A 70,916-nucleotide genomic window follows, 5' to 3' on the forward strand; every position below is an offset into this window, starting at 1 on the left:
TCTTTTCTACAGATAGCACCCGAGATAGAAAGCAACCAGAATGCTAAAATACACACAAATGTTACTAAAACCGTATAGTAATAAGATATTTTTTGTAAGTGTAAATGAAAAGCAACAGTGATCAAATGGCAAACAGTGAATTCAAATATAAGTTGTGCTTTAAAAAATCAGGGTGAGACTGCACGACGATTCTCTTCACTTTAGCCTTTCATGATTCTGTTCACATCCTGTTCAAAACCTAATTTGTACTCTGGTGCCACTCAAACCACTTCCCCTTTCTCTCACTTTCCAGATAAGCTGGCTTTATGAAATGCAGTTATTTTCTGTGTGCATTTAAATCTGCATGAATTAAAGATAACCAGCAGAGGGCACCACTTCCAGTGGGTGACAAACCAATGCTAATTTTCAGCAATTGAATTTGAAATACTAAACAGCTGAATCAACATTCTCTAAAGTGTGTTGAACACATTTTCTGGTTATCTGAATTAATATTCTTTAGTCCGTTCCATCCTCAGGCCAGCTCCAATGACGTCATGTCACAGCGTAAGTTTGAACCCCTTGGAATGCCCTCCAACTTAGATAAATAAGAAAAATCCAATTTCAAAAGGGCACCTTTGTTGTCGTATTTGTTATTAATAAAATTATTGTTGTTGTTACGAATATCAGAAGGATTGAAACACAACCCCAGACCTTCAAGCTTGCAATCAGACAAAGCACGAAATGCGGGAGAAAATGACTGGCATTGGATGGCGACGTTTTATCTCCATATTTGTGGCCCCAAAGTTACAAAGGATGAAATAACGGTGTCAGACCTGAGTTTAAAAAAAAGTTCTGCATGCAACAGGTTCTTCATCTCTAAATTAAAGCTTACCAGTGAATTTGATGGATAGGTTTTCATTGCAATTCTTAATAAATAAATAATATCCCAACCCATGGTAAAGGTAAAGGGACCCCTGACCATTAGGTCCAGTCGTGGCCAACTCTGGGGTTGCGGCGCTCATCTCGCTTTATTGGCTGAGGGAGCCGGCGTACAGCTTCCGGGTCATGTGGCCAGCAGGACTAAGCCGCTTCTGGCAAACCAGAGCAGCGCACGGAAACGCCGTTTACCTTCCCGCCAGAGCGGTACCTATTTATGTACTTGCACTTTGACGTGCTTTTGAACTGCTAGGTTGGCAGGAGCAGGGACCGAGCAACGGGAGCTCACCCTGTCGTGGGGATTTGAACCGCTGACCTTCTGATCGGCAAGTCCTAGGCTCTGTGGTTTAACCCACAGCGCCACCCGCATCCTACGGTACATATGTTCAAAAGAGTGCAGCCACCATTTCTCCTTTTTCTCAAAGAAGCTTTGGGTGCCCTGCATTCCTCAAATCAGAAAGTGGTGTGTGCTTTTTATTTAATACTATAAATACTAGTATTTATTTAATACTATTTGCACAAATTTGTAAACTGCTTAACATTAAAATAAATAAATACCCCAAAGGGCGAAGAATGTAAAATCATGGAAATGCCACTAAATGCAAAACAAACATCAGAATAATAAGTTCAAATATCAATGGTCTATGTTTGGGTCAGAGTTCAGGTGAAGCCTGTTTAAACACATAACTTTTTCAGCTTTGAAAACTTTTCCCTGTTGATTGTAACAAAACTTTTTTTTTAATGAATGAATCTTTATTTGCGTCAGCATCGGCCATCTCAGTAAAACAACAATACGATATACAATGAATAGAAATAAGAAGTCAGTTATATAAAATACATTTTAGGGATTTGAATCAGTAGTCAAATAGTGGACCTTATTCTGATTGCCCCAGCTAAAAACCTTGCAACCTTTGTTGTCACCTGCTTGTCTTGATCTGCCAAGAGAAAGGACACTGTGGCAGTGGTTGGGCGACCCGGAATGGACAATAAAAGAGGGGTGATAACCTCATTCCGCAAGAGTGCAAGCCAGCAGGGCATGCGCCACCAATTCGGTACTGCCATCTCCACGGGGACATAAGCGTTTTTTGTGTGGAATCTGTTGGAATCGTCCCTCAAGTACAGCCAAGGGCAATCCATTCAATCTTGCGAGAGTAAAAGCGTGTCTATATTTTAGAATTGCTAGGTAATGCAGAGAGGGTGCCAGAGAGTCGAAATGGGAAGGTGCAAAATAGCGGGGGCAAAATTTCCTCATTGTGGCCAAGTTGTTCAGATGCTCGATACCATTTAGACTGATTAGATTTGTTAGGGCAAATTAGACTGTTTGCTTTACTAAATCCCAAAGTGAGTAGCTGTTGTGATGATAAACCACAAGAGTGAAGTTTTTGATAGACGGTTTTAGTCCAGGTGCTCTTGTGAGAATCTTGCAGCACTAGGGATATTAGACTGGGGGGATTTGAGTTTAGGCGAAGCCAATAGTTAAATGCCCTACGCCAGATAGCCACCATGTGCACAGGATGCTGGACCAGATAGGCCAGTGGTCTGATCCTGCTGGGCTCTTCTTATGTTCTTAGGACACTTTCCTAATATTGAAAGGGAGGGAATTCCAGAGGGTATATATCAGTCTGAAGCCAAGAGCATCTTCATCCCTACCCCAATTTCAAGTCCTGCTGCTGCCCCCCTCCTTCCCAAGTAGACATGTCCATAACAGCAGTAAAGCACATCCTTTCCCCACAACAGGAGCAACGAGATCTTCTGCTGAACTGTTTTGCCAGGCCGTTAAGCTTTCAGGGCAGCTGGAGGATGGTTTTGGCTTGGCACATGATCCTTCCCCTTTGTTCACTAGGCTACGTTTGGTGGCGCTGTGGCCTAAACCACAGAGCCTCTTGGGCTTGCCGATCAGAAGGTCGGCGGTTCGAATCCCCGCGACGGAGTAAGCTGCCGTTGTTCTGTCCCAGCTCCTGCCAACCTAGCAGTGCAAAAGCACATCAAAGTGCAAGTAGATAAATAGGTACCGCTCCAGCAGGAAGATAAACGGCGTTTCCATGTGCTGCTCTGGTTTGCCAGAAGCGGCTTAGTCATGCTGGCCACATGACCCGGAAGCTGTACGCCAGCTCCCTCGGCCAATAAAGCGAGATGAGCGCCGCAACCCCCAAGTTGGTCATGACTGGACCTAATGGTCAGGGGTCCCTTTACCTTGGTACCTTGGGTTACAAATGCTTCGGGTTACAAACTCCACTAACCCGGAAGTAGTACCTCGGGTTGAGAACTTTGCCCCAGGATGAGAATGGAAATTGCATGGCGGCAGCAGGAGGCCCCATTAGTGAAAATGCACCTGAGGTTAAGAACAGTTTTGGGTTAAGAATGGATCTCCGGAATGAATTAAGTTTGTAACCCGAGGTACCATTGTACTGCTACATCTGAGGTACACCTGTGCTTCTTTCTACTGCAAAGAGAGGGAGCCTGCGGCCCTCCAGGTATGCTGAACTATGTTTCCCATCATCCCTCACCACAGGCCATGATGACTGGCCCTAATGGGTTCTGAATTCCATCAATATCTGGAAAGCCAAAGGCTCCCCAGCCCTGATTCTATTGAATCAACACAGCTGCCTGCACTTTTGAACTTCCCTTGATGACATGACTATGGGCGCCGTCACTTCGATATTGATCACTCTACCGTGGGCTTAACTGTTTTCCCCTCAGAGGAGCTTTGAAGCTCACACAAAGAGGAGTCACAAAGGGGTGGGTGGGTGTGATGTTCGTGTGAAGGAGCCAGAATCGCTTTCACCACCTTCCATTCCAAGGGCTGCTGAGAGAGCTAAGGTACACATTGTGAGAACGTTAGGATGCTGTCCTGTCTTGAGTCAGGCCCTGGTCCGTCTGGTTCAGTATTGTCCACACTGGCTGGCAGCAGCTCTCCAAGGTCTCGGGCAGTTGCCATTTCCCCAGCTCTACCACGTGACGCTAGGGGTTGACCGTCTGCGTGCAAAGTGGATGGTCTGCCACTGAGCTAGGACCCTTCTGCCCAGAAGATTGCAGCCTCAGCTCCCCAGTCTTCCTCAGAAGAGCTTTGGAAACCTCAAGAAGTCACAAAGGTTGGTGTTTGCTGGCGCTGTATATTGATGGGGGACCAGAAGCATGTTCCACAGCTTGTGTGTGTGTGTGTGTGTGTGTGTTGGTGTGTACCCAGAACCATATTCACCACTGTATGGGTATTTGCATATGAAGAGGAGTTTGGATTTGATATCCCGCTTTATCACTACCCTAAGGAGTCTCAAAGCGGCTGACATTCTCCTTTCCCTTCCTCCCCCACAACAAACACTCTGTGAGGTGAGTGGGGCTGAGAGACTTCAGGGAAGTGTGACTGGCCCAAGGTCACCCAGCAGCTGCATGTGGAGGAGCGGAGACGCGAACCCGGTTCACCAGATTACGAGTCCACTGCTCTTAACCACTACACTACACTGGCTCTCTATATTGGTTACTAACTTCACCACTCTCTCTGTGTGTGTGTGCGTATCTTTTATATGTACATTCATACCTCATGTTATGTCTGCTTCATGTTATGTTCTTTCAGGTTACGTCCCGCAGCGACCCGGAAGTACCGGAAAGGGTTACTTCCGGGTTTCGCTGCTCGCGCATGAGCAGGAGCGGTGAATCACAACTCGCCCGTGTGCAGATGCGCTGCTGCGGGTTGCGTTCCTTTCATGTTGCGAACGGGCCTCCTTAACAAATCCTATTCGCAACCAGAGGTACCACTGTATATGGTAAGCCCACAGCTTCTGTGCATTTAACTTATGTGCATACAGCTTTACACACGGCAAAAAAATGGGGAAAAAATAAAAAAGGTGGTAGGCATCCAGGAAAAAAAGACTTTAACACTTGCCATCGGCTCCAATATGTTTTGACTGTACATGATTTTGGCTTTAAGTGCGATTCCAGAACGTAACCCCCACATAAGTTGTGGGCTTACTGTATTTATGTGTGCGTACCCAGGGGTATCTTCACCAGCTTATACACTTGTGTGCATGTACGTGTACATATATTACTGTGTACCCAGATGTATCTTCACCACTGAAGATGTGTCTGTATATAAATATGTGCATATTAGGGTGTACCCGGACGCATCTTCATCACTTCTGATGTATGTACATGTGTGCTCTTGTGTACCCAAGAGCATCTTCATCATGTGTATGTACTACAGGGGTGCCAACTTGAATAAAATATGGGGGGGGGGAGTAATCTGAGCCCTGCATAATTGATCAAAAGACGCGGCACACACACACCATGTGAATGGCAACACTGCCAACTTTGGGGATGCCTGGCCCCCTCACATATTTTATTGGGGTTGGCTCCTATACAGTCGTACCTTGGTTCTCGAATGCCCCAGAACTCGTACGTTTCCGCTCCCGGACAATCAAAAACCGGAAGTGAGAGTTCCGGTTTTCGAACATTCTTTTGGAAGCCAAACGACCCATGGGGCTTCTGATTGGCTGCAGGAGCTTCCTGCAGCCAATCAGAAGCCACGTTTCGGAAGCCGACCGGACTTTCAGAACGGATTCCGTTTGACTTCCAAAGTACAACTGTATTTATTTGCTCAATAAAATGTCTACACTGCTTGTTAGAAAAACGGAAATCCTCAAAAGCGGTTTACGAAAACGCAGTGGCGTAGCGTGGGGGGTGCAGGGGGGGGCCGGCCGCACCGGGCACAACATCTGGGGGGGGGCACGCTCACACTAGCAGCTCTCTGCCCCTACCTGGCTCACTCAGGGTTAGGGGGTGCAAATTACTTGCCTTGCCCCGGGTGCTGACAACCCACACTACGCCACTGCAAAAACGGCAAAACCGAGAGGGGGGAAAATAAATAAATATTGCAGCCGTGCTTTGAAACATACAGAAAGTTTTGGGAATGATAGGGACAGAACTACCCAAACTGTATAGAAATCTATTCATGTATGATACTACAGCGGCAAGAATGTTGCCCAAAAATGGAAAGATGAAGTCCCAGTGAAAGAAGAACGGATACCAAAACTTATGGAATATGCAGAAATGGCGAAACTTACCGAAAGAAAAAGAAACCAATACAACTTTTTTAATGAATAAAGGAATGGAAACCATTTACTGAATATTTACAAACTGTAAAAAAGATAAGAACATTGGCAGGATTATTGCAATAACCTACAGTTTTATAAGAGCGTACATTTAAAGTAGATGGATCCCTGAGCAAATTAAATTAATTTAGAATATGCAGGGAAATATATAAAAAATAATAATTAAGCAGCTGCTGGTAGGCGGGGGGGAGGAGGAGTTCTGAAAGGTTAAAACGACTGTAAAATTTGACTTCCGTGTGTTTGATGTCAAATGATATGTTGTTAGTTAGTGTTTAGTTGTTACGAGGGTATGGTATTGGTTTGTGTTGTTTTTATGCAGTATGTTTTTTATGTAGTACAGTGGTACCTCAGGTTAAGTATTTAATTCGTTCCAGAGGTCCGTTCTTAACCTGAAACTGTTCTTAACCTGAAGCACCATTTTAGCTAATGGGGCCTCCTGCTGCCGCCACGCCGCCGGAGCACGATTTCTGTTCTCATCCTGAAGCAAAGTTCTTAACCTGAAGCACTATTTCTGGGTTAGCGGAGTCTGTAACCTGAAGCGTCTGTAACCTGTATGTAAATTGTTCTGCAATAAAGCTTTAATAATTTTTTTAAAAAAACGACTGTAAAATTATGGAAACGTATAAAATGGGAAATCGCGAATAAAATGATGATGATGATGAAGAAACATACATAAAGTTGAAATTCCCCAAACTGGAAATTCCAAAATCATGTGCCTGCGTTATCTATCGGCAGGAGGTGCCTGCCCCATTATAACCCCCTCACGGAGCGCGGGGGGGGGCGACAACCCCTCACCCCAAACGACGCCTCCCCTCCCCCCCCCGCGCGCCTCCTCCTCCTCCTCCCCCCTCCCTCCCTCCTTCCCGCCCGGCGCGTGTCAACTCCAGGAAGCGCAGGGTCTATGTAGCCGCCTCGTCCGCAGCCGCCGCCGCCATGCATTGTGGGGCAGCGGCAGCAGATCCAAGATGGCGGCCAGCAGGAGGCTGATGAAGGTAACATCCGAGAGCTCGCCCGCCGGGCAGGGCCGGGGCGGGGTGGGGAGCGGCGGGAGGCTCTTCGCGGGCCGGCCGGCGGAGGAGAGCGGTCCCTTCCCGGCTCTCGAAGCCCCCGCTCCCCCGCTTTCCCCTTTCCCCCCCGGCTCGGGCCGCCGGAGCCGCTTCCGCTTCGCTCTTCCCTCTCTCTTTTTTCGCCTCCTCCGCCGGCGCCTGAGGGAAGCGTAGGCCTCGGCTCCCGAGAAGGGGCTGCAGGCCGGCGGCGGCGGCGGTAGCGGCGGAGGCTTCTCCTCCGCCTCTTCCCTCCTCACACCGGCGGCCGCGGCCCGAGAAGGGGCTCCCGCGGTGACTAAGCAAAGGGCGGGATGGCGGCGCCAGTGGCCGCCTTCTCCTCGCTCCGGGCAACCCGCGTCCATTGGGGCGTCTCCGGGTTGGGGGAGCTCGGGGGCCCCTCCGTCCAAGCCCGCCCACCCACCCCACTCGCCGGGCCGGGGAGGAGGGAAGGCGGCGAGCCCAGACCCCGCTTCGGATTCGGGGCGGAGTGTCGCCGGGAGTGGGAGGAGGTGGGTGGTGGCTTCCGACGCTACAAAAGAGGAGACTCTTTCGAAGTCGGTCCTTTGTGGGAACTGTGGAGGGGGAAAAAATAAAAAATATATATATCGTTATTTTTGATCCAGTAGGCCGTGTGGGGTGGATCTCTCTTTTCCTTTTTAAAATAAGAATGGGAATTCTTCCACGTTTCTCGCCATCTCCCTCTCTTGAGTAATCTGAAAACGGGTTCAAAAGTCACTTCAGGTGGGGATGGCTTTGCTGCCTCCTTCCTTTTTTCCCCTTTTCCCGCGGCCTTCCTTCAAAAAGCCTTCAGATCTTCCAAAGTTTCTTCTTCAGGCACGGGATCAAAGCGGTGGCTTTTTATTTGGTTCTGGGGTTATGTAAGGAAGGAGATCTCTCTCCCCCCCCCCCCCAACCGGCAAGGATGGGCAACAAAAGAGGATGGGTGGGAGCTTTGGAAAGCATGTGCCACAGTAACGGCTTGGCGTATACTTGGGAGTAAGTGTGACTACGTTAAGTGAGTTTGCAGTCCAAATTGGTTAGGCTTTTTAAGATGACACATATCCTGTGAATTAGTTTCATTTTGCCCCGACAACGGATTAACACTGTACTAGTCCAGAGGAGGCTATGTTGTTCCCCTGGAGTGATACAGTCATATCTAGGATGAGAGAGTGACGTTTGCTCCACAGCCTTCATAAACACAGATTAAAAGCTGTTCTGCATATGCATCATCAGTTTTTGCGTCACTATTAACGCATTCCTTTCACTAACTCGTATAGTTTACATCCAGATACGGCTTTTGCAGCTGTTGTAGCATGGCAGATTGTATTATAATTGCGCTGCAATATTTGTCGGAAAAAGGTGCCCCTTATGAATTTATCACAAGTTCATCAAATTCCCATTAGTGGCAAGCTTCATCATAGAAGAGGCATTTCTCATTTTGTTTTTCACAAGAGGGAATGCCTCTTCTAAGATACCTGTCATGCATAAAAGTTGGTTTTGTTTTGCTTAAGAGATTCTTAATCATAAACCTGAAGGAGCATATCCACCCCCCTTGTTCAGCTCAGACACTGAGGTCCAGCGCCGAGGGCCTTCTGGCGGTTCCCTCGCTGCAAGAAATGAGGTTACAGGCAACCAGGCAGAGGGCCTTCTCGGTAGTGGCGCCTACCCTGTGGAACGCCCTCCCACCAGATGTCAAAGAAATAAACAACTATCTGATGTTTAGAAGACATCTGAAGGCAGCCCGGTTTAGGGAAGTTTTTAGTGAGTGATGTTTTAATGTATTTTTAATATATTGTTGGAAGCCACCCAGAGTGGCTGGGGAAACCCAGCCAGATGGGCAGGGTATAAATAATAATTTGTTGTTGTTGTTCTGTGCATATGTAATTAGTTATATGGCATTTAGTCAATGAACTATGTTTATAATTGGGTACAGGCATAGTAAGGTTGCTTTCTAATTTATTTGGTGAGTAAAGTTTACTGTCCAGAACTTGGGAAATGTGTGGACAATTGAATAAATTATGTCATTGAAATTGTTTTAATTCTTCTTAGGTGCTGACTGGGAACAGATTTCACTTGGAAAGCTCTTACAACTGTATATAAATCCTAACGGTTTTACCATTTGTGTAATCAGTTTTTACTGTCAGCATGGCTTTAAGCTTATATGTAAAGCAAAAGTTGGGGTGGGTTCTTGTTTCAAGAAATAACCTGTTCTTTTAATTTTAAAAAAATACTTAAATCCACTCTCTCTGTATTGATATGCCAGAAATAATAGTCTTGTACTTTTAGAGGAAGAGTGAACCGCCCTGAGGTATATGGGTCTAGGGGGGGATACAAGTTCAACAAATAATTATAATAAGAGTATCTATTTTTCCTTGTCATCCCACCCGCACCACCCATCTGTCCTTAAACCAGTTATTTGCATGTTTTTGACTAATAGTATGCAGTTCCTAAAAAGTTTAAGAGGCAAATATATGAATAGTGACCAATCTGCACAGGAGAGAGTGCAGGACTTCCAGTGTATTTTTTGAACCCATACCTATGCTGGTAGGATTTACACACGTAATTATAATATTGGTGTTTTAGACCTGTAGAGATTGTAACTAGAGCTGTAGTTCTCAAGCTGTTTGCTGCATAAGGTAAATAAGGAATTTTGGACAAAATATAACATGCAGCTCTCCAGCATACGATGCTTGTCTTGATGCTGTCTACCAGGATGGGCAAATTCTTGCCCTAGGACTGCTTGCAGCCTTCTGCCTAAGTGTAGTTGTGTGATGAATCTGGAAAGAGATGTGGAAACTGGGGTGGGGGTATGCTTAAATGGAGCAATGAAAGTAGGGGGGGATCTCTCTTGTCAGTGATTATTTCAGGCCTCTTGCAAAAGAGATCTATCTCCTCTTAACCCCCTACCTGGTAGCACACTAGATGGAGAGGAAAAGGAGGAGGGAGAGAAGGGTGTGGCAGAAAGCTGGAATAACATAGGCCTTGCTCAAAACTGGTTGTGGCCCTTCACACTCCTGACAGGTGGCCCTCAGTGGATTACCCCTAAGGGAACATGGCCTTTGACAGAAAAAAGAAAAAGAAGGTTCCCTACCCTTGCTGTAAGCCTGAGCTACTGATGTTAATGATATAGATGTACAGAATGCTGCCAGCATGTATATACGTTTGTGTGTTAATCTTCGCTCACCGCCCATGCATATCTGTTTGCTATAGCAAAGGTGGTGGTGTAATCAGCATTTCCTTCTGAAGAAGGCCAAGAAAGGACATTATTCGTTATTGAAAAGGAAAGTGAAACTTTCATACTTATATCTGAAATGTTCCCCTCCAGGGTCTGTTCTTTGCTTAGTCTACTTCTCAGTTTAATAATATTTGAATGAAGCACAGATTAAAAATGTAGTTTTAACCCAAGTTGCTTTTAATCTATATACTCTATTAGAAGTTATTAGTAAATTGCCAATTATATTCCTCACTGGTTCTAAAACTTAAACATGGCTCATTTAATGTTGATTTCAGTGAGAGCTTCACAGAATAATAATTATCCGGTACCGTATTTTGTATCTGAGCCATGAACCACTTTGTCTATAAGGAACCCCTCCTTTATGTTTATTTAATTCTACTTGTATTTACCACTACTAGTCTGATATTAGATTTTGATCTAAAATAATGTTTCCATAATATGAGATAGCATCATGGCAGCGTAAAGCAGTAGAAATTCTGGGGACTGTGTGTCCTTTTATTGACTGGCTTCTGTAATTTGTCATTCCCTCTATTTTTAACTTGGTGGGCTATAGGTTCCACAACCCTGAATTAGATCTGGGCATATAGATGAGAATTAGGATTTTACAAAAGTAAATGTTGAATCTGAAAGAAAAGAAAATATTATAATAAACTTCCTGTCTGTTACAAGAGTTATCTTATATACACTCTTTTATATAGTATTTTGAAACAGACAGTTACTGATGAACTACTAAGAACTATCTACAGAAACTGAAATAACTGGAATTTATTGGAAAGCAGAGATTCTCAGGCCTTGTCATAGCAAACCTTTCCCCATGGTAAAATATTTTTAAGATAATTTAAATAGGGTGATTACATATTCAGACAGTTAGGTGGTTGACAGAAGTAAGTAAATTGAATATAAACATTAAGAATTGCCTTTTAGAGCATTTCCAGGATATATTTTAGTAGAAGGGGTGGGGAATCTGTGGCACCCCAGATATTGTTGGACCTCCAGCTTCCATCATTTTTTGCCATTGGCCATTCTGGCTGCAGTTAATGCTGCCTGGGTAATACTCCTGCTTTAAACAGTGAGTGGACATCTGAAACCTGGTTTTACATGGAATCTAGAGCTCTCTCCTCAAGTTTGTACTTGTGTTTAGAAGTTAATTCATTTTCTGAACACTAAATGGAAGTGGAGTCATCATTTCCCACCCTACCCTAGAGTGAGCTCATCCATTGCTATTTCAATAGCTTCATGGCAGGTGATTGTCTTAAGTGCAGCTTGTGTCTGTTGGAAGTGGTCTGTAACTGGTGGTAAGCCAGACACACTTCTGAAGTTTTGAATGTTTTTATTGTCTTCCATAAACACGGTTTTAACAATGAGTCCGTAAGTGACTGTGGAGGCCAGTTCTGGATCCACACGTCCTTCCACAGTGGGGACATTGGTTTCCGGGCAGGAGTTGATCACAGTGTGGATTTGCCAAGCATGCCTTCCTCTTAGCACATTTCTCCCTTTGTCCTGAGTTTGAGTGTCTTCAAAGGCCGTGACACCTTTGGTAAAGGCTGCTCTCCAACTGGAGCGCTCGCAGGCCATTGTTTTCCAGTTGTCAGTGTTTATACTACATTTTTAAAGATTTGCCTTTAGACAGTCTTTAAACCTCTTTTGTTGACCACCAGCATTACGCTTTCCATTTTTAAGTTCGGAATAGAGTAGTTGCTTTGGAAGATGATCATCAGGCATCCGCACAACACGTTAAAACCGTGTTTATGGAAGACAATCTTACTCGGCTACGAGTGATCGCCAAAGAAGAAGAAGAGTGTTTATTTTTCTTGGAGGTGTTGCTCATGCCAAACTAGGCTGCCACTCAGCAGCAATTCCCGCACCATAGGTTTTTTTATGTTTGTTTTTTGCCGATGAGGCTGTTCTGTTCAGTGTTCAAAATTAGCCAGGCACCAGGTGCATTTTGCACCTAGCTATCAGACTCTTCCGACCAAGTAAAGATGCCTGGAGTTGCATGCCTGGGGATGATTGGATCTGGACTATTTTCACATACTAATACCACATCCTGTATAATCCTATCGGTTATATTTAAGCTGCACAATTGGAATCAATTTCTGGAACCAAAAGGCATTTTCTGCGCAGCCTGAGTAGGAGCAGTCACCAATAAGAAAAAGAGGAAGGAATAGGCCAAAATATATGTGAACTGTCCCTGGATCAAGGGACTTTCCTTCTTCAAGTTCTCAAAGCTCTTAACCTAGCTCAAGGTTGTCATCTGAACTAGCTAGATGTTTAACTGAGAATCAGTCACACTCAGTCCATCATTTGAAAAATAAGGCTTTAGAGCTCTCTTGCCCCCAAATGGCAGCTAGACATCCCATTTTGGTGACTGTAACTTTGGTTTCAGGAGCCATTTGGCGCCTAGCTTATATATCTGAGTTTCCAACACGGGTTCTGTTAAGTAATAGCATCTTTTCACATGCGGATTGGGCAACCATTTTTGCCACAACTTTCTTTAAATGCTTTAATACTCCCCCCACTCCCACCTTAGCTCTGCACTTACGCTCAGTCTTGGTGGGCTGTCACACCCTGATTTAAAATAAACTAAAAATGATAGGATATCTTGACTATTATCTGAGGACTAGATGGCATATTATTGCTTTTGACTAACAAAAGTGTAGTTGGGTCATGCACTCCCTGATCTGTCTGTATGAACTCTAATTCTCATACAATATATGTAGTGTTTTACAAATAATATTTCCTTTTCTTGTATTATGGATTTAACTAGTAATTTATATCTCGGTACCAAGAGAGAGTAATTGAAATCTATACCATAGAATTTTGATGACTTGAATCTAGAGCATGGGTTCAGATAGAGGCTAACTAAAGCTATGACAAAATACTGGCCTTTCTGTTTTCAAGGCGGCTGCCTCTTTGGTTGATTCTGTTCTAGTACAGAGTATGACCAAATGTGGCCTCCGGTGTCCCAGTCAAACAGCTGCCAAAGCAGCCCCAAACTCCTGTTGCTAATACAACACAGTAACCCTTTACATTTGGGGGCAAATGGGCCAGCACGGTTCAGCTTTGTCAAATGTCATTTTACCAGGATGTAAATAAAAAAATAGTATCTTCTCCCAGAAATGACAGAGGTAGGATAATGCATATAGAAATTTTATTTGTTAATACTTCAGTGTAAGAGCAGAGAAAGCAGCAACATACCTAATGCTGTTTTACTAAACATTTCTTCAAACTATTTATTTATTTAGTATGCAATCATTTCCCCATAAAAATCGTTTGAAGTGCACCTTAGACCATCTGCACAAGAGTGTGGTGGTGTTGCTACAAGATCCTTGTTCAGTAAACGTAAGTTGCCCATGTAAAAGGACTGGTAGTGGCCTTGTTCCATTCCTTAAAAAGCTGTACTGTGCTGAAGGTCATGGGCAAGTCCCAGCATAGCAGTGTCGTTTGGCCACTGTTTTGCTATTGGTAGAGTCCTTCTGTCCAATTCTGCGAGCCACTGTCTCAGTGCTGTGTGTACTGATACCATATTGTGTCATTAGCATATTAAAATCTATACATTGTCCTAGTTCGGGCAAGCAGCAAGCCCCCACATGGCGGTGTGGGGCTAATGTAGGACTGCTGCAGAGCTCATAAGAAGGTACTATTTGCGTTTTCTGTGCATAAACCCCCAAATTCCTTTAAAGTGCTGCCACCATGGGAGTTGAGATGACCCCTCCAGAGCACTTCCATGAGAACCCAGTGGCCTTGTGTGAGGGCTGCCACATGTTAGACCCATGCCACAAAAAGGAATTTTTGTTTCTGTTTCTCATGGAAATGAAATGGACCACTTTCTGTTGGTGGAAGATACAGATTTACAGAAGATTCTTGGCTATATGAAACCATGTATATTATCTACCAGTTAAGGTTAGTGAAATGAAAGGAACTGCCCCATGTTTACAGCAAATCATTTTGTGGCATTAAAATGACACCAGCTCCTTAGGGAAATAAGTTTTTTAAAAACCCAAATTGTGATTTTCACTTTTTAAATTTGGAGTGTTCAGAAACATTGAAATGTTAACACAGTTGTCTTCAAATTTCTGCCTGAAAGGCAGGGAAATAGCAAGCAGGTTGATTTTAAAAAGTTTTTGCTTGAACAGCTACATAGTCAAACATTTACTCAGCTGAACTCCTGCATAAACTAACAGCGGCAAACACTCCCAATGAAACTAACTTGGAGCATTTGTATTCAGATCTTTTGTAAATGAGCTGTTGACTCATCAAGCTATTTATGTTTTAGCTAGTAACTTTTTCCTGTTTTAAAAAAAATCTGATATGTGTGTGTGTTTCGTTCGATACTCTGATGTGGTGGCACTGCACCAAGCAACTGGGCACAAGCTCACTAATATAAATATATAATAGTATGTTTAATTGTTTTTTAACAATCCCCCCCATGTTTTTATCTGTTCTTATTTTTATATGTAAGCAGCCTTGTGTTCCTGTCAGGGAAAAAGGCAGGAGACATATATGTTGTGTAGACCATAACACTGGGACACGTTGGGTAAAAATAATGACTTTAAAACTTAGTAGATTAGATTGAGAGTGGTGGTCCGTATATTCTTTTCTAACTTTATTTTCAGCTAAATTCTCACTGCCAGATACTCTACTGAACACATTATTTGAAAGCAAATAATAGAATTGTATGTAATAATAATAATAATAATAATAATAATAATAATAATAATTTATTTATACCCCGCCCATCTGGCTGGGTTTCCCCAGCCACTCTGGGTGGCTTCCAACAGAAGTTTCAACAGGTCATTGTTTGCTGTGACCCCCCCTCCCTAGTTCATTGTTTTAGCCCATCCTTAACGTTAGCTAATGTGCTATTTTTAAATATGCATGCCAGCACGAATTAACATTCAAATTTATGCAAAGTTAGATGGGCGTAGTAATATATGTCTGTCTCATTTGAAAATGCATTTGCATGGCTACTGCCACTGGGGGGCTCTGGAGTTAACAGCGACGTCATTGTTCCGAATCAATATCATCAATATCAGACAGTATCCTGACATTATAGTTTCAAGATAGCCATATTGGAATTATATGCCTAGTTAGGAAGCTGCCTAATACCAAGTCAGACCCACTGATCCATCTAGCTTAGTGTTGTCTACACTGACTGGCAGTGGCTCTCCAGGGCTTCAGACAGGGAGTCCATACAATATTCAGAACAGGGAATAGAATTCCTCCCCACCAATAAAATAGATGAAAGGATCTTTTCTCAAATTTTAATTGCAATAACTTGAGACTTAACTCCTTTTTGTGGAGAGGGAGAGGATATTCTGAATCACTTCTTATTGGGAGTGGCAACATATGGCCTCCAAGCTGCAAGCAGCTTCCAGTCATTTCCTTGTCTCTTCTTAGAATCTCACTTTTTTTCTCTTTCTTTATTTCTTTGTTTGATGAAAGAGTCTCGTTAGAGTGAAGGCTGAGATTATGATTGATTTGTGTATTTAAGGTTTAGAAGCAGGAGTGCAAAGTTAGAGCTTCTAGTGTGTTTTAAATCTAAATGTGCGCTCTCATTTTGAATATTTGAGCATAGTAATACTAGTTGGTGGGTGGAGATTCATTCTTTGAGATATGCTGCAGGATTTGTCTCCTGAAAAGGAAATGATGGGCAAAGTGCAGAGTGAAAGGTACATGAGTGATTTCAGCAAAGGAGGTTGAAGTGCTTTAATGGTAAAGATTACAAGCAATACTATATGCTGGATTCACGTCATGTTGTCACTCAGCGTTGCTGAACTTCTGCTTCTCTTTTAAAATTGCCCAATTTCCTCAAAAGGGACTGCTCTAATGTTAGCATCCATTGCTAGCTAGCTGCTTCCTTCTGATTCGTGACATATTTTCCACATGAAACTTCCAGAAGAGCATGTTGCCAAAGGCGGAATCTTGCCAACATTGCAGGTGGTGTAGGAATGGTTAACAAACAGAAATAAATGTGGTGGTATGTTGTTGTTGTTGTGGTTTGTTTTAAAAGCCACCAACTATTGAAAATTCAGTATGAAGCCAGAGAGACAATAATATGTGATCCCTGTTGCCATTATTCAGAAGTCGGGAGGCTTCGAAATGAAATGAAATAATGAATTTCAAAATGGAGGTTAAGCAAATAAAAATGGGTTACCGGACAAAACATGGCAGAGGCCTGGGTTCCACACCACCAATTTATCACATGTTGGTAGGCGGGAATCACTGGTGGTGTGGAGGTGCCAACTTCTAAACAAAACAAAACTTTGCTATGGAATCCCTGTACCACCCTTCCTCATCTTGCCTGCCAAAATCCCTTCACCATTCCCAGTGTTTCCTCTTTGGATCTGAGCATCTTCCCTGGACCTTTCCACTCCCCATCATGTGGACTCCTCTTCGAACACCCTCTTACGTGCCAAAGTAGCTGTTTCCCCAAATCCTGACTGCTGCCCCAGATTTCACTGCTATATTCCAATCTCATTCTTCATTGTCACTGCCACCGATTCTATGCTTCTTTCAGTTTCACAGAAATGTGAGCAAATGGAACACTATACAGTTATTGTGGCTTGTGCTACTAATTTGTATCAGAAAGGGGAAAGGGTGGTGCCCTAGTGACCATTAGTAGATCAGCCCCTTTTATGCTACTGAAGGCATTGCTTCCCATCTCAGATGGTTCAGTAAGATGTGGGAAGTCTGCTGTCTGCCTTTGGGATACCATGGGTGAGCTCCCGTTGGTCTGTCCCAGCTCCTGCCAACCTAGCAGTTTGAAAGCATGCCAGTGCAAGTAGATAAATAGGTACCACTCTCGCGGGAAGGTAAACTGTGTTTCCGTGCGCTCTGGTTTCTGTCACGGTGTTCCGTTGCGCCAGAAGCGGCTTTGTCATGCTGGCCACATAACCCGGAAAACTATCTGCAGACAAACACCAGCTCCCTCAGCCTGAAAGTGAGATGAGCGCCGCAACCCCATAGTCACCTTTGACTGGACTTAACCGTCCAGGTGTCCTTTACCTTTTTTTTACCTTTAATCTTCCCCAATGTGACCGCTCTGGCTTGGGTTAAATAGGAGTTTTAATTCAAAACACCTGCAGGGCATCAGGTTGTGGAAGGCCAGGCCTACAGATTGCTTTCTGACAACCAGGAGTCCCCTTTTCCTGTTCATTTTCAGTGTGAGCCTTGCCAATATATGTTTTTAAATATATATACATGCACAGCACAAGTGCTGAGTGAACTTTTAATAGCCATGTGTGAACAACTGAGCAGATACCATATCTGAAGACCATCCTGATTTTCTTTACAAACAGCTGGGCTGCCTTTTTCAGTGCCCTTACGTGTCTTATTGAGACCCTCTTATGGTCTGCACTAGCTTGTTTACTGCTAGGCCGGAGGCCTTGCAATGTTACATATCTTGACAGTGCTTCAGGCAAAACTCTGTATGTAGTCATAACTATATTGATAGGCTATCAACACACATAATGTTAAATGTGTGCACTACAAAAAAATTCCTTCCAGTAGCACCTTAAAGACCAACTAAGTTAGTTCTTGGTATGAGCTTTCGTGTGCAAGCACACTTCTTCAGATACACTGAAACAGAAGTTGCCAGACCCTTCTATATAGTGAGAAGGTGGGGAGGGGTATTACTCAGAAGGGTGGTGGGAATGGGTGATTGGCAGATAGCTGAGATGAGCCTGTTGACGACGCTTAACGACTGCAATAGGTCTTACAGGAAAAAGCAAGGGGTGAGAAGGTGAGAAATGGCTTTGTCATGTATAATGAGATAATAATATCTCATTATAAAAAATGATATCTCATTATACATGACAAAGCCATTGATTAATGAGATAATGATATCTCATTATAATGATATCTCATTATACATGACAAAGCCATTTCTCACCTTCTCACCCCTTGCTTTTTCCTGTAAGACCTATTGCAGTCGTTAAGAGTCGTCAACAGGCTCATCTCGGCTATCTGCCAATCACCCATTCCCACCACCCTTCTGAGTAATACCCCTCCCCACCTTCTCACTATATAGAAGGGTCTGGCAACTTCTGTTTCAGTGTATCTGAAGAAGTGTGCTTGCACACGAAAGCTCATACCAAGAACTAACTTAGTTGGTCTTTAAGGTGCTACTGGAAGGAATTTTTTTGTTTTGACTATGGCAGACCAACACGGCTACCTATCTGTGTGCACTACAGTGGTACCTAGGGTTACATACGCTTCAGGTTACATACGCTTCAGGTTACAGGCTCCGCTAACCCAGAAATAGTACCTCGGGTTAAGAACTTTGCTTCAGGATGAGAACAGAAATCGTGCTCCAGCGGCGTGGCGGCAGCAGGAGGCCCCATTAGCTAAAGTGGTGCTTCAGGTTAAGAACAGTTTCAGGTTAAGAACAGACCTCCAGAACAAATTAAGTACTTAACCTGAGGTACCACTGTATAATGTTTCATTCACATTAAATAGTAGTATGGAACCACATCTCCTTAAATATCGTTGTTTGTTAGCTTTTTCTAATCTGTTCCAATTAGGAAGACTTTTAAATACATTTTGATTCAGAATGGCTAATTGGTTTAGGATTAGGGAGGTGGAGACTATTTGTATTTGAGTTTCAGCTATGAGAAGCTGCTCTCTTAAAGTAACCGCTTAAAACTGAACCAATTGCTTTTTCTTACAAAGAACTGTGGGGAAAACATCTTTGTTGATCATTGCATGGCACAATAGATTGTGTACTTACGTTATATCTTGTTACTAAGGGCCAGGGGCTGGGCAGACTGCCGCAGGTGTCATCCACTGACAGATCTGGGTGACTTTGACTCATTTTTTGTGCTTAATAGCAGTCTGATCTCTTCAGTTGGTTCTTTCAGTACTGTAAACCAGGACTGGCCAGCCTTTGGTCTCGCAAATGTTGAAGGTTTTTAACTCCCATCAATCCCAGCCTGTGGCCAGGGATAATGAGAGTTGTAGTCAAACATCTGGTAGGCTTTAGGTTCCCTAAGCCTGCTGTAAGCATTTGACCATTTCATGGGCCTTTACCTTCAGTCTCATAGAGAACACTGCTGAGTAACGATTACCAGACCTTTCTTCTGGTTGAGATTTTGTACTTCCTTGTGGGGCAAGAGTCAGGTAGAAAAGGGCAGTTGTATAAGAAAGGAAACGGGCAGATCAAAACAGAAAGGAAACCTGAAAGGGAGCAGATCCTTTGAGTATTCCAGCTAGCATCTGTCTGCAAAAGCCTACCAAATTTTTATGATTGCAGCAATCAGTTAGTATTTATTTTGAAGTATATCATCAGCAAATAGGCTCGTTTGAAGAAATCCGTGATTATAATCTGGCATTTTTTCCTTGGCGATTTGAATTAACCTTGATACTAACAGAGTAGCTAGTTTCTATACTAAGGGAAGTGATTAGTCACACTAAAGGAGAGACTCAACAAAAACCTGTTGCCTAAGTTTCACATTCCATTGGCTGTTTCCTGCTTGTTTCATGTTTATTTCCATAGGTGTACAATAAGCTGTTTGCAGAGTGCCATGTCAGATTGGACTGAGCTTTGCACAGTTTTAGCAGTTTACTGAGACATTTTAAAAATAACTATACATTGAGCCTTACAATGAACTTCCATCAGAGTACTTTTTCATTTCATGGGAATGCAGCAAAAGTTGCAGTTATTTTTTTGTTATTGTGTGGGTACATCATGACAGTAGACACCAGTGGTAAATCCAGGTGGATCAGGCTTTTTTTTTTTTTTAAAAGTCCTGGTCACTCACCTTATATCTGCTAATGATTGGCTTTGTTGAAAATACATCAGGAAGGACCATAGCTCATTAGCAGAGCCTAATGCTTGCATGTAAAAGTTTTTGGTTCAATCCTTGCCATCTCCAAGGATTTCCCTTTGCCTAAGACCTGATAGAGCTGTTGCAAGTTTGAGTAAGCTAGTCCTTCTGAACCTGGTACCCTCCAGCTATTTTGGACTACAAGTCCTGTCAGCACCAGCCTGCATAGCCAATAATCAGGGATGATGGGAATTGTAGTCTAACATGCCTGGAGGACATCAGGTTGAGGAGGCTGGAGTAGACAATAATGGGCTAGGTGGTGTATAGTCTGGGAGCTAGAGTTTAAAAATGGGATGATTTCTATCTTTCCCCCCTCATAACCCTTGTCCCTAGTAAAATTACCAGTCACAATGTCCATTAGTAATTAGTAGCTGTCACTGAAAAACATTTTAATTATGTAAAAATAGAAGCCAAAAGTACATAGTATATATTTTAGGTCTATGGGTGATAAAGGTAAAGGGACCCCTGACCATTAGGTCCAGTCGTGACCGACTCTGGGGTTGCAGCACTCATCTCGCTTTATTGGCCTGGGTAGCCGGCATACAGCTTCCGGGTCATGTGGCCAGCATGACTAAGCCGCTTCTGGCGAACCAGAGCAGTGCACGGAAACGCCGTTTACCTTCCCGCCGGAGCGGTACCTATTTATCTACTTGCACTTTTGACATGCTTTGGAACTGCTAGGTTGGCAGGAGCAGGGACCGAGCAACGGGAGCTCACCCCGTCGCGGGGATTCAAACCGCCAACCTTCTGATCGGCAAGTCCTAGGCTCTGTGGTTTAACCCACAGCACCACCCGCGTCCCTCTATGGGTGATACCTAAGTACTAAATAATCAGATTAGGCCCCTAATAAAGCAGCTTGGTTATATCATTTACACCAAGCTACAGAGACTGAGAGATCCCCTGTCTTTAGTTCCACCAGGTTACCTGAACTGTTTCCTCGTCATTTCTGTAGCAGCAAAAATGTGAAGAATTGGCACCTGAGTATGTGTGTGTTTTCTTCCAATCTCCTCCTCCTTTCTCTTGTGTGTCACGCTTTTCAGTTTGTAAGTCTGAAGGCGAGGACTGTGTTACTACTGATCATTGTAAGCTGCTCCGAGAGCCATTTCAGTTAAAAGAGTGTGGTAAAATGCATTAAATAAAAGCAAAGGGTTCTCACGACTTTCAGGTAGGCTATTGCTAGAGAGGCCTGGCCAGTTTTCAAGGGAAATAAATTCTCCTTGACTACACAAACAGTGTCTCCTTAGGGAAGGGGAAGTCAGTGGACCACATGCTTTTGCTTCTGTAGAATCAGTCTGAATCCTTTCTGCATGGGATCTCATTTTACTGATGTGAGGGCTTCTTGCGTGGATGAGTGCTGCCAGGTGAATAGTTTATTTTGGGAAGGCTTGTTGTGATGAAGTTTGAGAATCTTTTTCAGTACTCTTCATCCCCTTTGTTCATATAAGTTTGGATAGCATGTCTTTCTATAATGCCAGTTGACACTTCCATTATGCCAATCTATATATACAATTATTGTTTGCTGGCATCTTTGGGTTTTGACAGTATAGCCAGTGTTTGCCTTTTCTTTGCTGTTTCTATGTGTTCTACTTGGGATCAGTGGAGAAACACCATACCAGGTCTGTTGACCTTTAGCTTTCAGCAAGTTTACAAGAAGTATTATTGCTATGGCAGTAGCAATAGCTGTGACCTACCATAGCTAAAGGGACACGGGTGGCGCTGCGGTCTAAACCACAGAGCCTAGGGCTTGACGATCAGAAGGTTGGCTATTCGAATCCCCGCGACAGGGTGAGCTGTTGCTCGGTCCCAGCTCCTGCCAACCTAGCAGTTCGAAAGCACGTCAAAGTGCAAGTAGATAAATAGGTACCGCTCCGGCGGGAAGGTAAACAGTGTTTTGGTGCGCTGCTCTGGTTTGCCAGAAGTGGCTGAGTCATGCTGGCCACATGACCCAGAAGCTGTACGTCGGCTCCCTCGGCCAGTAAAGCGAGATGAGTGCCGCAACCCCAGAGTCGTCCGCGACTGGACCTAACTGTCAGGGGTCCCTTTACCTTACCATAGCTAAGTTTGCACCTGTCTCTTCGTGATGAAACTTCCCAGTCAGTGTACCTGCTACTAGATTATGGCACGACACCATAAGTAAGCAGGCACACTGGGGCAACTTAAGTATGACGGCATTTCAAAATTTCTTCAACCCAGTTCAGAGGACATGTGCTCTCTAGCAGTGTTAGAAACTGAGGTATGAAAGCTAGGAGTTAAATGGCACCTTAAACCTAGGTTATGGGCGCAACAACAGACTGTCTAGGTGCGCTTTTTTATAAAGAATACAAAGCTGAAAATGAATGAACTGCAGCTAAAATCTTATGTTCATTTCCCACATGGTCTAGTCCTCATCTGAAGACTGCAGAAAACAAAGCCATGCTTCCCTTGCCCCCCTCCCTGATATTCTTAAGAGGGTCTCTTCAGAGAGTGGCTGGAAGTGAGGAGGCAGAAAAAGGCCCTCCTTTCCTTCCACTGTGCAGTTTTAATTGGAAATCTTAGGTGCAGTACTGCGCCCAGAGCTCAGAAACTGCTCGCACTAATGAAATTCCCTGTTGCAAAATGCACCTACAGCAATGGGAGTTTTGAACGCTGTTCTCAAGATCCGAACATGCAGGGAATAACATTGGAGAATGTAATAGCAGTGCTGCTTCGTCAGAATGTTGGCATTGCTGAGTAACACTCTTGTGCAATACCTCTCGATTAAACATTTTTTGAAAAACAAATGCAAATGAAAGTTGCCTCCCTCCCCAAACCATAAACTTCCCTGTTGCCCAGCAGGGCTGAATGTGGTGCTCTCTGGGGTATTGTTGGAGGACGCCAGGATGATATTCCTAGGGGACTTCAATATCCACACAGAAGATACTGAGCCAGCTAGAGACTTCATGGTCTCCATGACAATTATGGGTCTCTCTAAAATGCTCATTGGTCCAACATATCAGGCAGGACACGCCTTTGATGTAGTCTTTTTCCCAAGTGATATGAGGAATGGACTGCCCCCTGAGACTGATGGAACCTGATGTGTTCTCTGGGGCTTTTATTTTTCTCTTGGTGTGTTTAAATCATGATTTATTTATTTTTTACTTTTTGAACAAACACTGTCCCCCTTTTCTTTACAAAAAAAATAAATAAATCCAAAAGTGGGTTACAATTGCAATAGGTTAAATTAATTATTTAATAACTGCATTGGTTTAAAACAGTCAAACCTGCTCAATAGGTAATCTTCATCTCTTGGTTTTGGCCTTAGGCAATATACTGTGTTGCAGTATGCTGATATAATTCTGACATATGCTTCGTTCTTCTATGGGTTACTGCATTTGGGGTATGTGAAGCACTTTCAAGTCTCAGTAATTTTAGTGGGAGTACCTGCTGTAGTCTTTCTGATTGAAAATAGTGGGACTGAAAGTACATTATTTTTATCAGTAGTGGTATTTATTTTATTTTATATCTGACACAAATTAGAGAAATGTAAACAGAACCTCCTCTCAGCATAGCCATGAAATGTAACCTGCCCAAAGTAAGAAGAGTGATGTTCAGCAGTTGATTCATTTTTCAATCCCCATCCACTTAATACGAAAGGAAAAAAGTAATGTGTGTTTTCCTAAACTGTTAACTGTTTTCTGGCTTTTCTTTCTAACATTCTTTTTTTTTGTTATTCTTGATTTGTAGGAGCTTGAAGAAATCCGCAAATGTGGAATGAAGAACTTCCGTAATATCCAAGTTGATGAAGCTAACTTATTGACTTGGCAAGGGCTTATTGTTCCTGTGAGTGTGAAAGCAGCTTTTTTTGGTTCCAAAAGTGCTACTGAGGTCGTTTGCACCTGGTGATAATAATAAATAATAATTATTTTATTATTTATACCCCGCCCAGCTAGCTGCGTTTCCCCAGCCACTCTAGGCAGCTCTCAGCATATATAAGAACATAGTAAAACATCAAACATTAAAAACTTCCCGATACAGGACTGCCTTCAGGTGTCTTATAATAAAAGTCAGATAGTTGTTTATTTCCTTGACATCTGAAGGGAGGGTGTTCCACAGGGAGGGTGCCACTACCAAGAAGGCCCTCTGCCTGATTCCCTGTAACCTCACTTCTCGCAGTGGGGGAACCAGCAGAGGACCTTTGGAGGAGGACCTTAGTGTCCGGGCTGAACGATGTGGGAGGAGACGCTCCTTCAGGTATACTGGGCCAAGGCCGTTTGGGCTTTAAAGGTCAGCACCATCACTTTGAATTGTGCTTGGAAACGTACTGGGAGCCAATGAAGATCCTTTGGGACTTGTGTTATATGGTCCTGGCAGCCACTTCCAGTCACCAGTCTAGCTGCCATATTCTCGATTAGTTGTAGTTTCTGGGTCGCCTTCAAAGGCCCCACATAGTCAGTAGTCAAAGCAGGAGATAATCAGAGGATTCACCACTCGTGACAGTCTACAGGCAGGTAGGGTCTCAACTGGCGTACTAGGTGAAGCTGGTAGACCTCTGCCCTGGAAACAGAATTGACCTGCACCTCCATGGACAGCTGTGAGTCCAAAATGACTCCCAGGCTGTGCACCTGATCCTTCAAGGGCACAGTTACTCCATTCATGACCAGGGAGTCCCCCACACCTGCCCGCCCCCTGTGCCCCCGAAACAGTACTTCTATCTTGTCAGGAGTCAGCCTCAATCTGTTAGCTGCCATCCATCCATCCATCCTCCAACCACCTCCAGACACTCGCACAGGACCTTCACTTGTTCAGATTTGAAGGAGAGGTAGAACTGGGTATCATCCGCATACTGGTGAACGCCCAGTCCAAACCCCCTGATCTCTCCCAGCAGCTTCATATAGATGTTAAAAAGCATGGGAGAGGACCGATCCCTGAGGCACCCCACAAGTGAGAGCCCAGGGGTCTGAACACTCCCCCGCAACACCACTGTCTGGACGCAGCCCAGGAGGAAGGAGAGTGCTCCCAGCTCTCAACTCCTCTAGACGGTCGAGAAGGATGTCGTGATCAATGGTGCCTAAGGCTGCTGAGAGATCCAGTAGAACCAGGAAACAGCTTTTACCTCTGTCCCTGGCCCACCAGAGATCATTGACCAGCGCAACCGCAGTTTCAGTCCCATGATGAGGCTTGAATCCCGATTGAAAGGGATCCACATGGTCCACATCCTCCAGGCGTGCCTGGAGTTGTTCAGCAACCACCCACTCAGTCACCTTGCCCAAGAATGGATGATTTGAGACTGGGCAATAGTTGGCCATATTGGCCAGGTCCAAATATTTTTTTAAAAGAAGCGGTTTAATAACCTGTCCACATCCTCGAAGGTAACAGATTGGAATTGATCCCACGCAACTTGACCAGACAGGACTCTAGCACTTTCCTGCCCTGGCCTCACTACCACAGCGGAACCTACCTCTTCCCGAATCTGAGTGACTTTATCTGGAAAAAAACTTTGCAGAATCTTTGCAGGAGATCTTGGGTTCTTCACCAGACCCCAATGATGAAGGTGGTTTTGTTAGATTGCGGACCACCTAAAGAAGTCTCCTGCTGTTTCCTGTAGATGCAAAAGAGGCGGCGAAGAAGGTCATCTTCGCCATTGCGTTCACCACTTAGTAGGCTCAACGTTGAGCTCTAACCCGTGTTCGGTCCAATTGGATAGTTGCTTAATGAAAGCAACAACAAATGACTGTTCCCACTTAAAATTAGGCTGCCAAAATGAAGAAAGCTAACCAGGAAAGGACATGTGGGGATGGGCGGTGAGCTCAATCTCATCCTGCTGCTAAAAACATCCCTAAGCTTTGTGTATCTTCAGAGGCACCCTGTTCTTCTGCCTGCCCATCTTTTGCATTGATAAACTTGATGTCTAGCCGCTCCTGCCTTAGAGGCAGGATGGCTAGAATTTTAAAGGTTACTGAATCTATGAGCACACAGTTGGTGTGGATCCAAAAGAGGGGGGATTTTCCAAGATGTTTTCCTTTGTGCAGTAAGCCTCCCTCCATCCCTTGGTTTCAGTTGTGATTTGCCATGTGGCGTTCTCAGTCAGCAACACAAGCACCTAAGCCTCTTGCGTGGTGCAGGGCTTTCTGAGTTCTGGCCATTGGATTCGCCTCCCTGAAGAGAAGAGATGTTCCTGCGTAATTTTTAATCCCTCCCCTCCCATTTTTAAATGATCTCAAACTGCGTTTGCCTTCTGGTTCCTTGCAGCCACTGTTTCCATGGATTCATTAGTTCATTTGTTCTTTTAACTGGTGTTGCTCTTGAATGCAGGTTTCCTTACTGAATTTTAAACTTCAGCTTTAGGGAAAGTTTGGTTTTTAACACAATGTTTCAGACCAGTGAGGTGCAAAAATGGCAGCCGGCTTTTGTGTCTATTGAGTGCCACGCGGCCTAGGCACCCAGCTCTTTCCCTGATGCTTTTATTTCCTGGTAGAGAGAATGCTGTTATTGCAGCAGCGTCAGGGAATGAGGCAGAGAGCATGAGCTAGTAGTGATCAACAGGGAGAGAAGCAGGAGGGGAGAGGAGTAGAAAGAGCCAGGAGGCATATAGTGAGTGAGCCAGAGGGACAGCATGGTGTGGGTGTACTATGAGCAGGGAGAAGGCTTGAAGTGAAGGAGGGTAGGATGTGCTAGAGGGATACTCATTACACAAACCACACATCGTAGAATGGAAGCATGTGGAATTGTGCCCTTCGTTGTTGTTTTTTAACTGCAAGGGTATTCTATACACAAGTCGGATTTATGGGGTGCTGCTCCAGAATTGGTCCTGTTCCCACTCACCGCAGAACTAGCCTTTGAAGGAAAGGGTATTTGGGCTGTTCTGAAGCGGCACCCCAGAAATCTGATCTATGGAATATCCTTCTTGAAGGCTTGACAGGGAGTGACTACCCTTTAGACACCAAACAAAAGCTGTTCCAATCCCCAGGTCATTCAGTGGATAATTGGCGGCTCCTCATTGCTGCTGTTGGATTTTTGCTGTTTTTTGTTTATCCCTCCCATCCTCGCTGCTATTATATTTTTATTACGTATTTGTATGTTATTGAAAATGAGGTTTTATCATGGTAAGGCAGTGGGGGAAATAAATGTGTCCTTGGGTGGGGAGAGAGCTTCAGTGATAGCCAGGAAGGCAATTCTAAAAGTGGGTCAAGCTACACGTGGCGGAATAGAGGGGCATGGAAATTCTCCATTCCCACACTTAAAGCTTTCCTTGGAGGGAGGCAGCGGTGGTGTTTTTCCAGTGACAGCAAGTTGCTTTGAAAAGCCTTTCTCTTGACCCCCCTGGCCTGCAGTTCTCTTGCTGGTTTGTTTTAGCAAGCCACAGCTTTTAGAGTTCAATACAAATCTCCCAAGTTCCAGTTCATTCTGCAAAGCACTGTCCTGCATGTTGCTTCTAGTAGCCGACTTCATCACTAGACTCCTCCTTATCAGCCTGTGGCATCTTTTCTGTGACACATAACACAACTCCTGGTATATTGATTTTGAATCGTTCATATATTAATGTTTTTATGAAGGAAAACAATATAGCCATCCATTTTGTGGGTGATTCCTCTGAAATCTACCCATCCCGTATTGAAGTGTTCTTAATATCTTCTCATTCCAGGACAATCCTCCGTACGACAAGGGTGCGTTCAGAATCGAAATCAACTTTCCAGCAGAGTATCCATTCAAACCTCCCAAGATTACATTTAAAACAAAGATCTATCACCCTAACATCGATGAAAAGGGGCAGGTTTGTTTGCCAGTAATTAGTGCTGAAAACTGGAAGCCAGCCACCAAAACTGATCAAGGTAAGACTTCCAGCAGATGGCCATGGTTTCTCTCAGACTAATTTATATTTGTAGTGGGAATTTAAGTAGAGTTAACTGTAAAAGGTTTTGTTTAATGAGGGTTTTAGTTCTTATCTACAGTGGGTGGGATGCAGGTGCCACAAGGGATGGCATACAACATCTGACCGTAAACCCAAATAAAACATTGGCTGTACCATGGTTACTTTGACAGCAGCAGTTCTGTAATAATAATAATTTATTATTTATACCCCGCCCATTTGGCTGGGTTTCCCCAGCCACTCTGGGTGGCTTCCAACAGAACACTAAAATACAATAGCCTATTAAATATTAAAAGCTTCCCTAAACAGGGCTGCCTTCAGATGTCTTCTAAAAGTAGTTATTTTTCTGTTTGACATCTAATAATAATAATAATAATAATAATTTATTATAATGTACAAACTCTTTATTGAAAGCTGGGAGAAAGAAAAAAGGAACTGCAAAATAAACCTGGGAAAAGGACACTATCGCTGCACAGTCATGAGATTAATTCCCTATTTTCTCAACTTATTTCCCAACTTATCTGGTCAGAAATACAAGCAGACGTTGGACCCTTTTGGATGCAATAACACCAGCTTGCCAAATCATTGCTGAGCAAGCCCAGAATGATTGTCGGGTTTACACCCCCATCCCTTCGTGTCCCAGCTTCAACCCATCAGTGTTTTGGGTTGAGGTTTGGAAGTTCAATTTCTCGTGGGTTTTAATAGCTTTGTTTATGTGGTATTGGTAGCACCTTTAGCGGGAGGCCATGGGCAATTGAAAACCTCTGCTGGTTTAAAAGTAAAAGAAACCAATAGGCTTGGGTGTACCGAAATACTCTTTCCTCCCCCAGCCCCGCTCTCACGCATCAATACTGACATCTTCCGTGCTTTCTTTCGGCAGTAATCCAGTCCCTCATAGCACTGGTGAACGACCCCCAGCCCGAGCACCCACTTCGGGCCGACCTAGCCGAAGAATACTCTAAGGACCGTAAAAAATTCTGTAAGAACGCTGAAGAGTTTACAAAGAAATATGGTGAAAAGCGACCAGTGGACTAAAAAAAAAAAAAAAAAACCTGACAGAGTTGATGTCAGCCATGTGTGATAGAAGATCTGGAGCAGTGCATTTCAGACACACCACAAAGCAGGACTCTATGGGAAATTGACAAGTGCCACCTCTCGGTGTTAACTTGTGGCTGTTACTAACTTTCTACAGTTTCTTAATCAAAAGTGGGCTAGGTAACCTGTAAAGAAAGGATTAAAAATTTAAGATGTTCTAGTTCTGCTTTCTTTGTTTAAAATCACTGCTTCAATATACTTTTAAAGGATGCTGTTTCTCTTTTTTTTTTCCTTGTCAGAATTTATCAAAAATATCGTAGACTTATAATCTGCCCTTAAAAGTTCAAAAGGTTGTGGCTGTTATTTCTTATTTTCCTTACAATTCCTTCCTCCCACATTTAAGTTTTTCCCCTTATCCTTCCCTCTCCTCACCCAAAAACACCCCCCCACCCCAAACAAACAAAACCCCACCATCGCACTGATGTCTTAGCAAAATTATCTCTTTGTCCTGGCAAAAGAAAAGAAAAGAAAGAGTTGAATGTTTGGCAGTTTTGCTTTCTTTATCCCTCTTTAAAATGTTGCACTGTGCTTTGTGGAACTTGGTCTCAAGTTTCTCTTAACTCCAGTTTGTAACATAATAAAATCTACCACATGTACTCCGTAAAATAATCAGAACCGAGCCTAGATCTCGTGTAAATTCGGCTGATGTGACTACAATAATGTTTATTAAATGGGGAACTCCAAGCTTTGTGTGCATGAGTGAATTACAGTATGACTTAAGTCCTGTTTCTGAGAAATTTTTGATACAGGATTTTCTGTAGCAAAAAGGAATAGTGGGATGTGATGATTTTTTTTTTTTAAGATTTATTTTACACTTCTATTCTTAGTATCTATGCAGACTATTAGAAGATTTAATTATTCGGAACAGCATTGCAATGGGGAAATTTGCAAATTAGGGACCAAGAGGTACCAAAATGGAGGGGAGGAAAAACAAAGTTCCCCCAGCCAACCCCCGCTTTTTCGGGAGGGTTACAGAAGTAAAACGTCATGCAGTGTTAATTTCAGAAAACAAATTGCAAGTCATTGAACACAGTTTCCATCTAATTACCCCTCTCCTGTGGAATTTACCTTCCCGTAATGATGGATTGTCTGATTGTTACTGGAAACACAAGAAATTTCGGTTCAGCAGTAAGTGGCCAGGGCATACATACTGCCATTCATAAAATTCTTACGTGAAATTCGCCGTTCTAAAATTGAGCTGTAATCATTTTCAGGGGTCAGCCAAACTTAAATGCATTTCTTTCTTTTTTTTAATCCCAGGCATTTCTTCTCAAGTAAGGTGAAGTTCTACCCCTTTATAACTTGAAACAACACCCTTCCGGTTTCATTTTTAGTGTTTTAAAGTTTAGGATACCCTAAGATGCGATCTAGCCATGTGACCAAAAGTGGCTTCTGAGCTGCTGAGTTTTAAACGCCTGGTTCGAGTGAGCATTTGGACCCCCATCCCTGTGGAAACTTAGTAGAGCGCAAGTAGAACATATCATATTCTATTTTGCAGGAACTTGCATTAGTAAACCTTTCCATGCCCAGGTGGGTAATTGTAAGGAGTTTGGAAGTAGGGCTTTGCCTTTGCTACATTTTAGGGCTAACGTACGTCAGGGGAGCAGTAGAGTAACCTTTTGGATTTTTAATGTTTTGTGTATACCCCTCTCTCCCCTCCTCCTCCCCCGCTCCCAACTTTTGATTTCAAACCGTAAAAGATTGACAGCCAAGTACCTCTCTGTTGAAAAGTAAAAAAAACAAAAAAAAGTTTTTTCTTTTATAAGTTGGGATATGAAGCATCTCTGTTTTAAGTGTTCTTAGACAAATTCTTTGGTAGGCGATTAAAGTAAAACAAAAAACAAAAAAAACTACCTTTTACTTAATGGACACTTGCATTTCCTTAAGTGTGTGTGTTCAGGCTTGGTGACCAGCACTGTCTATTTACCAAAATTTCCACAATTTTTTTGTGTCTTCATTTGCAGAAAGTTGGTACTGACTTTGTTTCATTCACGCTCACGCAGATTCAAAATAAACAAAAAAAATTGCCAAATTTCATCTGTCAAGCTGAAGTGTATGTAAATCCTGCATCGCCAGCGCTTCTCACTTGAGCCCCGTTGGGTTTTCACTGCCAGTCGCATCCGTTAGCATGGTTAGCCCCCTAGTTCTGTACACGCACAGCTCTCATGTTATCCGTCACTCTTGTTAACGTCGCTAGTGAGAATATATAGCTTTTCAATTGTAAACTTCTCAGGTCAAAACTGCCTATATGTGAACTGGTGCTCTCTGAAAAGGGCCTGTGTTCAAGGAGCCACTGTTGAGAATCCCCACCTTTGTGCTGCTCTGGTGTTGCTTCCTATTACACCTAGGAATGGAGGCATGCCTGTTTTTGACCTCTCGTCTTGAGATCAGGCAATGTATAACAGTTCTTCGTTTGAGAGGCTAGTTCGCATGCTAGAAATGGATCTGTCCTGAGAGATGCATTGGTGCAGAGAATGTTAACACACGACCCAGAACTTCTGCAGGTGCAGACATTGTCTTACGACAGCAGTTTCTGTAGGCACGGCGATGCACATTTTACTTTAGGTTCCCCAGTTACGGAAATGGTCTCTGCCAATTCCATTCAGCGACTTGCTCTCTCGGCAAGGCTTTCCACTCTCCCCTAGAACAGCTGGGCCGCATCTGATGGAAGAAAATTCAAAACACGCGAGAACCGGAAGGCTTCAGATCCTGCTGCTACTTCTTTAGTTACAAGATTATCCCCCTGGCCTTCAGCTGTTCCTCTCTAAAGATCCCACAAACTCCTGCCAATCAGCAAGGAAGAGTTTTTGTAGGTGCATAAAGCGGATGGTCAGGTGGGCTTCTTGCAAAGGGGTGTCCCATTTAAACTAGTTCTCTTAAGAGGAGGGCCTCAGTGGCTAAGGCCAATTCTTGCAGCACTGCACGCAGTCCAGAGATTCTTCCCTTCCCACTCGACCCCAGTCCCTGAAAGCTGAGAAATAGTCTTCTTACTCCTGGATATTAAGAGGTTCATAAGGACAGGAGTTAGAGGGAAGTGGGAGCCTGCAAATCCAAGGCCCATTTCTTTTACACACAGTTGTGGGGTGGGGGTTGCACCGGCCAACAAGACTGCTCCGCATACACTGTAGAGCAGTGTAATTTGAGGCATGCATGAAAGAAGAGTACAATGGCGATGCAGTGTCAACTCAGGCGTTCACACTTTTTTCTTATGGTTCTGTCTGGTTCTTCAAACAAAGCTGAATTCTAAACTTGTCGTTTTGAGATCCAAGTCTACACCACCTTTTCTTGTATTGGTCTAGGCTTTCTTGCAATTCCATTCTGCTACCCTGAATAAAAATGCTCTCAAAGGCTTTCTGGCATGGCTTACTTCCCTTGCATTTATTATTATTATTATTAACGTAGGCTTTTCGGTCTTGGTGTTAGGTTCGTTAAAACTTTTCCACCAAGCAAACGTTAAGCTAAAGTCCTCCTATTTCCTCCCGTCCCTGTGCAATAATTCAATGTTAAAATCCTTTCAAAGGTGTATGAAGAGAGGATGGGGAGAATACTCTGTGTCTTGTCTGGGTTAAATTCTCATGCCCTCCATCCTGTTGTTGTGCGAGGTTTTGTTTTGTAACATGAATACGTAAATGCCACAATATTCCTGTAGCACCTTTTAAGACCATTGCAAGACAAATGTTCATAGGCAAGAAGATAGCACATCATCAGCTGTAGCTCAGTGACTGAGCACCTTCTTCTAAATAATGATTATTATTTGCATGTAGACAGTCTCAGGAGACTTTCTAAAACCCTGGAGAGGTACTGCCAGCAGGTGTAGGCAATATTGAGCTAGATGGACCAACTGTCTGAATCAATAAAAACAGCTTCACATGCTTCTAGATGTGGGAAGAGTTAATCTCAGTTCATCCACAGAGGTATGATTGAAAAGGAGAAATATCTTTGTAAACTGGATTATGCTGGGGCTTTTGATGACTACCGTGCTCGCAACAAGCAAAAACTGGCTACCTGTTCCCTAACATGAATTCTATTTATTTTTCTCAGAGGAGCTTGAAACAGTGTAGATGGGTCTCTTCCCCTTCCTTCTCACAGCATCTTTGTGATGCAGGGAGGGATAGAGACCCAGAAAGCTTTCTAATTAGGGCAACAGAAGCAGCTCACCTGAGCTAGCCAAAGGATCTTGAGCTTCCTGCACCTCTGTGATGTCAGGGTAGTTCAGCCAATCACCAGAGACTTCATCAGCACCAAGGTCCCTAGTTTTGCTGCAGTTAGTGAAGATGCATGTAAGGGAAAGCAATAATGAGGAAGACAAGAGCTTGTAAATTCATGTTGTAATTCAAAAGTATATTACCTCCTGAATCAAAGGCAGTATGTCTGAACAATCCCTGTTCCTGAGGACGCAAGGACAGAGCATGACTGCACCCAGGTACTGCTTCTGGACTTCCTAAAGGCATGTTGGAGGGTTGACAGGACTTTGGCCTGATTCAGCAGGGCATCTTGATGTTCTGAGACAATACTGAGCTAGGTAGACCAGCTGTCTGACTTTGCGTAAGGCAGCTTCCTTTGTCCCAGCAGTGAGATTTACCGTACTTCTGAGTGGGCATATGTAGGATTGCAATGTACAATCCTTAGGGCTCTTATGGAAATTATCAGCTTAGTAGATTCAGTGAGTCTTGGGTTGTTTCTGTTCTTTGTCCCCCACTTCCACCCCAACCTTTCAGCCCAGCAATAATCCACAACTGGGAATGTTGAAAAAGAATAAGGAAATACAAATTTATTGCAACCCTGATGATGGAACTGCAATGGTGACCTCGGCAGAACGACGTGACATGCCTGGTCCGAACTAATTTTAATGGGTCGAAACTATCATTGTGCCTGTTGCCGGCATCCATCTATCTCGAGCGACAATGGAGTGAGCTTCTGGAGGGTGAAGTCAAAACAGCTATGCTGGCAGCAGTGAAGTGACCTCTCCCAGGTGCAAGCCTGGTCGGTGTATATGGAGGTCCTGGGCTGGCCAGATGACAAGACCCACCCTCTTGGCCTTGTCAATGTGGTCCAAAGGAAAGCAGAGCAATACGCTTGGCTGGGCTGCAAGAGTTGTCAGAAGGAGGCATTCCAAGACACCATCCAACCCTCTCAGGGGCTCCACACTGAATTTGTGTAGGGTTTATTCCATAGCCTTTTCTTCCTAGATGGGCTACCTTCCCATCTGCCCTTCAGTTCCCTCCACAGCATGTGCAGAAACCACTTTCTTGACCCTTGGGCCCATTATTGGTTTCATCCATTCGGTCCGCCAGAGCCTGTCTTCGCTTGCAGGGGGAAATCACCTGGTTTAGCTGGCCAGTGCTGACAGCTTCCAGGAGCCGCAGGTGAGAGCTAGGTGTAGGGTGGGGCCCAAAGGTGGACAAACCATGACATGTCCCCCACCAGAGGCACTCTCCTTCCCCTGGCACACCATAAACCCCATGATTGTGCCTAGGAGGTGGCTATTGGGATACATAAGTGGGAAGTGAGACAGGAGGAGATCAGGGGTGTTTTACTGGGAGCCAGACATGACTGACCACCCCCTTTCTCCCACTCCCTGTACAGCTAGTTGTCAGCTGAAACTAGGGGATCCCACCCATCTGCATACCCAAGGCAGCCTTTTGGTTCTGTCTGGTCCCAAGGATAACTCCAAGGAACAGAACCATATTAAGCCAAGGGTTGATCTGATAGCCATCTCAAAGCCAGAACAGACTGGATGCAGATGTTCAGTGACTATAGCATGCACAGTCCTCTTTAAAAAGAGGGAGTTAATATTTTGTTTCCACATCGCCTGTATGTGCTGAAACCTTCATTTAATTTGTGGGTAAACCCAGTTTGCCTCCGAAATGATTGGCACAGGGCCACTTGTTTTAGAATCATATGCAACAATGGACCCCTATGGTCTAGGTCTGTGCAAAAGATGACTTACCTATGTATGACAGCTCCTAACACAGTCAGCCCTAGATCTGGGGACCCCACCGTTCCCCAAGATGGAACCCTCCGGGAATATTTCTGTCATTAAATCGATTTGTACATTTCACATTCTGTCCGCTATTCTCATGGTGCAAGTGGTGTTTTTCATGCACACCGGCTGACAGCATTCTACGCCAACCCAACTGCCCACAACATTCAGCAGCCTGCAAATTTGTTCAACTGCCAAATTTCCAAACTTGTGACAGTGAAGCTAGCATTTAACATCAGGACACTCGTGTGTCTCCTTGCCTCTCCAGGAAAAGCGAAATAAATTGTCTGAACTAAGGACACAGATGCCAATTCCCCACAATTTATGTACGTGGTCCTGTTCAGCTTTTATTGGCGAGGCAGGTGGCTGACCTTAGTGAAGAGCGTTGATTTAAGTTTTGTGCTGAGTTCACACACTCCCTACTTCGAATCCCCTGGATAATGGACCAATATCAGTAGACCAGGCACGTCCAACTTCCAGAAGACAGTGATCTACTCCCACTATAAAAAAACTGGCAGTGATCTACCCATTGAATTGACCACAGTTGTTGAGCTTTTTTGGGGGAGGGGGGCCATCGATCAGGATACCGTGATCAACCAGGGATACCCTGCGATTGGACATGCCTGCTGTAGACTAATAATATGTTGAATTGGCAGATCCAAATGTGTATTTTTCTGTACCAGAGTTCAAACCAGAGGCCCAACCCACAATGACAGACCCATATCATTTCTTATGCAATCTTTCCTGCTCCTAGAACCATCTGCTCTACAGATCCGACCCTGCTGGTCCTGTTACTGCCCAAGCTTTCCCTTCCTAGGGATACAACTTCTGCTCCCCAGTGCTGTGAAAATGGGGCACCACCTCTGTCCTGAGCTGCAAAGGGTGGAAGCTCTCCTTGCAAAGGGAGCCTCTGTGCCACACCGTGTGGTCTATTTTTTTGGGGGGGGTTGGTTCTTAACTCTGCACCTCACTCCGCATCACGCTTAGCCTGGCCCAGCCCAGCCAGCAACAACTGCAGTGTCACATCCCAAGGTCTTTAAATGCACAGAGCTGTATGTTCCTTGTCCTGTAGTGGCTCTGCAACTCTGCTTTCTTGAGCGTCTCAAGTTCGTGCAAGCGTTCCCAGGACTGCGAGAAATCGTCGGGTCCCTCGCCGCAGCCCCCAACTGGCGGGACGCTGGGGTACCCTGGATGCGTCATCAGCTCAATGGTTACAGTTCTGGTTTCTTGATCTGAGCGTGACGGCAAGTCAGGAGGAATGGAGGAGTCTTCTTCAGGCAGGTAAGTCGCTGTAGCGTTATCAATGGCCCCCAGGATGTTGGCGATGGACATGTTTTTGCCCATGGTGCTAAGGCCTATATATATATCCGGCCACCTGTGAAAGGAGGAAGATGAGTGTTTAATCGCACAAGCAGCGCTGAAGGAGCAAGCATTTTCCACCCCGTTTTTCTGCCCAATCATGAAATGCAATCTTTTCTGGAGCGAAATATTGTAATATTGAGATTGCCGTGGTGCCAGACCCTTCCCGCTCTGTAACGTGCTGTGAGGCATAAAGATCACAGTCGGTAGGAGGAGGGAAGGGGGGTTCATCTTTGAGCTGTCAGTTGATTAATGGAATCTTGGTTAATTAATCACATCAGTTTTACTTGGCTGATTAGTAGCTCACTGATCATGGCTGCCAGACTCCAGTCTCCTGGGATGGCATTGCTGAGGCTGCAGTATACATGGGAGAGGGAAAGGTGGAGAACCTGGTGTATTCCAGATGTTCTGGCCTACAATTCCCATACTATATACATCATCATCATCATTTTTATTATTATTATTATACAATTAAAGGTAAAGGTAAAGGGACCCCTGACCGTTAGGTCCAGTCGTGACCGACTCTGGGGTCGCGGCACTCATCTCACTTTATTGGCCGAGGGAGCCGGCGTACGGCTTCCGGGTCATGTGGCCAGCATGACTCAGCCACTTCTGGCGAACCAGAGCAGCACACAGAAACGCCGTTTACCTTCCCGCTGGAGTGGTACCTATTTATCTACTTGCACTTTGATGTGCTTTCGAACTGCTAGGTTGGCAGGAGCAGGGACCGAGCAACGGGAGCTCACCCCGTCGCAAGGATTTGAACCGCTGACCTTCTGATCGGCAAGTCCTAGGCTCTGTGGTTTAACCCACAGCGCCACCCACATCCCTCCTATTATACAATTAATTGTACATTTATTCAGAATCCAATTAAAACAATTTCATTTAATTAATTCAACAAAACATATAGACATGATCTAGTGATACCAGCTTTTCTTTTCTCTTTTACACCTCCAGTGCCCCCGCCCCCGCTGCCCCCTTGCCTCTTAGCACCACCCTAGGTAATCTCACCCACCTCAAGGGGGTGGTACTGCCCAATGTTTTAGAGGAAGAACGCTTTTGTTGTTGCAGAATCTTATAGAGAAGGGGAAAGGGAATACCTCTTTAGGGATGATGTTTGCCATTTGCAATATTTGCAAGAATTTATATTTTTTGGGGGTGGGGGGAAAATCTGTCGTGCAATTAGTCTCTGAACCCTTACACCCAAACAGAAGGCTCTCTTTAAAAGACACACCAAGCCTTCTAGAGGCACTATGACTATTCTGCTTATGAAATCTTGCGTTTCGGACACATGACTCTTCTTCCCCAGTCTTCCACTGGATCACTTTAGTAATAGTTATCATTCAAGTTGTTTTAACTTGCTGGCCAGTGACTCTCTTGTCTCCCTGCTCTTATTCTGGCTTGTTTTAAAAAATGATTGTATCTTGCTTTTATAATAATCGTATTTTAGCCATTTTTTAAAATGCTGGCCTGTGGCTGTAATAAACGGAAACTCTATTTAAGGCACTCGGTGAGCTGGAAACTACGGGAACAGAGAAGAAAGCCAAGCACTGGCAAAAACCAGAGTTGTTTCCAAAGTGCAGGTTGCTCACCTTATTTTGTGTTTCCTAAACACATCCACTGTGTTTAGGGAATCCTTCTCCACGCCCAGGTAAAAAGCCATTAAGTGTGGGTCTATCCAATCGCAGCGGGGAAGGTCTGGCTCGATGGGGACTCGAGTATAGGTGATCCCATAATCCTCCAGCACCTGTGCAAATACGTTTCTGATCTCTGGAAGAGAAAAGGTTACTAGGAAGTCCCTCTCCAAGAAAGTAAAGGTAAAGGGACCCCTGACCATTAGGTCCAGTCGTGGCCGACTCTGGGGTTGCGGCGCTCATCTCGCTTTATTGGCCGAAGGAGCTGGCATACAGCTGCCGGGTCATGCGGCCAGCATGATTAAGCGGCTTCTGGCGAACCAGAGCAGCGCACAGGAACGGCGTTTACCTTCCCGCCAGAGTGGTACCTATTTATCTACTTGCACTTTGATGTGCTTTTGAACTGCTAGGTTGGCAGGAGCAGGGACCGAGCCATCTGAGCTCACCCATTGCGGGGATTCGAACCACCGACCTTCTGATCGGCAAGCCCTAAGCCCTGTGGTTTAACCCACAACGCCACCCGCGCCCCTTCTCCAAGGAAGTACAGGCCTTTAAAAGAGAGAGAGCATATTTTCTTTTGAGTCCAAGTCTATTACCGGCTCTGCTCTCTTGCTCCTGGCCGATTCAATTCCCTGGGAAAAGGAACTGACTGTGAAAACCCCTCTGTAGCTCCGTGACGGGAATAGGGGCCTCCTAACAACTCTCAGCACCCTTAACAAACTACAGCTCCCAGAATTCTCTGGGGGAAAGCGACGGCTCTTTGTAAACAGCTGTCGCTTCCCCTCCAGAGAATTCTGGGAGCTGTAGTCATGGTGCCGTCCTGGAGAACCAGTGTGGTGCAGTCGTTAGAGCAGGGTAGTCCAATGCATGGCCCAAGGGCCACATGCAGCCCTCAAGACTTGGAAACATTTGACGGCGCTCCCCCGCCCCCGTGGCAGACCCCTTCTCAAAGCCAGTTAAGCAGGTGCTGGGCTCTGGGAAGAAGGGTCTGTCAGGGTCTGAGAGTCCTCCCTCCTCCTTCCTCCTTCCCAAAGCCTAGTTAGCACTTCCCCAGTTTAGGGAAGGAAGTGGGTGCTTCCTTCCCAAAGCCCTGCCAGCACCCAAGAACTGCGGGGTGTGTGTGTGTGTGTGTGTGTGTGTGTGAAAGCAGTGTGCGGTATGAGAAGTTGGGCCATCTCAAAGGACCACGGCTGTGCGGATTCTGTTAGCTCAGAAATGGAAAGATGGTACAGCTCCGACCAAAGAAGAGACAAAACTGATGAACTACCGTATTTTTTGCTCTATAAGACTCACTTTTTCCCTCCTAAAAAGTAAGGGGAAATGTGTGTGCATCTTATGGAGCGAATGCAGGCTGCGCAGCTATCCCAGAAGCCAGAACAGCAAGAGAGATCGCTGCTTTTGCTGCGCAGCGATCCCTCTTGTTGTTCTGGCTTATGAGATTCAGAATATTTTTTTTCTTGTTTTCCTCCTCCAAAAACTAGGTGCGTCTTATGGTTTGGTGCGTCTTATAGAGCGAAAAATACTGTATATGCTGAGATGGCAAAACTTACAGGAAGAATCAGAAACTAGGAAGAGGAGATCTTTAATGAAGAATGGAGAAAGTTTATACTCATACCTCGGGTTGAATGTGCTTCAGGTTGAGCGCTTTTGGGTTGCGCTCAGCGGCAACCCGGAAGTAACGGAGTGCGTTACTTGCGTTACTTCCGGGTTTCGCCGCTTGCGCATGCACAGACGCTCAAAATGACATCACGCGCATGCGCGGAAGCGGCAAAATGCGATCCACTCACGCGCAGACATGTCTTACGTTCTATTTAGGATGCGAACAGGGCTCCGGAATGGATCCCGTTTGCATCCTGAGGTTCCACTGTCATTGATTTGAAAAACAATTGTAAACAATCACATACACTGGTAGGATTGACAGAAAACCTGTAGTGAAAATCTGAACTATGGATTGGCAAAGGATTTATAAGAATAGAGTTATGAAAGAGATGCAGAGGGGGAAGTCATTAAATTAAGATCCACAATGGGGAGGGAGGGAAGTCAAAGGGGATTATATGTCTATGTTTTTAATTTGTTTGCTTATGTAAAATAGAAAATGAAAAAATAAAATTTATATTAAAAAAGCAAAGTTTGGCCACCGTCAGTTAGAGTGTCGGTCTAAGACCTGGGAGACCAGAATTCAAATCCCCACTCGGCCATGAAGCTCACTGGGCGACCTTGGGCCACAATCTCTGGCTCTCAGCCTAACCTATCTCGCCAGGTTGTTGTGGCAGATTAAATTAGGATGGAGAGAACCACGTATCCCACCGTGAGCTCCCTGGAGAAGAAGTGGGGGGCTATAAATGCAATAAGATAAATAAATATAAATATATAAAATGGCGCTTCAACTCTGGGGACTGAATTACTCTCTTTCTCTTAGTTTAAGCCTTTACAAGCTGTAAGGTCTCAGTGTTTGGGATTGGAGTATCATTTTGTTTCGTTTTATATAAGTTTTATTTATTTTTCTGTTTTCCAATTTAAAATACAGTGGTACCTCGGGTTGCATATGCTTCAGGTTACATACGCTTCAGGTTACAGACTCTGCTAACCCAGAAATAGTGCTTCAGGTTAAGAACTTTGCTTCAGGATGAGAACAGAAATCGTGCTCCGGCGGTGCGGCAGCAGCAGGAGGCCCCATTAGCTAAAGTGGTGCTTCAGGTTAAGAACAGTTTCAGGTTAAGAACGGACCTCCGGAACGAATTAAGTACTTAACCCGAGGTACCACTGTACTAATTTTTACATCCTTAAGATATCAAAGGCTTCCTCTTCTTCTCTTTCCATGGTTCATTTTACATACTATAAATCCTTGCATATTTTACAAAAACTATACCATTCAGTATTCCATTATTGCATCCATCAGAACTTATTTACACTGTTGAATTCATCTTAATGCTGCCAGCGCTTTCAGCTGTATGCAATGATTTCCCATATATCCAATAAACGTTTCCCAGTCTTCAATGTTATGTTCTTCTTGTACTCTTATTCTATATCATTTTGTACCATGGCAGAACAGCTTGTAATATTCTGAAGGCAGCGCCCTGGGTGTGCGGCTGGATAGGGCAGGAATACAGAGAACCAGTGCGGGTGAACTGCGGACTGAATGGGAACAGAAAGAGCTCCTTTGGGGATGGGTGTGAGTGACATGGAACTGCAACCAGATCCATTCTTAAACCAGCTTCCCCAGTGCCGAGACTGCGGCGTTGCCGGCTACTGCGAGAGACAACGCTGGGACCTCCCTGCTCTCCAATTGTCACTGGAGCACCTGTTCTTTGAGCTGGCGAAGCAACGAAATAGACTCCCAATAGGTTCTCGCAACAGCAGCGAGAATGTTGGCGGCCAGTTACTGGAAAAGAAATAATACCCCAACAAAATGGGCATGGTTAAGTAAATTATGCGAGTATCTGGAGTTAGCCAAATTGACGGACGTAATAAGGCATAAATCTAAAACTATTGGACAGAAACAATGGGGATGCTTAAATGAATATTTACACAAACAGAGCTCAAATATGAGTTTGGTTGTGCTTAGACTAACCTTGTGAAGTATATAGAGAATACAAAGAATTGATGGATTACGAATTAAGAAAGGAAGTGATTGAAGAACAGACGTTAAGGTGAACTAGATAACCAAGAGGCGTGTTGTGAATGCGGTGGAAGTCTGTTATAATATTTTAACTAGGATTTATATACTGAAAATGTTTGAAATATGAATTTGGTATTTTGGTTATGGAAAGTATTTTTTCTCTTCTTTCTTTTTCTTGTTTCTTTTCATCTTATCTTTCAACTCTTTTCTTTTCTAATCTACATTTTGAAAAATGCGTAGATAAATGTCTTTATGTCTTTATGTATTGTTCAGTATTGTTTCTGTTTCTTTTTTTCTTTTATTTTCTTGTAATATTCAATAAAATTTAATAAAGACGTATTAAAAAAAAGAAAAAGAAAAAAAGAAATAGACTCCTGCCAGGCTTAAGGCAACCTAAGCAGGACTGGTAACGTGACCCAAGGCAGCTGCCTGTGAGCTCAAGCCCTGGAGAGGTACAGGAGGCGGGGGGGGGGGGGCTCCAGTTCTTCAGTGTCAGAAAGCCCCCATCATCTAAGGCATGGGGGAGGGGAGGCTGTGTCCTTAGGGCTAGAGTGGGAACCGGCCTTGAGTCCGGAAGCCTGTCTGTGTGGTCCTTTGCACTCTCTCCCCAGGGCTTGTCTCCTTTCCAAGCCCAAGCGCCCTCTCCCCAGACCACGGCCTTTCTTCCCTGTTTCTGCCTGACTAGACGCAGGCGGTGCTGTGGTCTAAACCACAGAGCCTCTTGGGCTTGCTGATGAGAAGGTTGGTGGTTCGAATCCCATCAACACCATGGGGTGAGCTCCCGTTGCTCTGTCCCAGCTCCTGACAACCTGGCAGTTCGAAAGCACGCCAGTGCAAGTAGATAAATAGGTACCGATGTGGCGGGAAGGTAAACGGCATTTCCATGCGCTCTGGTTTCCGTCACGGTGTTCCGTTGCGCCAGAAGCGGTTTAGTCCTGCCGGCCACATGACCCGGAAAGCTGTCTGTGGACAAACACCGGCTCCCTAGGCCTGAAAGCGAGATGAGCGCCGCAACCCCATACAGTGGTACCTCGGGTTAAGAACTTAAATTGTTCTGGAGGTCCGTTCTTAACCCTGAAACTGTTCTTAACCTGAGGTACCACTTTAGCTAATGGGGCCTCCTGCTGCCACTGCATGATTTCTGTTCTCATCCTGAAGCAAAGTTCTTAACCCGAGATACTATTTCTGGGTTAGTGGAATCTGTAACCTGAAGCGTCTGTAACCTGAGGTACCACTGTAGTCACCTTTGACTGCACTTAACTGTCCAGGAGTCTTTTACCTTTTTTTACCTCTGCCTGACTGGAATGTGTCCTGGAACTCGGACCAGGCCTCTTGCTCCCCTGGGTGGAGGAGAGAGGGTGAGTGCGGAAAGATAAAAATCCGGACGTGCGGCCCTGGAAAAGGTGTCTCATCCTTGCCTAAGGTGTGGATTTGCCTTACCTGGGAGGACGTGAACATGCTGGTGTCCATCCATGTGTTGAGGCAGGTGACCTGTGAGCTCACGGAACAAGTCAACCTGCGCAGTTAGTTCGTGTTTCACCTGGGAATGTAAAAGGAAAGGAGGGCAGATGAGGAGAGTTGCCGTGTATATGAAGAAGACGCCCTTCATTTAGAAAACAAAAACAAAAAACAAGTGAGGAAGAAGGGCCAGATGGAGATGTTCAGAGGCTCTAAGCACTGGAAATTTACATAAATTAATAACTTATTTTTCTTAAACTCCACCCATCTGACTGGGTTGCCGCAGCCACTCCGGGCAACTTCCAGCAAAAGTACAGGAACAACAACATCAAACATTAAAACTTTCACCAAACAGAAAAACACCTACAGAAAAATTATAAAATTATTTAACTCTTTCAGATTTGCCAGGAAGGCATTCCACAGGTAGGGCGCCACTACCAAGAAGGCCCTCTGCCTGGTTCCCTGTAACTTCACTTCTCACAGTGAGGGAACTGCCTATGAAATACTACATAATTATTTAACTCTTTCAGATCTGACCGGAAGGCGTTCCACAGAGAGGGTGCCACTACCAAGAAGGCCCTCTGCCTGGTTCCCTGTAATTTCACTTTTCATGGTAAGAGAACCACCAGAAGGCCCTCATTGGGGGACCTGAGGGTCTGGGATGAACGATGGGGGTGGAGACGCTACTTCAGGTATAGAGGGCCCCCACCCCTGCAAGTATTTCAAAATAAGAACAATACTAAATAAAATCTTATTTCTTTGTACGCTGAAATGTGCATGCATGCGCATGGTCCAACTATCTCACCATGGTTCGACACCAAGGATCTCCCAAACCTGGCCCATCAGACCTCCCCACTGTCCTGTGAAGGTGTTTTGGGGTAGCCTTGCCCGCCTGCCCCTACACCTGACGTCAGACATAATGTCAGGTGTGGGCAGGTAAGGTCAAAGAAAGCTTAAAGTGGGCTTTAGTTATTAACTTTCTGCCTAAGTTTAATGGTGGTCTTGTAAGGGAATAAAAGCATTCTGGAAAATGATATATAATGATATATAATGAAAAAAATGTTCAACTTTTGCAACAAAACAACAACAACAGAGGCTTTTTTATCAGGAATTATAGGTGCAGATATTCCAAGGGAGCAGAAAAGACTTTTTATGTATGCCATGACAGCCGTCCGGCTGTTATTAGCCCAGAGATGGAAAGAAGATAAAGTCCCTACCAGAGAAGAATGGCAAATCAAATTGTTGGACTATGCCGAAATGGCAAAACTGACCAGGAAGCTCAGGACTCAAGACCAGAAATTTAACAAAGAATGGGGGGGGAAATATAATTTATCTTGGAGACCACTGTAAGCAGATGAAAACACTAGAGGGTTACAATAATACTTGTAATGTAGCAATGGAAACAATGGAATGATATAAAATATGGATTATTGGAAAAAATGCAGTAGAAAAGAATAGAATCTGCAAATGTGGAAACGTATGATGGTATTGTTATAATTTTATACTTGCAAAACCAAATAAAAAGTATTTCAAATAATAATAAGCGCCACATGGTTTCTCCCACAATCGATACCACCAGGGCTAGCAAGCAAAGCCCTGTATGCGTGTCTTCCTACCTCAGACATGTTCAGGAGACCACCGGCCAATGCTCTCCGGATCCCCATCTTTCCGTGGAAAAACCCTTCTTTGTTGAGCAACGTGGACTTCGCTCTCAACGCTGGACAAACAGGAGAGCCCTCAGAAAGGTTGGCATGGAGCCCTATTGGAATGTGATACCTAGGGAGGATATATTTCAAAACGCCAGTTAATTTCCAGCTCTCACTAACACACCACGTTCCTGTGACTGATGGGTTTCCTTGTGAAAGACACTGTGTCGTGTCTTTCAGCCCAGAGGCTCATTAGCTCCTAAACACCCTTGCGAGATGGGTAAGAATTACCCGTTTTCTTCAGAGCTACACTTAACACCATAGACAGTGCTTCCCTACATTTAAAACTGAGGTTGATTCAGCAAAAAAAACCAAAAAACCCCCCCAGTGTTTTGGGTATTTTGGACTTCTCAACATTTTCACAGGAAGGCATTGTTTAGTACAAGAGGTGTGACGTTGGAAACTTCGAGATGAACTTGTTGACCCTGGAGAAATCTCTGATACCTGTGGCTGTTTGTGTACTTTTGAACTATACAGTGGTACCTCGGGTTACATACGCTTCAGGTTACATACGCTTCAGGTTACGGACTCCGCTAACCCAGAAATAGTGCTTCAGGTTAAGAACTTTGCTTCAGGATGAGAACAGAAATCGTGCTCCGGCGGCACAGCAGCAGCGGGAGGCCCCATTAGCTAAAGTGGTGCTTCAGGTTAAGAACAGTTTCAGGTTAAGAACGGACCTCCGGAACGAATTAAGTACTTAACCCGAGGTACCACTGCAAACCTGTAGTGTTGGGGATTAAAAGCAGGACAACAACAAAAATTTGATTAACGTGAGGCTTTGGGGTGAACAGAGAGGGGCCTGTGAGTATCCACTGTACAAAGGTAAAAAGGTATTGCTCCACCCACTTTTGCCTTTGGCTCCACCCAGCACCGGCCCTGGGAAGGTTGCCTAGGATGAAATGCGGCCCTCAGACTGCAAAAAAAAAAAGCCCTTCACAGCCTAGGACCCTCGTACCTATGGGACCACCTCTCCCGGTATGCCCCATGGAGGACCTTAAGGTCCATAAATAGCAACACCTTAGAGGTCCCAGGCCCTAAGGAAGTCAGATTAGCTTCAACCAGAGCCAGGGCCTTTTCCACACTGGCTCCGGCCTGGTGGAACGCTCTGCCACATGAGACCAGGGCCCTGCAGGATCTGATTTCTTTCCGCACGGCCTGTAAGACAGAGTCGTTTCGCCTGGCCTTTGGCTTGGAGCCAATTTGATTCCCTCCCCCTCTTTCTTTTTCCTTTCTCCTCCTGTGATGAGGCTGCGTTTTAATATTTTAATGGTTCAATATTTTAGTGTTGTATTTTAATCTTGTTTTTAAGTTATCTTCATTCAACTTGTTTTTATTACAGTGGTTCCTCAGGTTACATAGGCTTCAGGTTACAGACTCCGCTAACCCAGAAATAGTGCTTCAGGTTAAGAACTTTGCTTCAGGATGAGAACAGAAATCGTGCTCCGGTGGCGCGGCAGCAGCAGGAGACCCCATTAGCTAAAGTGGTGCTTCAGGTTAAGAACAGTTTCAGGTTAAGAACAGAGCTCCGGAACGAATTAAGTACTTAACCCGAGGTACCACTGTATTGCTTCTTAGCTGCCTTGGGTGGGGAGGGCAGGGTATAAATAAAAATTATTATTATTATTATTATTATTATTATTAGCTTCCTGACCTTGGCAACCACCTGCTCCAGTTCATTTTTTTATTTTGCAGGATCTGCCTAGGGGCCAAATCGGGCGCTTAGCCACCCCTGGTTTAAAGGACAGCTCAAGATAAAGGCAGATTATCAGAAGAGGCCTTGCCCTTGGAGAAAAACCAACAGAGTATTTATTTCAAACCAGCCCAGGCTTCTAATTTATGTAATGGGCCCGGGGATGAAGGAAACCCTCCGTAGGCGGCCGATAACCCAGGAATATTTATAGCAGCAAACGCCCACGCAGGGACAATCCTTTTAGTCAGCAGAGACAGTTAAAAGGATTAAGATGTTGGCTCTCAACGACTATATTTATCAGAGGAGTAAGCAAAAAAAGTGTGACCCAGATCTGAGCTGCTCTCTTAAACCGAGGCTACAGGACCTACAGGTGCCGACGTAACAAGGTTAAGCTCGGTGCGATATCTCGCATGCGTAAGTGCTGGCAGGAATTGTTAATTACTCACGCATAACCTAATTAAGTGTCCAAGGCAGGATCTGCATATGTTCTCTGGCTCCCTGCATTAGATTTCCAAGGTAGGAAGAGCCAAGGGGGGGGGGGTGGCGTGCTGGGAAGGAAAAACAACCTCTCAGAGTGGCTGAGATAGTGCAAAAAAGCTGCCGCCACTCCGAAGGCTCTGACCTGGATTCGAAGAAGCCGTTTCAGACTGGAGTCACGCGGCCTCGTGGGCCGAACTCAGCAGGGCTTGTAATCAGAAACGGGGCCAGGTGTTTTCTATATTTACAAAAAGTGTGCCGGTAAAGGCCGTCGGCTCCGCCGGCTGCTTTCAAAAAGAGGAGAGCATCGAAAAAGCCGTGGGTGGCACTTAAGGTTTCCCCTGCCACGATCTCCAGCCCTAAAATAGCAGAGCTTTATTAGCTGTTGTTACAGTGGTACCTCAGGTTACATACGCTTCAGGTTACATACGCTTCAGGTTACAGACGCCGCTAACCCAGAAATATTGCTTCAGGTTAAGAACTTTGCTTCAGGATGAGAACAGAAATTGTGCTCCGGCGGCGCGGCAGCAGCAGGAGGCCCCATTAGCTAAAGTGGTGCTTCAGGTTAAGAACAGTTTCAGGTTAAGTACGGACCTCCGGAACGAATTAAGTACTTAATCCGAGGTACCACTGTATTTGTCATTATTACCCTTGTTATTCTTACTATTATTTTGGCCTTGCACATATGTGTCTCAAGGCGGTGTACAATAAAAGCAGCTTAAAAATCAGTTTAAAAACAACACAAAAAACCCAACGCGTGCGCACACACACAAAGGTACCCATGGCAGAGACCTATTCATTCAACTGGAAAAGCATGTCAGAACACAGCTTCAAAATGTTGATTGTGAGCGCCTGTCATATCTCAAAAGGGGTGTTATTTCACAGATCAGGAGGAGCCACACTAAAAGCACTGCACTTAGTTGTGCAGAACAGGCTCCTGAGACCTTTGAAAGTTGCATGTGAAGCTCTCTCTGCAGACTGCAGAGTCGTACTGTGCATATAAGCGACAAGGCAGTGATAGGAATCTGCCTTATCCTGAGCCAGACCAGTGATCCATCTAGCTCAGCGCTGTCTGCACTGGCTGGCAGCAGAACTCTAGGCGTTGCCTTTAAGGTAAATCCATTATTTTCTGTGCAACTGATTTGGACTACTCCCATATCATCTTCTGAGGCGACTCAAGTTGTGTTTTCCCTGAAGCTCCATTGCAAGTAGCAGATCTTGCACAACATTCTCTCAAAATGGAAGCCCCTTGTGGTCTCGGTGTTCCTAAACGCTTAGCTTTGGAACATACGTGTCAGGGAACTGACATCGGAGCCTGAGGCAGAGGGAAGGCTCTCAAATGATGCTGGAGAAGGGCCCAGCAGGGAGAGAGGCAGTTCAGCAGAGGGGGAAGCAAATCAACGTTACACCAGGGATAAAGGGGGGCAGATGGGGGAATCGGCGAGAGGGCTCCAGGACTCTTCACTGGACACCAGCGGGGAGAGCACGGGTCCTCCGCTACCCACGCCCTCCCTGCGCAGAAGACTTCCACGCAGGGAGAGTAGGAGGAGACTGGGCGTCAAACAACTTTTATGTTGGAAGAGGTTTAAGAAACACCCACTGACGGATTCTGCTAGCGACTGAGGCAGCCATGAATTGAAGGGCTGTCCAGACAGAAAGGTTTAACAAGGCAACATAGCCAGGAGAGGCGGCAACTTGCGCACGAACAACCCCATACCCATTATAATACGGAACAACTCCTCAGTGCTCTTCTTGTGCCAGAGTGACCCTGAGAGCTGATCCTCAGTGGCCGACTCTCCTCCTTTCACTCTGATAGGTGCCAGTCAGCACAAAGGGGGAGAAGGCTTCTTTCTCAGTGGTTAAAAAGCTGCTTCCCATGTTCCCATCTTCACGTGGCAGAACTCTGAAGCTCTGAACCATTTTCACTCACCTTGGATCTACGGAAGCTGTCCAATCATAGTTCTTAAGGCAAATTTTCTCTGTACCACCCTGTGTCCCAAATGCATCATTGCGCCTAAAGGCTAATCTTCCCTCGGTAGAATTACGGATCTGGCGTAGGACACTTAACTATTGGCTTCACCTAAACTCAAATCCCCCCGGTCTAATGTCCCTAGTGCTGCAAGACTGTCACAAGAGCGCCTGGACTAAAACTGTCTATCGAAAACATCACTCTTGTGGTTAATCACCACAACAGCTACTCACTTTGGGTTTTAGTAAAGCAAACAGTCTAATTTGTCAGCGCCTAAATGATATCGAGCATCAGAACAACTTGGCCACAATAAGGAAATTTTGCCCATGGTATGACTATTTTCCACCTTCCCATTTCAAATCTCTGGCACCCTCTCTGCATCACCTAGCAATTCCAAAATATAGACACACTTTTACTCTCTCGAGATTGAATGTATTGCCTTCGGCTACATTCTGCTGAGGGATGATTCCAACAGATTCCACACGAAAAATGCTTATGTCCCTGTGGAGATGGCAGTACCAAATCGATGGCTTGCACTCTTTTTAATGACTTGAGGAATGACATTATCACCCGTCTTTTATTGTCCATTCTGGGTCGCCCAGCCACTGCCACAGTGTCCATTCTCTTGGCAGATCAAGATGAGCAGGTGACAGCAAAGGTTGCAAGGTTTATAGCTGGGGCAATCAGAATAAGATCCACTACTTGACTATCGATTCAAAACGTATTTTATATAATTAACTTTTTATTTCTATTCTTTGTATATTGTATTGCCATTTTACTGCTATGGCTGATGGCTGACGCAAATAGAGATTCATTCATTCTGAAGCCTTTTAACTGGGGGTGCCAGGATTTGAGCCCAGGACCTACTATGCACAAAGCACGGGCTCCACCACCGAGCCAGTGGTCATGTTCAATTTCATGCCTGGCAGGGCTTTGTGAAACAGGCGCCTGCGTGAGAGCAAAAGACAGAAAGCAAGGGACCTCTCACCTCCTCGCCAGTTGTGCTGCATCGGACGCAGCGCTGCCGTTCACCAGGAGGGACACGTTGGACACGCCGCCGGAGAGAAAAGACTCCACGATGCCTTGGTTTCTTCTTGGGCAGTAGCCAAAGTCATCTCCGGTGACTATGAGCTTCACTGCGGCTCTGGGCATCCTTAGGAGTCAGCCCTGGAAGTGGGGGCAGGGGGAGAGAATGCAAGAGGAAGTCTTGAATAAATTGCACAAGAATCAAGCCTGCCAGAGCACCCTCAGGAAATGTAAGGACAGGTCTGGAGCGGATCAAAGCATGAGTCAGCGTTGGCTACAGCTGTTGCCACAGCACAGAAGTGAACAGTCTAGGTGCCGGTTCCATAATTGCTAGTATCACCTACGTTGCTCTGCCCATCCTCCTGGGAGGTGTAGAAAGCAAGTTTATTTTGCTATTCGAGGAAGGAAGGAAGGAAGGGCGCGTCCGTATGCAAAGTTACTCAACAGGATTAGCCTGGCCTGGCTTTCCCACACACAGCCCTCCCTCCAGATTAAAAGGTCAACAGGTTTAAAAATTCCTGCAACAGGGTGAAAGCGATGCAGCAGGAGCAAAGAGTTAGGTGCTTCCTGCTAAAAACCGACACCTTCACTGGGTGTGGGTGATCGTTGCGGAGGGGCAGAGTTAGGCCAAATCCCACTTACACCTGGGATAAAGCAGAGGCATTGCTCTGCCCAGCTCCAACAGACAGTGTGCTGTAGTGATTGCAGCGTCGGACTAGCACCTGGGAGACCAGAGTTCGAATCCTCACACGGCCACGAAGCTCATTGGGTGATCTCGGACCAGTCTCTCTCTCTCCCCCTAGCTTACCTTACGGGATTGTCAGAAACATAAAAACCCAACATGCATTCTGCAACATTCGAACCATAATACAGTAAGGTGTAATATAAGAAAGGAAAGAAGCAATAGAAAAAGACAACTAAAAGCCAATAGCTGCCTGGAGAGCTCAGTTGGTTAGAGAACGGTGCTGATAACGTCAAGGATGCAGGTTCGATCCCCGTACAGGACAACGGCATACGATCATCGGGGTCCCTTCCAACTCTTTAAATTCTATGATTCTGTCAAGGTTAAATTTGGACACTCTGCGTACGAGGGCTTCGCAGGAGTGGGCGAATGGGTCCTGCCAAACGAAATCAATGTGAAGCTGGATGGTTGGGGCTTGAGAAGAAGGTCCCGTCCCACGATAAAAAAATTGCACTGGGACTGAAGCTGCCTTAAAACTCCAGCAGTGGAGCAAAGGTTTCCCTTTTGCAGTATTGACTTCCCTTTCCCCTCTCCGGCTTTCAGAATGGCTTAGAGCCCCTGTACCGCTCCTTCTTTCCCAAAGTAGGAAAGTCCGGCATTGCGGTGTGTTTGCCCAGCGTCTAGGGCGAATACAAAGAAGGCACTGAGACTCCTCCGTTCCATTTGCGGAAGGAATGAGCTGTACTTACGGGCATCCTGTTGAATCTGCTGAGGAGCAGAGATGAAGGAGACTGGTTTGTCAGGACCGGCGTGGTTTAACCGCTCAAGAGTGTGTTGCCTAAGATAGAAGGAGACTGTCGAAAGCATAGTCTCGACTTCTGGAGGCGGGGATAGGCGTGGCCTGAGCAAATCGAGGCGCTTCTTTGCACAGTCATCTGGACTCTATGAGGAAGTAGCTAGAGAAGGCTTTGCCTTAGCCTTCACGGCTGGCTGGGGCTGATGGGAGATGTAGTCCAAAACATCTGGATTCTAAGCAAGGTTTTCAAAAGCGCTTGCAAATAAAAAGGAAATGGGTTAATTGACTGCTGGGATAGCTCAGTTGGTAAAGCATGGGACTCTTAATCTCAGGGTCAGAAGTTCGAGTCTTATGCTGGGTAGAAGATTACTGCATTGCAGGGGGTTGGACTAGATGACCCTCATGGTCCCTTCCAACTCTGCAATTATACCGTAGTAAGAGCTTTGTAAGAGTAAGTAGGGACGTGGGTGGCGCTGTGGGTTAAACCACAGAGCCTAGGACTTGCCAATCAGAAGGTCGGCGGTTCAAATCCCCGCAACAGGGTGAGCTCCCGTTGCTCAGTCCCTGCTCCTGCCAACCTAGCAGTTTGAAAGCACGTCAAAGTGCAAGTAGATAAATAGGTACCACTCCAGCGGGAAGGTAAACAGCGTTTCCGTGCGCTGTTCTGGTTCACCAGAAGCAGCTTAGTCATCATGCTGGCCACATGACCCGAAAGCTGTACGCCGGCTCCCTCAGCCAGTAAAGCGAGATGAGTGCTGCAACCCCAGAGTCGGCCACGACTGGACCTAATGGTCAGGGGTCCCTTTACCTTTACTAAGCGCTTTTTAAAAAATAATAATAATAATAATCCAGATTTTAAAAACCAAAAGAGTAAAATGCCAGGGAAGGGTAGCAGCTCAGTGACAGAGCATCTGTTTGGAATTGTTTGTTTATTTATTAAATTTGTCTACTGCCCCTACATCTGCAGATCTCGGGGAAGTTCATAATAATAAAATTACTGTATAAAAAACACAACATACATAATAAAAATAAGAACAAGCCTCAAAATTCCCCCCTCTCACAACACATTTTAAAAGTGCATTGGACATCAATCTGCCAAAGGCCCAGTTAAAAAGGAATGTTTTTGCCTGGCGCCTAAAGGTGTATAATGAAGGTGCCAGACGAACTTCTCTGGGGAGAGCATTCCGCAGACTGGGAGCCACTGCAAAGAAGGCCCTGTTCTTGTGTTGCCACCCTCCAGATCTCTCGATGAGGAGGCACACAAAGAAGAGCCTCAGACGATGTTCGCAGGGTCCAGATAAGTTCATATGGACAGAGGCAGTTTTTGAGGTCCTGAGCAGTTTAAGGCTTTATAGCCCAAAACCAATACTTTGAATTGGGCCCGGAAACTAATTGGTAGCCAGTGCAATTGGGCCAGGATGAGCGTAATATGCTCAAACCTTCTTGCAACCTGGCAGCCAAATTTTGCACCGGCTGAAGTTTCTGAACCACCTTCAAACGTGTAACACATTGCAGTATTCAAACCTAGAGGTTACCAGAGCATAGACAACAGTAGTTAGGCTATCCCTGTCCAGATAGGGGCATAGCTAGGCAACCAGCCGAAGGTGATGGAAGGCACTCCAGGCCAATGAGGCCACCTGAGCCTCAAGCGACAGTAAAGGATCCACCCCCAAGCTATGAACCTGCTCTTTCAAAGGAAATGTAACCCCATCAAGAGCAGGCAACCTCGAAGCACCCACTAGGGAACCCACTAGGGAACCACCCACTAACAGTGCCTCCATCTTATCTGGACTGAGTTTCAGTTTGTTGGCTCACATCCAGTCCATTATCGAGGCAAGACACCGGTCCAGCACTTCCACTGCCTCACCTGCAGGCGTAAAGGAAAAGTAGAGTTCTCTGTGTCATCAGAATATTGCTGGCAAGGCACTCGAAAACACCGGATGACCCCACTCAGAAGTTTCATGTAGATGTTGAACAACATACTGCAGTGGCGTCCAAACTTTTTTCAAAGAGGGCCCGATTTGATGAAGTGAAGGGCTGTGAGGGCCGACCAAAGTTGTTGACCTTTTTTTCATATTGAAGTTCTTGAGGTTTTTTTACGATTTTACCCCAGGAAATAAGCTGCCACAGGGGCCGGATTAAAACGACCGGCAGGTCGGATTAGGCTCAAGAAACGGACTTTGGACATGCCTGGCCCAATCGCCTTCTAAATCTGGCCTGTGGACGGTCCGGGAATCAGCGTGTTTTTACATGAGTAGAATGTGTCCTTTTATTTAAAATGCATCTCTGGGTTACAGTAGTCCCTTGGGTTACAGACGCTTCAGGTTACAGGCTCCGCTAACCCAGAAATAGTATCTTGGGTTAATAACTTTGCTTCAGGATGAGAACAGAAATTGCACGGCGGCAGCAGGAGGCCCCATTACCTAAAGTGGCACCTTAGGTTAAGAACAGTTTCAGGTTAAAAACGGACTTCCAGAACGCATTAAGTTCTTAACCCGAGGTACCACTGTATTTGTGGGGCCTGCCTGGTGTTTTTACATGAGTAGACTGTGTGCTTTTATTTAAAATGCATCCCTGGGTTATTTTGGGGGCAAAGGAATTTGTTCCTTTCCCCCCTCAAAATACAGTCCAGTCCCCCACAAGGTCTGAGGGACAGTGGACCGGCCCCCTGCTGAAAAAGTTTGCTGCCCTCTGGCATAGAGGATAAAACGGAACCCTGAGGAACTCCACACTGAAGTCTCCACGGGGCTGAAGAACCCTGCCCAAGCATCACCCTTTGGAAACGTCTGTGCAAGTAGAACCGGAGCCTCTGCAAAGCGATGCCACCTACCCCTAACTCAGACAAGAATGCTATGGTTGATGGTATCAAAAGCCGCTGAGAAATTGAGGGCAATTAATGGGGACACGGGACGCGGGTGGCGCTGTGGGTTAAACCACAGAGCCTAGGACTTGCCGATTAGAAGGTTGGCTGTTCGAATCCCCGTGACGGGGTGAGCTCGGGCCCTGCTCCTGCCAACCTAGCAGTTCGAAAGCACCTCAAAGTGCAAGTAGATAAATAGGTACAGCTCTGACGGGAAGGCAAACGGCGTTTCCGTCTGCTGCTCTGGTTCGCCAGAAGCGGCTTAGTCATGCTGGCCACATGACCCAGAAGCTGTACGCCGGCTCCCTCGGCCAGTAAAGCGAGATGAGCGCCGCAACCCCAGAGCTGGCCACAACTGGACCTAATGGTCAGGGGTCCCTTTACCTAATGGGGACACATCCCCCCCAACAGAGGTCATCATACAGGGCAACCCAAGCAGTTTCTGTGCCAAAACTGGGCCTAAACCCTGACTGATGCATGCAAAAGGTTCAAGGTGCAACCTCTAATGGCATCTTCAAGTAGAGAAAGGACCCTGCCTGAAGTCCTGGAGAGCTGCTGCCAGTCCGTGTAAGCAGTGCTAAGCTAGATGTACCCAAGAAGTCTGAGTCAGTGTAAGGCAGTTTCCTATTTTTCTTACAGCAGGCAAAAATTTTTTTAAAAAAATTGTTTCCAAGCATAATTCAAAGCCCTAAATCAGGGGAATGGAAATAAAGACAGCCCCCACACTTTTTGAAACACACCGTTTCAGAAAATGAATTCGTAGCATAACGAACACACTGAGACAAACTGAGTGACCGGAATGAATAGGATGCCATTCAAACCTAGAATGAAAGTGATCACTAATGTGGTTTTTTTAAGTGACTTTTCCCTAAGAAGCTCATGCGCTTATGTCAAGAGGTCTTTGGCCATGCTAAAATTAGTATGCTAACCGTTTTCAGCGCTGTCACTTCCCCACCCCCAGCAAACACCATGCCTTAAAATATGTCCTATCTCAATAAAAAAATAACTTTCCAAGTAAAAGCTTTGAATTTGCTTGACTAATAACACTTGAAGCTCCTTAAATGGGCTTTGTTGATTTGAAATATTCAGCTCCAATTCTTTTCGCTACTGGAAAAGCTTCTGAGATTTACACAGCACATAAAATTCACATGGTGTTAATTTAATTGAACTTTTTGTAAGTTTTATTTACTACATGCAAGTCAAACATCCTAAATCAGGTCTTAATTGATTTAGTTGCAGGGGGAGGGGCGATTCTGGAAAATGAACCAGCATCAATTTCCTCTTTCTCTGTCTGCAAATTAAAGATAATGCTTTTTTACCTCTGAGAAACTGGGCTTGGATCCACAAATGTTTTGCTGTAATATAATCATTTAGTCTTTAAGGTATTAACAAAAAACTTATTTTACTGTACCAGAAATCGAACACAGCTAACACCATCTGCGATTTATTTGCTGGGGCAATTCCAGGCCAGCACACCCAATTTCCTTATCATCGTTATCAAAAGACGTTTCATATATTTGTATAGAGCTTTAATTCTATCAAGGTTTAATTGTTTTTTAACCGTCGCTCCCACTGTTCATAGTGGTTCTTACTGCCACCTGTGAGCTGCCTTGAGTCCCGTGGGAGGCCAAAATGCATTGTATAAATGAACATATGATTAAAAATAACAGCCACCAGAAGGTCCGAGGGCAGTTCCCAGCAACACAAAATAAAAGCACTTTAAAACCAATTGCAATCTCACAACTGATGTGCAATGCCTATGTATACACATAGATCTATAGCGCTCAAGTGTCAAAGCGTGATCATTACCTCTCCCAGGTGATGGTAAACAAGGAAAAAGATCGACCTCCCTTTTTCAGTTCCCCTGCTGGCCCCGATCCTCCCAGGCACTCCTCCTAAGCTCACCGGCCTCTCCACCCGCAAGTCTTTCCGCAGCATTCCTCTGCCCCCAAACGGAGGGCGCCATCGCAGATCGAGGAGATCCCACCCTCTTCCTTTGCCCCCAAGGCGATCCGCTTCACCTTCACACCTCCAGGCGCTTGATCCATATTTCGCAACGCTGCAAAGGCGGCTCAGCCTGGGAATCCTTTATTGTCCCCGGCGCGAATTGCTCCCATCCCAGCCTAATACAACGGTGCGATCCTGCGCGCAACAGAGAGAGGGAAGCCCCAATGTTTGCAGCGGGATTTTTTTGCAGCACCTCAGAAGGGATCCTGCAAAAAAGCGCAGCTATTTGGCCAGCCCACCCCCGCAGCGACCCACCCCTCCAAGAAGGGCAGGATCTGCAAGCGTGTGTGTGACCCCTAGATATATATATATATCTATCTATTTCTGCAAAGGTCCAAAGAAGGGCAAGGGAGAAGGGCCCGGCTGGTCTCCCGTCCTCCCACCTCCCTGGAGATCCGAATCTCCCACGCAGCGGACCCCACAGGGGACTGCAAAGCTAAGGCGAGGACCCCCACCGCCCCACCACTCTCCTAGTCGCCGCCCACGTGTCCCAGGCTAACAGGAAGGGAGATCTCTTGCACTCACCCATGGTGGAACAATTGCAGCAACAGCAGCATCCATGATCCGCTTCCAGCAGCAGGAAGCTATTTGCAACCTGGGAGGGGAAAAGAATCGGCTAGGTCGGAGCCGGGCGGCAGCGCCCCCTGACGGCACAAAGCGGGGACGCGTTGGGATTTAAGGTGGATTTTTTTTCGGGGGGGGGAGAGGCAGGCCGCTCGAATTAGTTTAAGGACCCCATCTCCAGCGCCCGTTCGGAGCACGTGGCTCCCTCCCCCTCTCCAACCCCCAAATAAATCCCGGGAACTGTAGTTCGCCCCTGCCAACGTGCTACAGCTCCCAGCACCCTTAGCTAACTAACCCAAATATTTGCTTCCAGTGTGGCGTAAGAGCCAACTCCTAGGGGCTGAGGTCCTTTCTCCTCCTCCCCATAAAATATTTGAAGGGGCTGCCCCCCCCCCAAGTTGATGAGAATTACCATTCAAATCGTATAGTTAAAGCTATGGTTTTCCCAGTAGTGGTGTTCGGAAGTGAGAACTGGACCATAAAGAAGGCTGATCGCTGAAGAATTGATGCTTTTGAATTATGGTGCTGGAGGAGACTCTTGAGAGTCCCATGGACTGCAAGAAGATCAAACCTATCCATTCTGAAGGAAATCAGCCCTGAGTGCTCACTGGAAGGACAGATCCTGAAGCTGAGGCTCCAATACTTTGGCCATCTCATGAGAAGAGAAGACTCCCTGGAAAAGACCCTGATGTTGGGAAAGATGGTGGCACAAGGAGAAGGGGACGACAGAGGACGAGATGGTGGGACAGTGTTCTCGAAGCTACCAGCATGAGTTTGACCAAACTGCGGGAGGCAGTGGAAGACAGGAGTGCCTGGCATGCTCTGGTCCATGGGGTCACGAAGAGTCGGACACGACTAAACGACTAAACAACAACAACAACCATTTAAATGGTGTGTGTTCCACATCATGTGATCGGTTATGCGGTGATTACCTGCCCCCCCCCCCCATATTTTATTCAAGTTGGTCCCCCTGCAGTGTGGTGTAGTGGTTAGAGTGTTGGAGGCCAGGGTTCTAGTCCCCATGAAGCCGGCTGGGTGACCTTGGGCCAAGGGGAGGTGAGACATAAATGTACAAAATACAATAGGAGCTTCCGGGAGTTCTACAGCTGCTTTATGGCCTGCTCCTTTCATCACTGTTATCAGAGCCAAAGAATTCCCAAGGTTCTTTGTCAGAAGTCATGTGCACTAGGTAAAGGTAAAGGGACCCCTGACCATTAGGTCCAGTCATGGCCGACTCTGGGGTTGCGGCGCTCATCTCGCTTTATTGGCCGAGGGAGCCGGCGTACAGCTTCCGGGTCATGTGGCCAGCATGACTAAGCTGCTTCTGGCGAACCAGAGCAGCACACGGAAACGCCGTTTACCTTCCCGCCTATTTATCTACTTGCACTTTGACCGGCTTTTGAACTGCTAGGTTGGCAGGAGCAGGGACCGAGCAACGGGAGCTCACCCCGTCGTGGGGATTCAAACCGCCAAGTCCTAGGCTCTGTGGTTTAACCCACAGCGCCACCCACGTCCCCATAACATCACTGTTATCAGAGCCAAAGAATTCCATCAGAAGTCCTGTGCACTGACTGGACTTTAAATGTGTGGTGTGGATTTGCCTATTAGTTTATATTTTTATCCTCCTGACCGTATGTGGTGTAGCTGTGGAAGGGAGCATAGCTCAGCGGTAGATAGACAATAGTGAACTGGGTGCAGCTGTGGTTTGACTCCATATATAACAGCTTCATATGGTTTAACCCCATCTTTAGTCTTCATAACAACCTTGCAAGGCAGGCGAAAGGCAGAGACCAGCCCAGGACCACCTCCATCCCAAATTGCCTGACCTCCTCTGCCCTCTCCACCCAGAGACACAGGACACGTCTGCAGTACACATTTAAAGCAGCATCATACCACTTTGAAACAGTCAAGGCTTCCTCTAAAGAACCTGGAAAATGCAGTTTGTTTAGCGCACTGACACTTTCTTGGAGAACCCTATTCCAGCACTGAGCTACAGTTATCAGAGAGGTTTAACAATCAGTCCTTCTTCCCAGGGAAAAAGTGCCATCTGTCTCCCTAGAGCAGGCATGCCCTACAGACACATGTGTCCCCCAGCTTACTTTTATGTGGCCCCCGCACCAAATTTTTGTTGTTGTTTGTTTATTGATTCGTTTCGTATTGGGGCCACCTGACAAGGTGCTCTGCCCAGCTGCATAGAAGAAAAACGTTACACACATGATAGTATGAAATGGCACAAGTTCAGAACAATTAAGATTCCATACCAGCTTGGGAGAATGTTTATGGTCCGATCCAACAAGGTTCTGCCTAGAGATACTGGATATTCCATCTGCAGAAGAGTATTCTACAAAGGTGAGTCTTTGAAGAGGGTGTATGAGGAATATTTGTTAGATAAAATGTCAGTTTGGCCGCTAGGTGGGCTAGGACAGATGTTGCGCTTACATGTTCACCTGAGAGGGTACTAGCACGATGGCTCACTTTTACGCCCTCAGAATTGGTGCCCAGGAGGTGAGGATATTAATAGGCATGATTTTAAATTGTTTTTATATGCAACAACAGTGGCAAGAGTATTGTTAGCCCAGAAATGGAAGCAAGAAGAAATTCCGACGGAAGAAGAATGGCAGAGAAAATTAATGGACTACGCAGAATTAGATGAATTGACAGGAAGGATTCAAAACCTGCGGAACCAGAGATTCACAGAAGATTGGAAGAAATATACAAACTATTTGAAGAGCAATTGTAATCAACAAATTACACTAGTAGGACTACAGGAAGTTTTGTAAGGAGAAATATATGAAATATTGCAAAGTAGAGAAAGAGTAGAGATATTCGTTATGAGATTTAAATGTAATAGTGAAAGTAAGAAATGTATATTAAGTGATTAGATTGGAAAATTTTCAGATGTGATTGATGGAAGTCAAAAAAACGGTATAAGATATGAAAGTATGTTTAATTATTGTTGAAAATGATATGTTGAAAACTAATAAAAATTTATATATATAAAAAGAGAATCGGTGCCCAGGACTCATGCAGTGGAGGGCTTCTTCGTGGTGTCTTCTCAATTATTCTCCATCTTGCTGAACACATCAATCGCTCCCCTTTCCCCAATTTTTAAAAGTCATCCGCTGAAAGTAAATAGTTTAAGCTTTCTGGGAAGAGCAATCGAGCCTTCCTTTGTCTGCCAGCTGGGTGGGGACATGGGCAAAAAAAAAAGGTAAAGGATACCCTATGGGGTGCAGCGCTCATCTCACTTCAGACTGAGGGAGCCGGCGTTTGTCCACAGCTTTCCGGGTCATGTGGCCAGCAGGACTAAACCGCTTCTGGCACAATGGGATACCGTGATGGAAACCAGAGCGCACGGAAACACCGTTTACCTTCCCGTCACTGTGGTACCTATTTATCTACTTGCACTGGCATGCTTTTGAATGGCTAAGTTGGCAGGAGCTGGGACAGAGCAACGGGAGCTCACCCCGTCGCAGGGATTCGAACCGCCAACCTTCCGATCGGCAAGCCCAAGAGGATCCGTGGTTTAGATCACAGTGCCACCAGAGCCACATGAAAGGGAGCATCAGAGAGAAAACGGGACAGAAGAAAGAGGGAGGGGAAATGGCCACGTCACAACAACCCTGCGAGGTAGGTTAGGCTGAGAGGCAGTGGATAACTGCCCCAAGGTGTCCCCCATGAATTTCATGGCTGAGTGGGGATTTGAACCCCCTACTGGACACAGGTGGCGCTGTGGGTTAAACCACAGAGCCTAGGGCTTACCGATCAGAAGGTCGGCGGTTCGAATCCCCGTGATGGGGTGAGCTCCTGTTGCTCGGTCCCTCCTCCTGTCCACCTAGCAGTTCGAAAGCATGTCAAAGTGCAAGTAGATAAATAGGAACCACTCCAGCGGGAAGGTAAACGGCGTTTCTGTGCGCTGCTCTGGTTCGCCAGAAGCGGCTTAGTCATGCTGGCCACATGACCCAGAAGCTGTACGCCGGCTCCCTCGGCCAGTAAAGCAAGATGAGTGCCCCAACCCCAGAGTCGGCCACAACTGGACCTAATGGTTAGGGGTCCCTTTACCTTTACCTTACTGCTCAGCTCAACACCCAGATTTGCATTGTTCTCATATCGTCCTGTAGATGGCAGCAGCCACACATCAGGCTACCTGTGGTTCTGAGGACAGCAGTGGAGACCTGAACTGCTCTCTCCCTCCACCAAAGGGCCTCTGGAGGGTTTCATCCTGCACACACACCCCAGGAAGAATGCCACGGCAAAGGGAGCTTCAACTATCAGCCAGAAAAGGAGCAATGGTCTGGATGTTGCCTTCTCCCCTCCCTATCAGAATTGCCTTTTTTGCCAGTGTAGACAGGTCCAGTGAGGACAACCTGTGACCATCGACTCTCATCACCCTTGAGCACTGGTTGGGGCTGATGAGAGTTGAGAGTCCAGTGACACCTGGGAGGGCTGTGCGTCTCTCTTGCCATTAAGTATAAAATATAAAATTAGAACAGAGCCTACCTCTATAAATACATCTGGCAGAAAACTCCTATCTACCAGTAAACAGACATCTCTTGCAGAAAAATGGCAAGGGAGTTGTGGAGGGGCATGGCCAGTGGTCAGGAATGATGGGGACTGGACTCCAGCAACATTTGCTTAGTTATTTATGTTTATTTTATATAAAAGGTAAAGGACCCCTGGACGATTAAGTCCAGTCAAAGGTGACTATGAGGTTGCGGCACTCATCTCACTTTCAGGCCGAGGGAGCCGGCGTTTGTCCACAGACAGCTTTCCGGGTCATGTGGCCAGCAGGACTAAACTGCTTCTGGCGCAACGGAACACCATGATGGAAACCAGAGAGCATGGAAATGCTGTTTACCTTCCTGCCGCAGCGGTACCTATTTATCTACTTGTACTGGCGTGCTTTCGAACTGCTAAGTTGGCAGGAGCTGGGACAGAGCAACGGGAGCTCATCCCGTCACAGGGATTCGAACCACCGCCCTTCCGATCAGCAAGCCCAAGAGGCCCACTGGTTTAGACCACAACACCACCTGCATCCCTTGGTCATTTTATAGACCACTTTTCAATCAAAGTGGTCACCAACCTCCCTGCTATTCTCTCCCACAACCAAACACATTATCAACTTCCTAGAGTTTCCTCTTCCTACTCCATGTGCTCTGGATACATCCAAATCCAGGATTGTGATGTGGCAGGACAACTCCTCCAATGGGGGCTGTGTGATGACAGCCTTGCATTTGTATGTATATCGGAAGATAAGCACCATTGCAATAAAAGGAAAAGACAAGTTGTTCGTTTTACAATAATCTTTTGCCACTTCATCTAACTCCCCACTGGGGAAGGTGGTCCTTCAGACGTTGGGGGAGGGACTACTATGGGAACTGGAAGGGGGCAATTCCACAAACTTCTCCTCCCCACTTCCAACTCTGCTATTGTCTCTGAATGGTCGCTGTGAGACACAGGGGCTGCATTAGACTGGACTTTGACTAGATCCAGAGGGGCTCCTCAGACATTCTTATGAAATTAGGGCTGCAAGAACATAGCAGGCTGCCTTATACCACTGGTTCAGTATTGTCTGCACTTACTGGCAGCAGTTATCCAGGGTTTCAGCCAGGGGCCTTTTCCAGTCCTATCCATAGCTGTCAACCGTCCCTTATTTGGTGGGAAAGTCCCTTATCTCAGCGCTGTGTCCCGCTGCTGTCCCTTATTGATGATGTCCCTTAAATTTCCCAGGTTTCAAAGGAAGCAGCTCCTCTCCCTCCCTCCCTGCAGGCTCCAACTGTGTTGCTTGGCTGTGTTGCTCACCAATAAGGAGTCTGAGAATGACTGGGGGTTGGAGCTTGCATGCCTTGTGCCAGTCAAATCAGCTGCGTTGCCTGGGGACTCGCCTTTGCTCAGCGCTTCCCAGCGGAGAGGTGACGGTGGTTTTCCTTGCTGCATCCCCTTTGCTGGGTTGCTGCGCTGTGGGAACCACTGCTTGAGGCTTCGTTTGGCTGCTGGCTGGGCTTTCTGCCTTTGGCTCGGAGGGGCTCGGAAGTTGAACATACCTGTGCTGGGGAAATCCCTTAATTTGGCTGCTGATCCCTTATTTTTGAGGCTGCTGGTCCCTTATTTTCAAATCTGTAAGTTGACAGCTATGGTCCTACCAGAAATTGCTGGAGACCTTCGACATGCAAAGCAGATGCTCTACTGCTGAGCTACCACCTCTTCTCTCCGTGGCAACATTGGTCCATTTAGCTCAGCATTGTCTCCACTGACTGGCAACTATGGCCCTTCCCCACAACTGAGCCACTAGGCGATGCTGGGAAGACAACCGTCTTCCCCCAAGCCAGCCACGCTTTCTGCTCACGCGGCTCCTCTCCCTCCCATCCCTGTTCAAAATCTGCCATTCTTATCAGCTGGAATGTTGTCTTGGACGTGCCAAGACACAGCAGACAAGGAATCTTTTGTAAAACACACACACATACCAGAACTCTTTTTTTCTTTTTATGAAGGGGAATAAATCCAGGCCATACACAAAGGAATATGCAGCCAAGCGGCATTCTTCCTGCAATTTTTGCCTTACAGATAGTTGGTGGTGTGTTGGGACGGGCACGAAATTCAGGTTTCTCTAGTCGGGGTAGGGTCCCAAACCTGCAGAAAACATATTTGTGCACCGGCATGCGAGAGAAAAGCAACCTGTAGCCAATGAAAGCTTGCATAAAGGGCAAGAGGTGTTTTTCATCCCCCGGGGGCTGCAAACTCCTCAAGGCAAACCACTGGAGGCTGCATGCCAGTAGGCAAAAGTGGATATTCAATGGCACTTGGGAGACTCTTCCACCAAGCGCACAGCCCCAGCTTCCAGTCTGGTAAGGTAAGAAACTGCCTCATACCAGGTCTCCACTGATTTCTCCCTCCAGCCCAAGCTGACAGCGGCTGGCTAGGATCTGGGGCTGAAAGTTTCCCATTGCCTCCTACCTGATCAATTTTTCAAAAAGAGGAGATGCTGAGGATTGAACCTGCGACCTCCTGCCTACGAAGCAGGCTCTCTGCCACAGAGCTATGGCTTTTCAAATGGACAAGTGGAGGCTGGTGTGGATTTTAGAAATGCCAGCTCAAAGCAAGATAGTAATAATAATAATAATAATAATAATAATAATAATAATAATAATAATTTATTATTTATACCCTGCCCATCCTGCTGAGTTTCCCCAGCCACTCTGAGCGGCTTCCAATCAAGTGTTAATAACAATACAGCATTAAATATTAAAAACTTCCCTAAACAGGGCTGCCTTCAGATGTCCTTTAAAAAGAAGATAGCTGCTTATTTCCTTGACATCTGATGGGAGGGTGTTCCACAGGGTGGGTGCCACTACCAAGAAGGCCCTCTGTCTGGTTCCCTGTAACCTCACTTCTTGCAATGAGGGAACCGCCAGAAGGCCCTCAGCACTGGATCTCAGTGTCCGGGCAGAACGATGGGGGTGGAGACGCTCCTTCAGGCATACAGGACTGAGGCCGTTTAGGGCTTTAAAGGTCAGCACCAACACTTTGAATTGTGCTCGGAAACGTACTGGGAGCCAATGCAGATCTCTCAGAACCGGTGTTATGTGGTCCCGGCGGCCACTCCCAGTCACCAGTCTAGCTGCCACATTCTGGATTAATTGCAGTTTCCGGGTCATTGTCAAAGGTAGCCCCACGTAGAGAGCATGGCAGTAGTCCAATGCCTAAATCCTGCCCTGTCTTTTAGGACAACATCTGATCCAGGCTCGTAATTCCTTCTCTCCTGCCCATTTAATAATAGCTGCAGCTGGGTCATACACAGTTCTATTTTTCTAGAGAAAACTAGAACTCACCATGAGAGCCACCCTAGTTCTCTTATATTGGCCATGGTGCCCACCTGAGAGGTGCCGGAACTGAGTTCCGGCTTAAAAAAAGCCCTAATCATACATGTCTGGAGGATACAAAGAGTGCCTTTCAGAAACATGGAACATATACCGTATTTTTCACTCTATAAGACGCACCAGACCATAAGATGCATCTAGTTTTTGGAGGAGGAAAACGGGGGGGGGGGGATTCTGAATCTCAGAAGCCAGAACAGCAAGCGGTATCATGGCGCAGTGACAGCAGCAATCCCTCTTGATGTTCTGGCTTCTGTGATAGCTGCACAGCCTGCATTCGCTCCACAAGACGCACACACATTTCCCCTTACTTTTTAGGAGGGAAAAAGTGAGTCTTATAGAGCAAAAAATACGGTAGCTCCCCTCTGGCCATGATTTTCCTCAGATTGTGCTTTCAGAGAAAGACTTCCAAGTCTGGATTTCTTGCACCAACAAACTAGCTCAGCGTTGGAAAACCTCAAGTCCAGGGTATAAATGCATCACTCTAAGCGTCTCCCTATCAGGTACCTGATGTTCTCATCAGACCACACCCCCTCTTCCCAGGCCACACCCCTCACCAGATCTATTTTGGTGGTTTGGCTGGTTGGAATGGGTCCTTGATCTCTGCTCATTAGTCTCACTTATCTGGATGGAGGACTGAGAGGGGCATGTCTGTGTGTTTGTAGAAACCAGCCCACTGTAGAAAGGTAAGATTGGTGTTCATTGCTCCGCCCCCACCTTTTGCCTCTGGCCATGCCCACCCCTCACACCTGGCCCTCTGGGCATTGCTTAGAAGGGAATGTGGCCCCTGATCTGGAAAGGGCTCCCCACCTTTGCGCTAGCTGAACTCGCGCTTTGAGAGCTGGGCTATGCGATAGGAATGTTCTATGCAAATAAGTGGAATCGCATGGGCAAACAGACAGGATCCATTACCTAACAATGACAGAGCAAGATTCTCTGAGAGGCATAAGCAGTTCTTTGGCTTCCGTGTGAACATTTGAGGCAAGAGACTTCCTCACGTTGGCAAAACCCCTCGATGCTAGGTAGCCCGCTGGGCAGGATCCTCAACGAGGAATTTGGAATCTGGGATTTTTCACCCTTAATGAACACAATTGTGAGTAGCGGTTTGGTTTTTTTGGTTTTTTAAAAAAGGCTGGCACATCAAGTATGGGACTTACTTGGATATGGAAGGGTTTGGTTGTCCTACGTGCATTAGAACTGGGATTTATCTATACTGATTGCCTCAACTTTCAGAGTTTCTAGCCCTCATGAAACCAAGTGCAGTGGCACCAATCTGGAATACTGCTGCTACTGATATCTGACAGGCACCTACAATTTCGATATTTCACCTCCTGCTTAAAACTATTTGGTTCCACTGAGTGTTTTTATAGAATTGATTGAGCGTAGCTCAATTCGTTCTGTTTTTATGGCTATGTAATTTTACAACGTTTTAACGGTTTTGCTGCATGGCGTCGTGATGTTTTGAAAGTGCGGGCGGTTTATAAGTATTATATATTTATATCGAAATTAAACCCTCTGTCCCTTGCCAGGTCGACATCTTCGCTCTTTTGCTACCAAACTCCGATATCATTCACACACCAAATATTTTCTCTCTATGAAAATGTTGATGAGCACTTTCCTTCCCAGACCTTTCATCAGGAATTCACTTTTGAATTCACTTTGTAAACTAATAGTAAAGGTAAAGGGACCCCTGACCGTTAGGTCCAGTCGTGACTGACTCTGGGGTTGCGGCGCTCATCTCGCTTTATTGGCCAAGGGAGCCGGCGTACAGCTTCCGGGTCATGTGGCCAGCATGACTAAGCCGCTTCTGGTGAACCAGAGCAGTGCACAGAAATGCTGTTTACCTTCCCGCTGGAGTGGTACCTATTTATTTACTTGCACTTTGACATGCTTTCGAACTGCTAAGTTGGCAGGAGCTGGGACAGAGCAACGGGAGCTCACCCTGTCGCGGGGATTTGAACCGCCAACCTTCTGATCGGCAAGTCCTAGGCTCTGTGGTTTAACCCACAGCACCACCCGCGTCCCGTAAAATAATAACAACACTCCTATTTTTGTGTGTCTGTTTGTGCAGGAAGAGGAGACAGAAGGTGTGAAAAGAAAGGAGAGGACAGCTGCTGTCCTTTCAGCACCATGGTGAGTCGTAGATATTCCGGCTATCTGGCAGATGATGAGAGCCTCAGGGGACCTCAGGTAAGGCCCAAAGAGAGACAGAAATGGGTTGCCCTTGGCCATCCCATTCGAGGAAGGGGAGTCACCCAAGCTGAGTCAGTGTAGTGGTTAGAGTGTTGGACTGTGACCTGGGAGACCAGGGTTCGAATCCCTACTCAGCCATAAAGCTCACTGGCTGACCTAGGGCCAGTCACTGACTCTCAGCCTAACCTACCTCACAGGGTTGTTTTAGGGGTTAAATGAGGAAGGGGAGAACCAAATATGCCAGTCACCTTGAGCTTCACGGAGTAAAAAGTGGCATAATAAACGCAACAAGCAAAGTGCCCTCTGGTGCTGCCCTACTTTGACATTGGACTTGTCAGTCTTAGGTGGCAGTTGGGGGTGGCAGCACTCAAAGTAGTGGGCAGCAGCAGAGCCAGTTGCCGTCCAGGATAATAATAATAATAATAATAATAAATTTTATTTATATCCCGCCCTCCCCAGCCGAAGCCCGGCTCAGGGCGGCTAACAACAATCAAATAATCAAAAAATCAAATAATCACACAATCTAAAAATATTTCATTATAAAAATTAATTAAATCAAATTGATGGCAACCAATTAAGCAAAGTTCTGTGCAGGTTGCCAGAGGAGGGAGTCAGGCTGCGCCCTGATCAAAGGCCTGGCGGAACAACTCTGTCTTGCAGGCCCTGCGGAAAGATGTCAAGTCCCGCAGGGCCCTAGTCTCTTGTGACAGAGCATTCCACCAGATTGGAGCCGCAGCCGAGAAGGCCCTGGCTCTAGTTGAGGCCAGCCTAACCTCTCTGAGGCCTGGGACCTTGAGGATGTTATTATTTGCAGACCGTAGGTTTCTCTGTGGGGCATACCAGGAGAGGCGGTCCCGTAGGTACGAGGGTCCTAGGCCGTATAGGGCTTTAAAGGTTAAAACCAGCACCTTAAACCTGATCCTGTACTCCACCGGGAGCCAGTGCAGCTGGTATAGTACCGGATGAATGTGATCTCGCAGCGAAGACCCCATAAGGAGTCTCGCCGCGGCATTCTGCACCCGCTGGAGTTTCTGGGTCAGTCTCAAGGGCAGCCCCACGTAGAGCGAGTTACAATAATCCAGTCTGGATACCTCAAGGACTGCCTGATCCCTTATATTCCTGCCAAATCGTAGAGTTCTTCAGGGGAGTCACTGTTAGTGGTTCCCCATGGCTCTGATGCATGGCTCATAAACACTAGAAGCCACGAGTTGAGTATTGTGGGCCCGGTTTTAAGGAACCCGGTTTTATCTGAACCTACCTGAATTTTGGGGACATGGGTGGCGCTGTGGGTTAAACCACAGAGCCTAGGACTTGCCGATCAGAATGTCGGCAGTTTGAATCACTGCGACAGGGTGAACTCCCGTTGCTCGGTCCCTGCTCCTGCCAACCTAGCAGTTCAAAAGCATGCCAAAGTGCAAGTAAATAAATAGGTACCGCTCCGGCAGGAAGGTAAACAGCGTTTCCATGCACTGCTCTGGTTCACTGCTCTTAGTCATGCTGGCCACATGACCCGGAAGCTGTACGCTGGCTCCCTCGGCCAGTAAAGCGAGATGAGCGCCGCAACCCCAGAGTCGGCCACAACTGGACCTAATGGTCAGAGGTCCCTTTACCTTTTACCTTTACCTGAATTTTGCAATGCGGTTCTCCAAAGAATATGCATCTATGAACGAGAAAACATGCACAGAATGCATACATTAGTGAAAATAACATACACAGATGCATTAGATTTTAAGGAAATTGCTTACAAAAAGGTGTATATTAGTCAAAACTGCATGCAAACCATCAGGAGAAATTTGCACTCTGCCGATATATTTTCATGGGTTTTTTTAAAAAGGCAAATTGCTGCAGAAACGTGGAGAGCTGAAATTAAGATTGAAAAATGAGAAAACTAGGGAACCAAAATCGACAGATTTGTTGACCTCTTACTGGGGCTAAGCACCACTCAACTGTCAGTAGTGTTTGCTTCTGATGGCATTGGTTCAACTTGTAAAACCCATTGAGCTTCAACAAAAGGTCTTCAGCCAGCTGAAATGTAAACATTGGCTTGCAATGAAAAATTCAAATAATTGTAAAAGGAAGTGTTACCCTTTAAATTGCTAGCATGAAGTAGGGACGCCCAACAAAGGAAAGGAAAGCAGTGACTAGCCTCTACCTGCTTGTTTCCTCACACTAATCTGCCACAAAAAACTTGAAAGCCTTATTATCACCTCCTCCACTCACCAGAGCTGCCAATTACCCAGGCCAAAGCTGTCATAATTTCTGCTCTGAAAAAAGTCCTAGAACTACACACCCCTGTGTTTTCCCCTCCACTATATCACTGCCTACATTGCTGGTGTTACACGCATTTTTGATACAGTCCCAGTAACTTCAGACCCGATTCCCCTTTTCACCCTGGCTTTTCCTTGTCTACAGCTGAGACAAGGAGATCCCTCTGACTGGAGGAACATCCTGAGGCCACTTTCCCGCTGCCAATTCCGGGACCAGTTCGCCGCCACCACAGCTTCTGAGTTCAGAGCTTTCAGCCCAGACAAAGGGAAACGAAAGCAGCGCTCCAGCAGTCACGGCGAAAGCAGCCACCTCGCCAACGAATTCTCGGAGTTTGTGGATTTCTTAGCTGACGAGGAGGTCCTGGAAAGCCTTCAGAACATCGTCGAGGATGCCGTGCGGAAGCTGCGGCGAGTGACAACCGAGGATGGAGACCCGCTATTTGATATCGAAGAAGAATCTGGCTCCAGCATGGACAGCAGGTCGTGGTCCTTCTCCTGCAGCTCACAGTCTAGGTACCACACCACCTCGGCCACTTCCAGCTCTGAAGACGACTGGGAAGCATGTCTCACCAGCAGAAGGGAGCCTAGGCTCGAAGGAAAAATGTCCCTCCTGGATAAATATGCCGCCAGGCTCCCGAGGCTAGATGAGAGGCCCAGGGAGGGAGTTTCCGGAGGATTCCATGCAGAGGTATTTGGAGGACTTTCTTGACGGATCCGACCTCCCGCGCTGCGCTGAGAGTTCCCCGCTCTGATCCAGCCAATGTAATCCATGCACGGAAATAAACTTCTGCACAAAATGTCTGGATCTGCTACAGAAAAGCCTGCTATGTGTGTGGGGGGAGGTGTTTATGGGTGTGGAAGTGGTGTACTATATCCAGCAATTCCATAATGCATGTGCAAGGACATAGGATAGTTGTGCATTGTTGCACCGCAGGACCCAGCAGTAGAAAGGGAGCCTTCTCTTTGCAGTTCTTTTCCAGCCACATGCCTGGTGGCCAACTCCTCCTGGAGCCATGGCTTTGAGCCTTTTTCAGATCACTGAACGCTCATTTCATTTACTGAGTCAGGTTGCAGACAATATCCTGCACAGACGCTTCTGTTTTTCCCTTTGCAATCTCCTACTGTTCTCATATCGGTGCAGGTTCTTAGCCCTCAAGGCACTGTGTGTTGCTCCTGGGGTGTGTGTGTGATGTGATTCTTTCAAAGCTAGTGGCGGCATGGCAATTGGAAAGGTTCTCTATAAAAATGGAGTGTCGCAGGAACCTACTGGACAGTGCCTGTGACGCAGCTAATGACAGATGAAAATCGCAGTTGCACTCCAGGCTTGAATTATGTTGTGACCCTAATGCAGGGGTGGGGAACCTCTGGCCTGTGGGCCAAAGCAGGCCCATCAAATTGCCCAATTTTGCCTGTCAAGTTTTCTCCAAATCATGCTCACCTACCCATCAGCTGACATCACTGGTGTTGTCAGCTGATGGGCAGGAGGACAGCGTTTAATCTGACATTGGCTGCAGAACCAGGAACGAACAGGATCATGCAGCCTAGCCAGCAGGATTTAATCCCCATTCATCAGCTGATGAATGAAGATTAAAGCCCTTGAGTGGGTGGTGGGGTTGCAGAGGGGAGAAGCCACTTAAAAGAGAAGCCGCTTTAAGACATTCCCCGCACTCCCAACTGGAGCACAGAGACTGCCTTAAAGCAGTT

The 70,916-nt window shown here is 45.9% G+C and overlaps 3 protein-coding genes across 5 annotated transcripts in view; 2 read left to right on the forward strand and 1 right to left on the reverse strand.

The window, feature by feature from the left end:
* The first annotated feature begins 6,941 nt into the window (after positions 1–6,941).
* UBE2L3 (ubiquitin conjugating enzyme E2 L3) lies at positions 6,942–31,080 on the forward strand. The gene is made up of 4 exons (XM_080985391.1): positions 6,942–7,012; positions 23,831–23,926; positions 27,729–27,915; positions 28,834–31,080. Exons 1-4 carry the CDS (start codon positions 6,986–6,988, stop codon positions 28,986–28,988), a joined length of 465 nt encoding a protein of 154 aa, XP_080841517.1. The 5' UTR covers positions 6,942–6,985; the 3' UTR covers positions 28,989–31,080.
* A 2,711-nt stretch (positions 31,081–33,791) lies between these two features.
* Positions 33,792–56,948, reverse strand: YDJC (YdjC chitooligosaccharide deacetylase homolog). Of its 2 annotated transcripts, none has more exons than XM_080985260.1 (6): positions 56,840–56,948; positions 49,932–50,110; positions 44,718–44,877; positions 43,084–43,183; positions 37,983–38,160; positions 33,792–36,406 (listed from the first exon to the last, which is right to left on the reverse strand). In XM_080985260.1, the coding sequence occupies exons 2-6, from the start codon at positions 50,093–50,095 to the stop codon at positions 36,052–36,054; spliced, it is 957 nt and encodes a 318-aa protein (XP_080841386.1). In that variant the 5' UTR covers positions 50,096–50,110; positions 56,840–56,948; the 3' UTR covers positions 33,792–36,051. The 2 variants fall into 2 exon arrangements, with proteins under 2 accessions (XP_080841386.1, XP_080841387.1); XM_080985261.1 differs by lacking the exon at positions 56,840–56,948 and adding an exon at positions 51,401–51,523.
* Positions 56,949–65,684: 8,736 nt separating this feature from the next.
* Positions 65,685–70,916, forward strand: part of CCDC116 (coiled-coil domain containing 116) — a 10,534-nt gene continuing 5,302 nt past the window's right edge. Inside the window, exons 1-3 of one of the 2 annotated variants that reach the window (XM_080985124.1) lie at positions 65,706–65,845; positions 66,824–66,942; positions 69,358–69,900. In XM_080985124.1, coding sequence (XP_080841250.1) covers positions 66,883–66,942; positions 69,358–69,900 — 603 coding nt within the window. In that variant the 5' untranslated portion in view covers positions 65,706–65,845; positions 66,824–66,882. Of the gene's footprint in view, positions 65,846–66,823; positions 66,943–69,357; positions 69,901–70,916 lie in introns of both variants that reach the window. The other variant, XM_080985123.1, reaches the window with a different exon arrangement.

Source organism: Podarcis pityusensis (genome assembly GCF_964106645.2).
Source record: "Podarcis pityusensis genome assembly, chromosome: 16".
Classification (NCBI taxonomy): domain Eukaryota; kingdom Metazoa; phylum Chordata; class Lepidosauria; order Squamata; family Lacertidae; genus Podarcis; species Podarcis pityusensis.

Coding starts and splice junctions, on each gene's coding strand:
- UBE2L3 (XM_080985391.1), top strand. CDS start 6,986: ATGGCGGCCAGCAGGAGGCTGATGAAG. Junction 23,927..27,728: donor GGCAAGGGCTTATTGTTCCT/GTGAGTGTGAAA, acceptor TTCTCATTCCAG/GACAATCCTCCGTACGACAA. Junction 27,916..28,833: donor AGCCACCAAAACTGATCAAG/GTAAGACTTCCA, acceptor TTCTTTCGGCAG/TAATCCAGTCCCTCATAGCA.
- YDJC (XM_080985260.1), bottom strand. CDS start 50,095: ATGCCCAGAGCCGCAGTGAAGCTCATAGTCACCGGAGATGACTTTGGC. Junction 44,878..49,931: donor GCAGCACAACTGGCGAGGAG/GTGAGAGGTCCC, acceptor TATCCTCCCTAG/GTATCACATTCCAATAGGGC. Junction 36,407..37,982: donor TTTAGGAAACACAAAATAAG/GTGAGCAACCTG, acceptor CTCCTTTCACAG/GTGGCCGGATATATATATAG.